This window comes from Sycon ciliatum, chromosome 13, assembly GCF_964019385.1.
Source record: "Sycon ciliatum chromosome 13, ocSycCili1.1, whole genome shotgun sequence".
In the NCBI taxonomy this organism is placed as follows: Eukaryota; Metazoa; Porifera; class Calcarea; order Leucosolenida; family Sycettidae; genus Sycon; species Sycon ciliatum.
In genome coordinates this window covers 21,429,205-21,495,125 of record NC_088655.1, presented here as the reverse complement: position 1 = coordinate 21,495,125, position 65,921 = coordinate 21,429,205, and the positions used below count along the sequence as shown (strand labels likewise).

The window sequence follows — 65,921 nt, the reverse complement described above, 5'->3', positions numbered from 1 at the left end:
CGGACTCAGCACGGCTGGCGACACTGAGAAGGAGGAGGAGAGCTGAAACGGCGAGAAACGACATGGCTTCTATCTCGCCTGGTAGGTCTTCAGCCAACAGATGGATAATGGTCTTCGATCGGAACTTTTCGCTACAGGATTGCGGAACGCACGACCCGATTCATTTTATAACTCCGATCTCGGACGAAAGCTACCTCAGCGGCTATCGCGTCTAACGGCTAGATTTTACATGCTATCTGAGGGCCGGGCAGCCTTCTTGGTTGCTGGAGTGTTTGGAGGGCAGGCTACGATTAGCAGTACAGTACATAGCTGCCCGCGAACGGCGAAGGGTCTTGAGAGCAAGAAAACCACTATTTCAACTTCGGATTTCTCTGGACTCGTGATCGTTTGAAAGACACACAAAGGCTCAAAGCATGATGACTTTGTCAGGCGCTCTGAAGAGTGAAGGCACTGTGAGTCCCTCAGTCCCGAGTACGAGTGTGACTGGGACAGGGACACAGTGCAGATCTGTACTGTACATGTCGTATGTCCAATGCTGACCAGAAGGTCCTCACAAGTCGTTGACACCAAGTAATAGTTTGACGCATCGCCCGTGCCAGGTGCAAGTGTTGCATCTTCCTGTCCCCATCACGTTAGCCTTCGTTTTCGTAACACTGAACGAAGGTTTCCAACTCGGCTAATCACTATCGTAGTACATGGGAATGAGAATAACCGCCATATCCACCACTTCGCTTGGAAAGTTGCAAGATTTTCTGAGGTAAGTCCTTAGGAGAGAGTAATGTTTTGGTACCCACCCGCCGCGACATGTGATCGTCCAACAGATCGAGATTGCGCGCCAGCTCGCCAGTAGTAACAGAATGGCTAGCGCCAGAGCCACGCACACAAGAAATGCACGAGGGACCCACCGACACGATGAGAGAGAGAGAGAGACACACACAAACACACACACACACAGTGACACACACACCATTTGACCATTTGACGCCCATCACCGGAGTTGATGATAGCGACGCTACGGCAGAAGCCATAGCAACTTGTGCTGCGATTGCACCATTCAGCCTGGTCTACATCACACAGTATGAAGTGACTATTTCTGGCCAGTAAATTCCTGCTTTTGGTCTTTTTCATTTTTGTCCCGCGCACACATCACACCACAAACATACGCACAACCGCACACCCACCCACCCACACACACGCAGATCTACCGTAGTTAGTCTCCTTCAACTATGTATGACCTACGTTGTCTTTATTGTAGGGGAGCTGGTTGTGGCGTGTACGCGGAACATACCACGATGGGCATGTATGCAGTAGTATCACCACCGATAGTTCAGAGTGATGTAAGTGTATCATTTACCTGCATGCAGACCTATCAACGGCATGCAGTTAGAAAAGAGTCCGAGCAAAGCTTGAGCTCCTCAGGTGCACTGAAAACTCGTTCATGGTAGGGCAGCGTCGATGGTAGCGGTAGCGTCGGTGACCTCGTATCATACGAGGTTACCGACGCTACATTAAATATATCTCTTGCCGATTGTTGATGGCAGCAGCGAGTCACGAGTACTCGCGAACGTAAGGACATCGTACTTTATTCTTGTAATTGACGTAGATGTAGACCCGTACACGTGCTACGGATATGCGGTAAAGTGCACTGTTCGGGTACAAGTTTCTTGATTTTTTTAAAAGCAGGTATGGCCGATCTGGGTTTCATGCTTAGTACCCAACTGTTCGACACAGTAGCAAGGTTTTTTGTCCTGGTCCATTTCATTTACCGAACATCGTCTATTTTCGCGCTGACGGCAATTCTATGCCGTTAGGCAAGAAGTCGTTTTGGAAAAGGGAGAAATTGAGAACAGATAGAATTAATCCTGTAGATACAAGACACGCTTATTCAACCCCAGCTGCGAACCACAACCATGAGAATCCAAAAGGATGAAGACAGGAAGTGTAGCGATGCTCTCAACACAGCGTCAACATGGTTCACGCCTACGCTCCATCGCTATCCAGATCACGTCGGAGCTCCATAATGGGCAATGAGCATCCTTGCTGCGCACATAACAGTTCCTTGCGCCGGCCGTGCACTCAAGCCTGTCTCACTGCGTCCAACTATCATGAGCCTTCGATCTGTCTTTCGACCACGCACAAATACCATGTGTTTCAAGTTTTGAATGCTGCTTGTGATCACATTTGTACACGAAACGTTACAACAAAGCGACTACAGTGGAATCTGTCTAAGACGACCGCTCAGGGGACCTTCAAAACGCGGTCTCCGTTACCACGTGGTCTCTTTATCCGGCGTCATTTGACTGGAATTAGCATTCCTTGGTGCTGGTTTCAGTGGTCTTCTAGTACAGGTGGTCGCCTTATCCAAGTGGTCGCCCTGACAGATTTTACTCTACTAGTAGTGTCCGGCCCCTGACTTAAAAAAACGTTTTTTTAATTATGAAAGTACACATGTCTATATAGAATGGAAGAGAACAACAACAACAGCAAGAGAACGTAGGGGACTACAAAGGGCGTGTAGGTGCTATAAAGCTGTGCTGGTGAGGTGAAGTGCGCTCCCCCGGCCAATGGTCTCGGGATCAAGACGCACATCACTCACCATAATATTATTGCTTGCTTGCTTGCGCGTGTATGTATGTATGTATATTATGCATGTTCATTCACGTTCATGCGTGTCTTCAGTATTGCTCCATTAAAGACACGTCTATTTCAAAACTGGTATAGTAAAACAAATCGGTGCAACCAAAATCGGTTTAAACCTACCCTGGGTTGGCACTCACGCAGCAAACAAGTATTCATCCTCATAAGGTTGCACATACATACTGGTGTTATGTACCATCACGTTTCCTGATTATTATAGATTAGAGAGCTCATAGAAACTCGAAGCCGTGGAACATGGTTGGGAAGATGAACATCCTGGGAAGACCTCGATCCAACACCACGGGAAAGCGTCCCCATCTGGCGTTGGTTGACCGTGAATTGCCGTAGCCTACTAGGTACAAGAGGAGAGGCGGGAGCACGGAAACGAGGTACCAGTCGATTTCGCCATTACAGTTGCGTATTTCTGTGCCATGAAGTGTGGTGCGTGCCTTCCAATAGCATCAATGCTTGGGTGCCTCCAGCCCGCTCAAGACATGCCAAGAACACACTGTAGTGAGTACGCATAAGATTTCATGGAGTGAAACAATATCAAGAACATGTATATGTTACGCTGCAAGACAGATTCATGCTGGCATTATCCATTAAGGGCTATGGAGGATGATACATGACAGGCTTTGACCTTGTAGTCCATGACGAATCTATCTCGATTGGGTTTGTGATCAAGAATAGAATATCACACGGCAACTGAAGGCGCAGTATTGAGGAGAGACAGAGAAAGACACAGAGAGAGACAGACAGATAGAGGAAGAAACAGACAGAAAGAGAGAGACACAGAGCGTAATGCTGACTAAAAAAAAAAAGATGTATGCTGCCTGTGTCCTGTTCTGAACAATCAAGTGTGCGAAGATCTACACGTAAGAGTTACATGTACAGGTACATTGTTATACGGGTCGTACTTTGTCACTGACTAACTACGGAAGGAGTAACTTCATGAACTATAAACGCACGCACACTATACATGTGCACACACATACATACACACAAACACACAGATTATCAGGCATAGATTCGTTCTAGAGATACTAGTGTGATAGCTATAATGCTAAGACCAGTGCACTGAACATCCCGATCTGCTATCTTCCCAGTATCTGAACGTCAACACACATACACACACATGCCAGGCGGTGGAACCAGTATACATTAGACTGTGCCATCCTGGCATGACAGACAGTTGCGAGGGGAGCTCTGACATTGACATCCGTCCACGTATGGAATGTCAGCCATCCTCCTCCAGCCTCGATCGTATTGCTGCGTCGAAGTCCCGACGTAGACCTAGTTACATGTTGTACCCATGAAGTGCACACGATTGTAAACTCTACACGAGTTGATCATGCGAAAGGCAAAATGACGCCACAAACGTCCCTAAGCTTACAAGCGCATCCGAAAACAGATGGTTCGCTCCGTTTTCTTGTGCGAGTCCCTTTTCTCGAGGAGCCTTCATGACGACTTCTCAAGGGGCATCGTGTTGTTGGTGCTCGAAACTAAGATGTAGTGCGCCACCTCACAGAGAGCTGCGTTATACGGTTGGTGAACAGTGGCTTTGTCACACCAACATGTCCAGTTTAGCTTATCAACTCGTTCATCTTGGGGACGCGCCGCGCCAGGGACATTGGGCACCAGATGGTGAAGCCGCCCTCCGTGACTCCTGCCTCCATTCCAGCGCGCCGCTCCTGCCCAATCGTCCCTACATATCTTCCTGTGTCAGCCTGCCATTGCTTTCATAGCAATAAGATCACTGTGATCCGACCGCCAGCCCGGCCATTGCTTTCATAATCATGGATTGTCACTGTGATCCGTCTACCTGCCCCAGCCAGTACAAAACGGCGTGCATTTTGGAGCAATTTAATCATGCAACGTAGTAGGCTGGCATTGCCTGCGTGTGAGCGTACTGAGATCCCTGGGCTCGTCAGTGATCAAATACACACAAAGGGATAAATACCGGCTATGTACGGGCATCGTTTGTTGCCTCACTGAGGCGACAGGTGCGAACATGAGTACCCAATTCGTACTAGCTGCCTGCGTACAAGGTCTGGCGCTAAATGCTGCAGCCTTCTGGCACTGGAGTTGGTGCTGGATGGCGTTGAGGGCTGTGTTCGTCATGGAGAGCTATCCGTCGTCAGGATATCCTGCCTGTGATCAGGGGCAGAGTGGTGTACATGCGAACAGTGCGAGCACCGGTGATTTCAGCGGCGGTCTTGTAGGACCAATGCTGGAACGTGTGCTGCCCAGCCAGCGTGATGGTGATAGAGCGAGAATTGGATGCGCCAAGTGAAGGTTCAGCGCACAGCGCGACGCAATGCAATGCTGCAACAATTTATGTAGTCCTCGTCCAGGCCATATGGTCGGGTTTGTACAGTGTATTTGCCTTCTGCAGAGGCTCTTTGCGGCGGAACTTTGAAGCTGGCACCACAGCACCATGATCGTCTGGTCATTCACCCTCCGAATCATGCAATACCTTGCGTTGTTCACTCACCTAAGAGTTTCAACCTTGAACCAATTGAATGTACACAGACACACGTGTAGACAGGACAACGGAACAAAAGAGCTGTGGTGGAAACGCTGCTCTCACTACCGTTCATGCCCAGTACACATAGCATTAGTGATTAAGGTTACTTACAGCCCGTATCAGTGTGCAAACCTCTCCGTTTCTGTGTATCCATGTATGATCTGTACTCCTACTGCGAGTTCCCGCCGCTGCTCAACGCTTGCGGCCCTTACGCCTCCATGCGGAACAACACGAGCCAGCACACGATACCTGGTCTTCTTGTGGGACACTTGCATACCCGATGCATACCCGGGACGTGTACAAGATAATGGCTGCATCGCCCTCATGCCGTGCTGACACTCTCTGGCACGCGCTACACAATAATATTGTTATCACCCAATGTATACGTAAGTGAGCACGGAGAGGTGGCCGCGTGAGCGTCCCAGTCACCCATGGTCGCTAGTATTCTGATATCGTGCCTGTCGGCTTCCAACCATGTATATCTGAGAGGCGTGATGCAACTGGAGAAGGCATGCTTCACGCTCACACTGCCCTCACAAAAGTGTGAGAAAACTGCCCCAGGCGATCATTTCTGTCCATCAACTCGGTCCTCTCATCTCTCGACTTGTCATTATCCCGCAGGCTCATTCCGGAGCAAGTTTACTTCAGAACCGTACTCCCAGAAGGTCTCGCAGGATCATTAGCTTGCGCCTGTACCCTCAAGGCATAGCCGGTAGTGACCCTTTCCCCTTGCAAGTCCTTTCTGAAACAGTAACCTTTAGTTGGAGTGAAACACGACATCGAAGTTCAGGTTGCCCGTGGCTGTAGAGGTTTCGTGGTCTGGTCACCCAGCCAAACGAGCGTTCCAGTGCCGAGCATTTACTCCCCACGGCGGGCTATAACCAAGAAGAACCTTCACAGAATGGACTCCCTCATCAGCTTACTATGCTGTCTGGCGCTGACCGCCTACCTTGTATCAGGTAAGTGTGAAAACTGCATTGTTGCATGCTTGTATCTTCGTACCCAGAACATGTGTGTATTCTAGGTTCTGGGGAAAGTAGTAATTTCATTTCAGAGGAACTTCTAAGGCAGATTCTTTGCTCCAAACTAGCAAACGCTTGAACTTTCATTACCGAAAAGAAAGGTAACTGTGTTGTGCAGGCTTGCTTGGATCGACTGACAGAGGCCATTATCTATGATGGCTACCATCTGGTGAATAGGTATTAGCTGGGTGCCGGCCAACAATCTGTCTTTAGCCGTCACCCTCACGTTGACAGAATGCAGTGCGAACGTGTTGGCTGAGATCTACGTCAGGTGAGAAAAGGGTGAGACCCTGAGCGGACACGAGTAACAAGTTCGTTAACTACCTCCTCTGGTCTTGCCCTTCGTTTCGTATGACGTCACACATCCCGCCTCTTTGAACAAACAAATGAGTTTTAAAGTCTTCTTTTATCCACTGGAGTCGACCCACCCCAGAACTAACACGTACAGATTAGGGTCCAGCGGATTCTGCCGGCAGAAAAATTGGCAGAATTCGGTACTTTTTCTGGTAAGTTTCATGTGGATTACGAAATGGAGCGGAATTCGAGGAATTGCCCGCCATAAGGTTTGTATGGTTCTGCCAATTTTACTGCTTTTCGAGCAGAATCTGCCACCTTTTCGAGCAGAATCCGCCGGTCCCTAGTCCAGATACCCTTGCGAATAACGACCCTCGATCGCGCCTGAGGAAGGTGTGGTATTCGCGAGTTGTTATTATTCGTGTGGTAGACAGTACGAAGTAGTGGTTGCGACTTCGGCGATGACTTGTAAGAAAGGGTTTGCTCCCCACACCGGAGCTCGCGCTATTCCGCCGACTTTACTTGACACTTGACTGACTCACGACTGCCATCCAGAGCACACGAGAAGTGCATCGAACCTTCGACTCGGCAAACCTGCGAGAAAGCACCACTCCCTGCTCAATACACAGTGTTTCGGGGAATTCACCCCTCATCAGTTGAGCTTGAGTAGACAGTATGCAGGAAAATGGTCACTAGATGTGAAGATTGCGTTTTCATTCGCGGGTTGTTGCTACTTATCCGAGAACGTTATTCCCCAGGTTGGCCGTACCTAACACAGTGAAACCTGTCTAAGACGACCGCTCAAGGGACTTTCGAAGTGTGGTCTCTGTAACCAGGTGGTCTCCATATCCAGTGCCATTTGACTGGAAATAGCATCCCCTGGTCCTGGCTGCAATGGTCTTCTGGGACAGGTGGTCGCCTTATCCGAGTGGTCGCCTTGACAGGTTTTATTGTACAAGCACAGACTTCTGTGTGTAGCTGCTGCAAGGTGTTCGACTAGATTTATCCCACCCCCTCCCAGAAGCCGATTGCCAAGCACGAAAGCCACCCGTTGTCTGACAACGATGGCAGATGGTTGCAGCTAGCGGATGCATACATGCAGCTACTCGCAATAGAGGGACACCAATCCGTCCAATGTCCTCACTCGTGTCGATAGAAATCACTGGAGCTCCTGTCTTCACTAGTTGGGGTAATGGAAAAGGAGAAAGTCCGAAGAAAAAATTACTGTTATTACCATGACTCCAGGGAACCAGGGATCTTCGCTTAAGCCCAGCAATCTCAACTCCTTGATACCGTTTTCAAAGCTTTAATTTGATTGGAACATTGAGTCTGTGAGGAAGCAAAGCCTGCAAGCACGTCGTCGAATTGGTTAATCAAGACCAGCACACAGCCTCCACATATGTGTACATGTCCTTCTATCCTGAACAAGTTGAGGGGAGGGTACCCTTCGAATGAAGGGTGCTTGAGTAGGAATGAGGCGTCGATCGGTGCTTCCCATCAGCAACCTGATCCATAATTCACGCATGCTTCGTTTACCATACTCCGAAGGTAAAGCATGATCTCTCGCACCACCGTGTTGAAGGTGTTCCGACTACTGCTTGTAGCAACCATTCCAGCTGCGTTTCTATCCCACCGCTTGCACGCCCCGACGCAGGCAGTATTATTGTATTTGTATGTTGTATTTATGGATTCTCCACAGACCTTAGCCTAAATGAAGGGAGTCAAGTAGTGTATGTGTGTGTGGGGTGGGGGGAGGGGGGGGGGGGAGGGGTATTTCTGTGCCATTGATAGCTGCTGCACGTTGCATAGGTTGACTACCACTGTAGTTAATAGTTATAGACCACTGGTGCAACATAGTAGTACTAGTAGCTCACGTATATGCCTACATGTATGTTCGTGGTCTACCACCACCACCACCATTGGTTAAAGCTGCACCTCCCTTTGAGACATACATAACATAAATGCAAGCACGCACGCACACATACATACACACATCACAACACGTTCACTCATATTATCATAGGAGGTCTCGAGAACTCGACAATCTCATTAGCTATACGATCTTCTGCCCATCTGGACCGGTCATTGGCGTCGGCTGGGCTTCTTTTGAAGTCGAGTGTCCTGTCCGACTAGACATCCCTTCGCCTCGACGTTGACATGACCTTCAGTCAATCGCCTCGCACACAGCGCAACCCGTTATATGAAAGGTATAAGGGACCTGGGGTCCACCAAGTCATCATCCTTGGCTCCGGTTACGCTGAATCAGAATGCCAGTCAGAAACTCTTTACTCGTCGACACATTGCGACAACAACCCTCTTGCCTAACTGACGAGAACTGATTCTTTAATGAACGTGATGGCCAATAGTCGCGTCTTCATGTTTACCCGACTGAGAATTTAATTGATCGGGCGAGGATAATCGTGTAACACTCAAATGCAATGGAACTCGCCGCATACACGACGTAAGACAGTCTTGGCGCGACTGCACTATTGCTTGAGTCACACTTTTTTATGTGTTTGGTCGCCTAGGAGTCCAGCTAGGCCGATGCTCAATGTCTGATGCTATCTCTGAGTCTGATGTCGCTGCGACGCCTTTGTGCAGCGACGGCCAACGTGACATGGGTCATGGCGGCACGTCCCCATGTTCAGGGAATCTAGTAGAGGATATAATCACATTTTCGAACAGCTCGCAGGGTCCAAACGTGCCCTACGCCATCGGGTTGTACTTGCCACTCTGATGAATTCGACCATGTTTTCTGCGAAAATGTAAAATAGAGTCGAGCAGACATGTGGGTTGGCATTATTTGGATGTCTGATGAGTGCATAGGGTATTGTTCTGTTCATGTAACCTTTGGTATCTGCGAGAGATAGTGGTGGAGCCTGTAGCGCACTTCTCACGCCGATTGGCCTGTCACTGAACTCGCATGGCCGCCCACCTCGCTGAGGTTGATCTGGAGGCGGTGGTTTAGGGCCGAGCCGTAAAAGGGTTTGTGTTTCTGGTGGTGTTTGTGAAACTATGTGTGACGACATCGATAATGGGTATCGCGACGGTCAACATGGGCATTCTCACGTTTACGCGTCACAGTCCTTGATCGTGAGAGGTTGATGGGGCAAAGACTTGAAAGGACTTGTCAAATCGGTGGCTGCGGATCCTGGCAACGCACTGCAATCAATCACATCTTAGTTGTGCAGGTTGAATAAGCCTCTTAAACGGGCAATCACAGAACATCATTATCACTGGCCTGACACAACAGCTAAAGAAAAAGCAAAACAAAACAAAGAAAAATGTTAAAGAAAAAGAAAATGAAACTTGACAATCTGCAACACGATGGCAACTCCATTCATGATAGTCTCTGTTAGATCGGTTTAGTTGCGCAGGTGGCAGGCGTATAGGCATTGCTATGGCGGTCACAACACAATCACAGTGTACAGCATCCTCGCGTTCTCTCTCATAATACAAGTACGTTGTGAAAAAGGCTGGAAGCACTTGTCACGTACTAAACAGTGTTAAAAGGCACTATATCAAAACAACCTAGTGTTGTTCTCTACTAACGAGCACGGACGGCTCTAAACGTTCTCGCTCTATCAAGGTACGAGTACAGTGCTGTCAACTGAAATCCGACCCCTGAGCGGTGCGCCCACATCGCAAAGACCCAACACGGGATAGTAAAACTACGAAATGGAGACCGCTAGAATGTGAATGCACTCCTCATGGGGTCGGATTTCAGTTGCCGCACTGTATGTAGTGATTCAATACAATGCAAAAGTAGTCTTTGCAGTGCTGGCCGATAAGATTCGCCTTTTGAATACAGTGGTGTAGCATTCGGACACACAGCACAGCAATCGTTGTGCTAGGGCACTGCAGCGCCCTGTGTGATCTAAAGAGGTCGGATTTCACTGGCCAGAACCTTTTTTTATTGAATAACAGTGAACCTTTAGTAAAAAAAACACCCAAGAGACATGCAATCCGTAACTTTTAAAGCAGCGGGATGTACCTGTCATTTCACCTTGGATACACCGTACATCGGCTATTATGTACAGATTCAATGTCCCTTGGAGGTGCATTGACATGCAGTTACCAACCAAGCCGAGCCAGAAAGCAGTGGAAGACGGCAGCGATGAGCAGGCAGTCATTTGTACCCACTGGTGCGTTGAGGTTGTCTATGAATTGAAGACAGCCAAGAATACATCCGACGCGAAAATAGGCCTTTTCGACGGCCATTTGCAGCTTTTCCTTCCCATTCAATCGCCACCGCACTAAACTTCCGATGATTTGTACATCAAGCTATTATTATCCCCTCCTCCTCCTCCTCCTTCTCTTCCTTCTGCTCCCCATCTTCTGTAACCCTAACATGTAACATCCATGCGTGAAGGGCCAGGGAATCAGTTAGAACTGGCAAAGCAGCAATACATTGAGGTGGTCGAGGTAGTTGAATAGAAGTCTACTGTCCCAACCAACTGCAGTGAGTCTCGGTAAATCCTCCAGTGATATCAATTTAATATTTGCAATGATGATGCCATGGTCTGTCGGCTGGACTGGATCCATCCTTTTTGGCATAGTCACGGCGCCTTGTCTGCCCCACTAGTACATGTATTTAGAATTCTCTGCTCTACTCGGAGTGAGCGTAACATGGACGCAGCTAACGAGGTTCGTCCCCTTGTCGGGTATTTGTTGTGAGAGTTACCACCTCACCCTTGACGTTAGGCGCTGCTTCTGCCACCCTGGTATCACAGGCATGGTGGTGGCCTGGCACGAGCGAAACTTCCTAAGCTGGTTGTGAGTCTCAACGCAGTTGCAACGCGGACGTGCGAACTTTACTAACTTGGGGTCACAGCGGTAAAGTGGGAAATCCCTGATTGTGAGGGATCAAATCCGCAACCAATTGGCGTAGAGAAGGGCGATCTAATCCACCTGAGAGCCAGCATGCTGCTACTAGTCCTAGGCCATCGTGCAGACCACCCTGGAGCGTTCACTTCCCCAGCAAGACCATGTAGGCGGCTGCCCTTTGCAGTGGCGTCTGGTATTTTGGCTTGGCAGCAAACATCATCACCCACGGCTAAGTGTTTTGAAGCAAATATCACGGATTGCATGCCCTCCAGCAAGCCTTGAAGTGGGCTAGAAACGGCAACCGTACATGTACAGTGAAACCTGTCAAGGCGACCACTCTGATAAGGCGACCACCTGTCCCAGAAGACCGCTGCAACCAGGACCAATGGATGCAAGTTCCGGTCAAATGACCCTGGATTACGAGACCACCGGGTAGCGGAGACCACATTTTGAAGAGCCCTTGAACGGTCGTCTCAGGCAGGTTTCATTGTACTCCGAAGTTACCGTAAACTAACGTTACATGCATACTGCCATTGAGACCAATGTATGGATAATTCAAGGGCTTGCAGGTGCGCTATCACTGTGAATTGGTTGTTGGAAAAAAATCCAAGTATTAGTTTGAAGGGAGATGTCACAGAAACCTGCACTTAAGGAATGTTACGCAATATGACAAATATCACGTTCCCCTCATCGGCGATACGTGTTGGTAAACGCAGACCACATACTTGTACTTGAGTACATGTACTCCGATCACACAAAGGGAACCGGGAAGCATCATCCTGATGCAGTTTGGACTTGGTACGGGTGGTTCGTAAATAGCTACTTTGACAAAGCCACTTTTTGGAACTCGATTAGGCTGCGAAAACAAGTGCTTCGAAGTGGCAAGAGCATTTCGTAGGCGTGACTAGGAAATTGTAGCCGCGCTACAAGCTCTGGTCTTTTCCAGGTGGTTGCCATATACATGTACATGTACATGCGCATGTAGGTCTATATCGCACAGAGTAGGGGAAATCGTCGTATGAGTATTGTAGCAACAATGTGTGAATGTCTGTGTTGCAGTGCACGAAGGCATAGAGGGACACAGGCATACATGTACCAGAGAGACCAAAGCAAATGAGTGTCTACTGTTACATGTACATGTAGACATGTTCATTGTACTTCAGTAGGAAGAAAAGTACAAATTTGAAACTCCTTCACCACTATCCTCGGACTCGGGGACTCAAGACATTTTCACGAACTCGTTTTCTGGATTGGGCAACTTCTTTCCTCCAAGAAAGTAAATTGTAGTTGTTTACTATCACGTAAAAGTATTTTGAAATACGTTTAACCGTTTGTCTTCTTTGTTCTGCTCCCCCCTCCTCCCCTCCCCCCCCCCCCCCCGGGTCGTATACTCAGCAGTGACTCCGAGACCATTACGGTCGGCAGAGCTTGGTTTGCTCCACCTACTCCTCCTACTCCACCCTCTCCATTGGTGCTTCGAAGTACATGTACATGTAGCTGCTTGGTATGCGCTGAATGGCCATCCTTGGTCCCTTCCCTCTACAATGTACCTTGGTAGAAAGTGCATTTCGTGGAAATAAGCAACGGTGAAAAGATCAGGATCGTGGTGTGAACATGTACGTGTGTACATTACCTAATCCGAGTTGCATCATAGAGAAAACATTGTCCCACTGTTTAGTCTAACTACAGTACTTCATTGTCCTCTTCAAAGCAACCCGTCAAAGATTACAGACGCCCATAGGCTGAAAGACGTTCCTTTCTGCCTGGGCTCAGCTAGCACTAGAACCTGTCATGTCCCGGCTTGTTCTCTGGCGTATCCACTTCAACAAAATGTCAAACATAATGCCGTTGGCTTGCCCAGGCAACGAAGTAGGCCATCAGGGTGAATGCAATAACTTTAGTATAATCGTAACTCGCAAATACAGCCGTCTGAGATCATGCAGTGTACAATGTACCTGGGTAACATGATGGGTTTAGGGAGGCTACAGTCACGTTACTCCGTCATCAGAAATTGCACATAACACGTGCAACACTCCATACAATGTGTTTACGGGGTAACAGGCTTTTTTTTGTTGAACTTCCAACATGTTCAAACGAATGAAAAACGCAAAATGTTTGGCACCTATGATCAGGGGATGGCCCACGCCTGGTAAAAAAAACAAACAATGGGAAGTTGCGTACAAAATTAATCATGTACAGACAGACTATGGATTCGAACATAACAGAGTGGAAAACCGGAATCCGAGAAAATGATAACATACAAAATCATGCATGTTGGAAGTTCCAAAAAAACAAAAAAACAGCCTCTTTTACGGGCAAGATAAAGTCTATGGATGTGGACAAAAGCACCACATAAATAATGAACACCATTAGACAATACTGTCATTGGCACAATCTCTCTGCATACTACCTCATCGGCACGCATGCCAGGCTCCTCTGTGTTGTCAATGTTCGCTTGTCCAATTTTGTCTACCTCCCCTTTTACATGTATGTTGCTGGCCAGTGCTTTGTAGTAAAACAACAAAAAAAACAAAAAAATCTATACTCGTACATGTAGCTAGCTACCGACCAGTAGCACGTTACGAATGTCGTTGTTTTGGGATTTCCCCCCGCCACGCCCTTGCCGTGACTGGCGCGGTAATCGAATTATGGCCGATCATGTACCCGTAACTTGTAAAGAACTACGAACAGTATGAGGTCGACTGCAGGCAAAGTGCATGATTGTATCACTAGTGGTTCAGGCCAGTAAGGGCACGCCGCAAGCAGAGCCTGTTTTTCTCCAGTGTAGTACGCACTTGTGGCTGCCACTGAGAACAAACGACGCAAATATCACGTTCAAGTTGACCATCACAGCACCTGTGAAGGGACTCGAGCAATCACCTGTGGCATATACATGTACAATGTACATCCCGCAGGCGTTTTCAGCAGCAGTGCAAAGTGCCAAAAAACATACACAGTGTACAATGTACATGTGCAATCACATGACTAAACAACAAGGCACAAGACTTGTACTCTGAGTTTCATGCTATGCCATCATCAAGCAACATTTTGGAGATGCTGTTGGCCACGCCCGCATCTACATGTACATGTACATGTACATGTGGAAGTATGACAGGAGAGAATACTTGTGTTTTTTTTCGGACCCTCTGGTGTATAATTCCATCATTTACATGTCATCATCATCATCATCATCATATGACCAAGCCGCTTTTACGGGCAACAATATTATGAATATAAAACGCAAGGTGTTGTAAGAGCAATTTTCTGAAAATAATGTTAAAACACGAAATATTAAAATGCATTATCACACCGTAGCCACTTTTATGGGCAAATTCCAATACAAGGCAATAAGAAAACGAGGATGAAGTTAACCTTTTAACCCAAAGAAAAGACAAAAGATGTCAACAATAGAACTACAAATATAAAAAAACAAACATCAGGTCATAAAAACTACTTTAAAACATAACCAAATGACAGCAAAGCGTGGAGAATGAGATTGACTTACAAAACAAAAGTAGTCCTACTCATCATCATCATCATCATCATCATCATCATCATCATCATCATCATCATCATCTGCGTTGCCGAAAAAATAATAATAGTAAAATAAGCTCAGTGGTTAGAGCATCACTGGCTGCAAGTGAAGGTCCCTGGTTCGAGTCCTGGTGGTGACAGTCAATTTTTTCTTCAGACTTTTCCCGTTTGTCTCTTTCCCTCAAAAACCAGTTAAAATAAAAAATGAAAATAAAAAACGGTGTTTAAATGCAGCTGTGTAAGCAGTAGATGCACAGTGTGACTGCCATGTACATGTAGGTCTCCCCAATGTCAGGGATGTCCTTCTTTAGAACAAGAGTTCGGACTTTTGTTTGTTAGGGCGCGTTACATGTACATGTACATGTACATGTACAATGTACATGAGGATTGTACTATTGTACACAGCTGCCCGAGCATAGTGCACTCCTACAGTATCAGTATTGGCTATAATATTTTACTGACAACTTACAGCTACACTGTACACTGTACACTGTACTCCAGTCTTCCATTTTCTTGATTAGATGTGACCAGGTTGTCGAATACAATGATTATGTAGACCTGCTAGGTATACATGTAGATCCAGCACCACCATTATTCTGTCAAGAAGATCACACAATGTAGATCTACATTGTGGAGTGGAGGAGATGCAGAGGATTCGAATGTTTTCGAACCCATCCTATCACGGCACGTGTGCGCGCATTCGCGCACCATTGCATCGTCGACGCACTAGCCTGGGTTGCAAGTAATAGTTATGTAGATGCTACTCTCACTCTTTCTCAATCTGCAGCTCTCTTGCACAGTTACCGTGGTTACATGTGCGTATAGGCTATGGGCGCAGACTTGACCACGCGTTCGGATTTCATTGAGCAGTGCATGTGGACGTGTACGTGGTGTAGGTCTACTCCTGGATCGGGTACCGGGTACGGATGTCCCCTCGTCACTTGGAAATTTCCCCAGTGCTTCCCCGGCCACCAATCTCCCGTGTAGTCTGTAGATAATCTACATGGTGTACTACATGTAGTAGTAATAGTATGCTGGTGAAGACAGACAGAACTCTTTCTGACCCTTTGCCCATCACCGCTGGCGTACCCCAAGGTTCCCATCTCGGCCCGCTCCTTTTTAACCTGTGCATCAACTCCTTTCCTGATGCCCCTGCTTCTAGTACCCTATCCCTTTTTGCTGATGACTCTAATTTAATTCTTGTTTCTCCAGCAAACACCTCACTTCCTATCCATCATGCATTGCTCCAGACTGACATTGATAAGTGTTGTCAATGGTCATCAGCTACTGCCATGACGTTTAACACCAGTAAATGCGTCCACCTACCCTTTCAAAAATATGCATTAGCCCCCGGCCCGTCATCCCCCTTGACAATGAACGGTGTGCCTATTCAGGAAGGTGATAGCCACTGTCATCTCGGCGTGACTATCACTCCTTCACTAAATTTTTCTGACCATATAAAATCTATCACCCATAAGTTTCGCAGTCGTGTTTTTCTGTTGCGCCATATGGCCCATTTCCTTTCTGCTTCAACCGTGAATTTGCTCTACAAGTGTTACGTACGACCACTGTTAGAATACGCAGTCCCTGTCTGGTCATTCGCCGTATCCCATTCAGATTCGCTTACGTTAGACCGACTGCAAGCCGTTGCTGCTCGTTCATATCTGCTTTGTAAGACCCGGCACCCTCCTGAGTGGGAAACCCCGAAGCAGATTCTTAATCGTACTTGTGACTGGTCATCCCTGAAGTGGCGTCGTCAGATTCTGTCCTTGCTGTATTTTCATCATGTCTTTTACCAGTTTCCGTCTTTGCTAATTCGTTTCAAATTCAATGTATCCCTTAGTTGTCGTCACCCGTCCTCTATAGTTTTACCTCGTTCTGGCGCCCATTTCCTTAAATCCCCTCTCTTCAGTTTATCTGTGGAATGGAACAAACTTCCAGAACACATCCGCTGCGTTCAGTCCTCTGTCAATTTTCGCATTGCTCTAAAGGCTCATTACTCTCAGCATAGATATTCTGTGACTGGAATTCCGAACTTTTCCGTTTGAGAAATTTTTTTTCCTTGAAATTAATCCTTGCTGGGTTTTTTTCATCTAAATGTCCCGCTATTATCTGCAGAGGTGATTTCTTCCCTCGTCGATTTCTTTCCTGCTTTTATACCTCGATATTTAGGTACTTGTTTCCCTTCTTCCCATGCTTCATCTTCCACTCTCCTCTCCCCATTTCCCCATTTTTCTTGCGATATTTATGTGGGAGACTTCCGTGATAAGCATCCATTTGCTTTTGGAGAATCCTTTTAAATAAATACAATACAATACAATACAATACTGGTAGTACTAGTAGTACTCGAAGCACGACTCCCGGACTGCCCGCGCAGTCATTTACACCTACACGAACTACAGAAACTACTTACTGCAGTCGCGCATATTCTCAAAATCATTCTATGATCAACACACAATACACGTGCTTCGCTTCATTTCCATTATTCGCTGTTGGAGTGTTGCCTACAGCTATCTAGTACAGAAACATTTCAACACGCAAAAACCAACAAGGAATCAATCTGATGGTTGATTATTTTTCATTTTTTGATATCCCCCGAAACGTTTCACAAAAATAATTTTGCAAGTAACTCGCATTGTGTGTTTGTTCGTCCTGTGCCGTGAGCAGGTGAAGCACTTCCAGCTCCAGCCGCTGTTCCAGCCCCAGCGGCGGCACCAGCAGCAGACCCGAAAGCTCAGAAGCCGAAGAGTTTTCACGGCACCAAGCCAGACCTGTCGGTGCTCATCAAACCGCTGCCCAATGGACTGCTCCGCGCCGTGCAGGATGATACACCAGCGGTCATGCCGGTAAGAACTATTAACAATACACTACTAGGGAGCTAGTTTATTTGTTCATTAGTTGAGGGAACGCCTTGGTGTTGCACGCATGGTGGTGGCCTGGCATGAGCGAAACGTCCGAAGCTGGTTGTTGTGTTTCTCAACGCAATTGTGTAGCCTGTCGTAACGCGGACGTGCAAACTTTACTTTACTACAGTCATGTAGTTGAGGGAATGTAAAGGGGAAAGGGTCTGACAAAAAATGACTCTCACCACTAGGACGCGAACCAGGCACCTTCTCTCGAAGCCAGCAATGCGCTCACCATTGACCTATGGTGAAGCTGCTATCCCAGCAACGACCGTTCAACGTTTTCTGCAGACTTCAACTAAATTTTATTCATTTTTGTATCCAGTTATAGCTTGCGTAACTAGCTTGCTGACCAATGTCCTTCATCAGCTTGGGAATCTGTTCAGTTGAACTCGCTAGTATCACAAAACTGCGTACGGTACGGCAGTTTACGCAAGATGTGATAATGTGCCCTGGGATGATGCCTGATAGAATGGAACGCCCATCGAATTTTTTTCTAACATTTTTAGATCTATACACAGTAAAATGTTTTCAGGCAGCACCAAAGAACACAATGAGTTAATACATCATTAACACTAGATCCACACATGGACTGTAAAAGCAGAAACTTTCGGTTGTGTAATTTTTTTGGTATTCTCCAAAATCGGCGGTTCGGTGCAGGGACATTTTCGGTAAACCAGATTTCCAGGTAAGCGTAAGGGTGCTAGTACCGAAAATTTTCAGAATTTTCGGTGCGTTTTATTTTATGTAAAAAATTGCCGGCACTGTAGTTACCGAAAAAATAATAATAAAAAATTAATTCACGGTTCGCGTGAGACTCGGCTGGAAGCCGGGTTTCCGCATCCGTAGGAGCGCCACCACCCTTCAAGGATCAAGACGCAGATACAGCTCCTAAAGCGGTGGGAGGTGAGTAGATCATAAAAATACGCCACCGAAAATTTCTGCTTTTCAGTGTGTGAAAATCTCTGAACTCCAGTACTGCGTGATCTTACTAGAGTTATCTCGATTGGTGCTGACTCGACGGTTGTTATCGTGTCGACTTCTTCACTTCAGATCGGCAGCAGTTTTGACTTGGATTGTCACATTACACCGGGCGGTGATGCCAACGCCAACATGCAATGGTTGAAGAACGGACGGCGATTCGTGGACAGCGCCAGGGCCAAGGTACGCAAACTAAGATGTAGCTCTCACTTGATATGGATAGTGTTAGCAGTGTGCGGGATGTGTGTGTGTGTGTGCGTGCGTGCGTGCGTGCGTGTGTGTGTGTGACACCATGGAGTGATATTGAAGGTGATGCCAGACTATAACTCTCTGTAACAATGCAATGAATAAAACGAAGTGCGCATTCATAGCAATGTAAAAGATAAATGTACTGATTTCCAAAATTAAAACGCTATTTGTTTTATTCATCGCCATTTTACGTTTCCTGTCTCGTTGGCGATTGTTCAAACAACCCTCTGTGTCATGCATTTAAAACTGGAACCTGAATATTCACTGTGCGGTTGCATATTGCATTGTTGTGTGTCATTGCACCCATAGGTGATCGGCTGGCTCAGCGGCAACCGGTATGAGGACTATCAGATCCGGTTCTTCAACTTCACTCACGACGACGCCGCACACTACACGTGCATGGCGCCGCAAGGCAGCATCAACGCAACTCTGGGAGGTATGTGAGCGGTGTCAGTACCAGATTTTTCCGCAGTATAAGCAAAACCCAGATCTTATGCTGCTTTTCGCACCCAGCTCTTACTTACAGGGGAGTTGGCCTTTATCAATGCTGGGGAGCTTGCACATCATTGTGAGACAGATCATTTGTCGCGAAAAACAGCGATCTACCCTGTATTTCACGGTTCCTTTGATCAACGTAGTATGGGCCTTATCGACTTTTTCGGTTGAATTGTGAGTGTTTAGAGTGTGGCGTATATTTCGAGGGATGCGGTAGTTTTAGTTCCTAGCCTAGTAACTCGAACTACCATGCATTGTGCATACTCTGCAAAGTGCTTAGCTCATCCAAACCTTACACCCAATCACACAGTACGTTATCTCAGGAAAGGCAGCAGTAAAACACGAGCATGTGGACCTTGTGTCTGAAAGAGTACATGATGATGTGTTCGTATTAAGATTGTGGCCGCCGCAGTTAGACCTTGGACATTCCACCCTCAGGACTAAGCTAATCCTAGAGGGTGGTGCCGTTCTCACGGCAGATGCGGAAAACTCGGCTTCCAGTCTCAAGCGAACCGTGAAATTTTTTATTTATTTTTTATTAAGCTGATACAGAGGTGGGGATGAGCCAGTTGAAAAATGATTTGTTGGTCAAAATGCATGTGCTTCATTGCAATCGGTTCCACCAGTCACTCTGAGCTCCACCGATGAGGTCAAACAAACTACCTTTTCAGAAATTGAGGTGGGGATGATACGATCAGACCCAGGTGCTCAAAACCGACATTTCCATTTTCTTCTTCCATTTTACCCTCCCCCTCCCCACTATGACATGTATTTTGAAGTCTAGAATAAACGTCATGCCCCTCCCCTGGTTCCTTGGAAAACATCTGAATGTACAGAGTTGTAAGGGGCCGTCCGGGGTTACCGATTGTTTTTACAAAACGAAAAGTTTTAGTATTTTTCAGCCCCCACCCACACACCCACCCACCCACCCACCTTTTCTGCAGGTAAAACGAATTCCAATAAAATATTGATGTCAATTTTCGACACCCAGAAGTAACTGGGCATTCTTCATCAGCATTCAATAATTATTTTCAAAACGAAACTCCATCAAACCCACCCACCCACAAACGAAAACATTTCGTTTTGAAAATATTATTGGTTAACCTTGGACGGCCCCTAACAAAGTAGAATTTTTTGTTATCATTCTCTTTTTGATTGTACATTTGTATCTTTCTGTTGTCATGACTACTGTGTCTCCGCAGTGCCACCGTACGTCCTCGACAACGTATCCGACGTGCAGATGTTTGCCGGTGACACGCTACAGCTGCCGTGCCCCGTGTCCGCCTTTCCGCCAGTAGTACACACGTGGGTGGACCCCGCCAGGAACGTCCTGGACCAGAAGGGCGAGGAGCTGCGCATCACGAACACTCCGGCCTCGATGAACGGCACGTTTGAGTGCGAGGGACGCAACAGCATCGGTCAGGCCTCGCTGAGAATCAACGTGCTTGTCAAAGGTGAGCTAGCAGATTTATTTACTTGGTTGGCTGTCTGCCGTGTAAGCGAATCAACGAGCATGAGGTTTGTCATCCAACTTTGAAGAAAACTTGTTTGGCTTGATGATATTTGTGCCTGATCTGGTCATTACAGCTATGCTTGGCAACTGAAGACTGTGGTTTGATCAACCCACTCTGCCTGCATAATGCCCAATGCAATGAGGACCATTCTGTTGAAGTAATATTGTTGTCAGTGAGTATTGGCTTGCACCCAGCACGTGAAAACGAAAACCAATGCCTGTGGCATCTGCTGATGTCAACCAGTGAACAGGGTTTCACGATATTATGGCAAATAAGCAGTGCTGGGGCCTGGGAAAAATGTTGGGTGTTCAGACGTGTGCCTGCACCAAGTACCAAGCAATCAAATCTGAACCCGTTTTCTCTGCATTAGTGGCTTGCAGTGCACTGAAATGATGTCTTCTTGCTGCTGCTGCTGCTGCTGGTGTGTGTGTGTGTGTGTGTGTGTGTGTGTGTGTGTGTGCGGGCGGGTGTTTTTTTGGCGCACTGCAGAGAGGCTTCAGTGGGTGAAGACAAGCCCCAGCAAGATCGTGAGTCGGCCACTGAGCACCGTACAGCTTGAGTGCCACGCCAGCGGATACCCGCGCAGCGAAGTCCTCTGGACGGTGCAGAAACACGGCAGGCCGCTGGAGCGTGTGGTGACAAACGAAACGGACGGCGTTCTGACTCTGTTCATGGTGGCGGAGTCGATGTCTGGCAACTATACTTGCGCCGTTCGCAGCACTCTGCCATGCTGTCCTGACGAGCAAGCGCAGCCTCCACTCCTGAGAACAATCCACTTGAGCGTGCGGGAAAGCTCCGGCATTGACCCACCGACTCGTAAGTCAAGGAAAATAGCATGTGGGCAAATTCAAAAAACCAACCCCGAAAATATGTATAAAATATGTATGCATTGACACATGTTGGAAATATTGAATTTTGTGGTGCTATTTGGTAGATAATGTTCTCGAGAGCATATTTGCCCAGTATGGCATATCCAATCGCGTCCGAAAGTCCCGAAATCACCCTTGAACGGGATGCAACATTGCCGGAAACGTAGTTGTGCTACTGGAGCTGATTGCCAGTTAGTTGTAGAACGTCAGTACTGTCGGTCAGTGTCGTGCAATCTTATCGCATGAGCTGATTGTTTAGTAACTGGTGGTGTTAGTGGACAGTATAGCGTAACTTGTAGCTTATCGGTCCTCTTTTCTGCATATAAACGAAGTTCTGTAGTTCTTTCTTTCGAAATGCACAGTTGAGGTCTTTCTCTGTTCACGGAGTACTCGATACCCGACCGAGTAGAGCTTTCTTACACAAGAAAAACAACTACTATAAACCCAGGAACGTGCGCAGTTTTTGCGATGGGTGTAAAATCGCAAAAGTAAGTGGGCGTGAAACGCGAGACTAGACTCGAGTCAATCATTGAACTGACTCCAATCGCAAACGTTTGCAGGTGCAAACTGGTTTGTCATCGCAATTCGCAAACTAAAACGGGCGCAAACGATTCCGGGTTTACAGCAAATGGATCGTCCCTCTTGTTAATGTATAACATCGGGCTACCTTCTTCTTGTCTTGCTCTCCCCACAGCCTGTCCGGATGGAGACGTGACGTGTATGGATGACTCCAGCGCACCATCGTCACGGGGTTATTGCTCAATGCTGGCCGCAGCGACGCTCGCACTCGCATCACTGCTTGCCGTGGCCTAGAGCCGCTGTGTCTGCGCCGTTGTGTGTGTGTGTGCTTGCGTAGCACAGTACTCAACATAGCCGCTGTGTGTGATCAGTAAGTCCTGCTTGGCAAGCCGCTCTATCCAGACTAACATGTGTTATTCACTCATCGTGTACAGTTTGCCCTTACTGAACATACTTTCAATCTTCCACTGTCTCCAGTGCGATAAACTACGTATGATAGTTTGATCCGACGATTACGATAAGAATGATAATTTTCAATCCCCCTAAACTCCCCTCAATTGCTATGCATTGCGCAGCCTGGAGTAAGAACGATCCTTTTTTTGGATTCCCAAGCAAGCGCAGTCCATGTTATAAATAATTATAATCCTGGAACACATGTCTAGAAGCTAGCTAGACAACTTTTCCATGATCGTTGACCGCTAACCTATGTATACTTCTCATATGATTGTCTTACCCTCCGGTATTCTCAAGATCAAACTTCGAAAGTAATTTTCTAAATCATTGATGCTATGAAGCCATCCTGACAGAGGCCATCGTAGTGAACATTTGGGTGGTGCGTTGATGAACAGTGTGTTGCTGGAGGCTGGGCGAACGGGGAAGCCTAGTTCATAACAGTTATTCAGCTGCGTGCGGGCTAGTATTCAATTACTTTAGGGCTAATGTTTAAAAAAATTCTGAAATTAATGATTAAATTATCTCGAGAGATTCACTCTCCCATAGAGCATACTGATTAACCTTAAACATAAACTTCTTGCTCGGGTAGCCAGTTTCAAACACATGGTGGCATTGATGAATAATACGCCGATCCAGTTTCGAGTTATTGGCATTTCTGAACTGCAACTTTCACGTATTGGCAAGTGTCTAGGTTATAGTTTATGTGGGCAGTTAATCCGTAAGGCTGAAACGTTTGTTGGCGACGGTTGAAAGTCCAGTCTCTAGAATCATCTGCTCCGTGAATGTGGCTATGCAGATGTTTTGCCTAGCAAGCATCACTGATAACTATTGTCGTGGAAATTAAAAACCGTTGAGAAGTCAAGCGGGGACCGGGCGCTGACCTTGCAGTCAAGAGCATTGCTGCTCCGTTTCTACCGTATGTATATGAACTACAGTGCATGTACACGCTAAAAGTAGTTAGGGCGCCGGGCCCCGTCATCTCATCGGATTTCAATGTCCACGACAGTAAAGAACTGTGGCTGCAGCAATCAGAATCACAGGCTATTGACAGGGTAATAGGGGTCGGATTATGAAATTGATCATTATTTTCCTTCCCCATCCACTCGTGTTCTACGCACGCAAACCCTAAGCCGTAGACCTTCAAATTGACTGGCACAGGCGCGCGTATGCGTATCCTTGGGCCAAAGCACGTGCGCATGCCTGCACGCACACAAACGCCCACACACATGCACGTACACACACGCACACAATCATGCACGCACACACACGCACGCACACACACACACACACACACAAAAGCACGCACACACACAAGCACGTGCACACTTCTGCAGCAGAAGCTGGATGGCATCAACATGCGGGCACTGGGCTCTCTTGTGTGGTTAAAACATCGTGACATAGTAGTAACACGGTGGATACACAATCACTTATCAATGTAAGCACGATAGCGGAACTCAACAGCACAAATTATAGTTTTTACAGCGGATAAGAGATTCAGCGACATTATAGGTTGTGTGCCACACGTGGTCCATTGCCGGGTGTTAAAACATTTAGAAGTCAAATTGTCAATGACCCTAACTACAAGGGTCTTGGTCACGAGCGTGGTCTCTAAGCAATGGTGGAAATGTTATGGCTCGTTATTTAGAATTTCAACTCATATCGGTTGTGGGAAGGGGAGAAGAATTTTAAAAATTGCTCCGATCAACTTGTTGCTGAATAACGGTTCCTATACTTAAAGGTAAACTGTATACTCAGCAGAAGACACCGGAGTAACTGCGTGAAGGCTGGCATAATTCCCGGAAAATGTCTTGTCTCAGTGCATGAAAACGATGCACAATAATGATAATAATATATGGGACGCGGGAGCACCGAGCAATCGCCGGTCTCTTCCAAAGGCTATATTTTCTGTTATAATAGTTGTCTCAATTGATTATCGTCAACGGCCATGTGAAATGGCACAGCATAGTGGGGGGTGCTGAAGCAAGCACTTCGGGATTATGAACTTGTGATCACTTGGATCTTCGTCAACGGCCGCGTGAAATGTCGATGGATAGCGGGCGAGCCAGAGCAAGCACCCATGAATTCGTGATCAAGCGCAGAGCAAACACGTCCAGATCATGAACTCGTGATCACCTTTAGTGTCTGTGAGGGCGCTGCGTCATGTGAGCTCGTGAGCAGGTAGTGCTCTCCGTTGATCTCGACGTGCTCCACGTCCCAGACCTTGTTCAGAGAGAAGGGCATGTAGGCCTGAAAGCCCAGGATGCCCTTCCAGGCGTACAGGTAGGACGTGCGCTGCGGGTTTTCCAGCTCCGGCGTGGAGCGGCTGGTCAGGGCCAGCATGGAGCGACCGCACACCGACACATATTTCACACCGGTGCTCTTGTCCGTCTCGATCTCCTGGAACTTCACGAAGCGCCGCTGCAGAGAATCATACCTGTAGATCGGCGCGGTCAGCTGAAACTTGAGCGGCGGATCTCGCTCCATTCGTTGACTGACCAGGGAGGAGAATACCACATGCGGCGTGCCCTTGAGTAAGAACGTCTCGAGCTTGCTTACGCCCTCGGCTGGTATGGTCTGGTTGTCGTCGAACGTGCCCGTCGCCGGGTTCCACTTGTAGACGAGCACGCTGCCCTGTGTAGAGCGCTGCGGCGTAGAGTCCATGCTGTTCGAGATGAACAGGAAGTCCTCGTTCGTCTCCGGCGCGTGGATGTGCTTGACCTTGGTGGCGCCGTGCGAGACCACGCGGAACACGCTGCTGTAGCGCAGCGCGCCGGATTCCTTGAGCTCGTAGACGGTGGCGAACGCCGTGTAGGCGCAGTCGTCCTGCCGGTCCTTGACCTCGCTGCACGGGATGTCGTCGCGGTACTCCGCCACGCCGACGAACGTCCGGCTGCCGATGTGAAAGACGTCGAACTGCTCGCCCCATTCACTGGTGACATCCACTTGCGCAATGACACTGGAATCGGCCTGTACCCAAAACAAAGCAATACACAGAGACAAAAATTCATCACCAAATTCACGTCATTGTAAAATGAATTGATAATAGAACAAATTCACCTGTCCCCACCAGCATTCCAGTCATGGACCTTGACTATGGGGGGGGGGGGGGGGGTATAGTGACATGCATAAATCTGGCATAATCAGAATTATGGCTTCTGGACGCTACACGACCCAGCCCTGCCCCCTTCTCTCCCCCCCCCCCCCCCCCCCGTGCTAAAAGATTAAGAAGTATGTAGCACATAAAAATGTTAACTTATGGTTGTAGTGATTGCGTTTCTCACCTGAATCATACGCTTCTGATGATCCCAGCGATCCTGTCGCCACTGGAACACGACAATGTTTCCGATGGTCTCGTGCGGATCCTGTCCGCGATCCAGCACGGCCAGGAACTCGATGCCGTTGTAGTTGAATGCCTTTGCATAGCCGGCGTTGCAAATGCTGCGTGGCAGGTGGTCGTACGCGTGCCAGCCTCCCTCGCGCCCCCACCGGTAGACGATGCTCAGTTTGCAGCGGCGTGGCACGGGCGCATTGTAGTTCATGCGGCTGGCCACGACGAACGGCTCGTACTGCTGCGTTGTGGGCGACTCCCGACGCTCGTCTTCGGATAGGCGGTCGGTGATCAGCATGCGGAATGGCTCCAGGTCCACGATGTGCGAGAAATCGAAGTTCTGGTAGTGGTCGATATATTCGACGCTACATTGACCGCCTGCGATGCACAACCACCAGAATTGCACAGAGTCAACACACACTTAGAGATATGATGCTTTTGTTAAAAACCGGGAAAGGCCGTCTTGGCGTAACGGTTTAATGTCATTGAATAAATTTGCTCCTGTTTAAGTAGCTGGTGTGTTGCAGCGCCACACCTCACGTCTAGTCGTCCTCTGACTGCAAAGTGTTTTGTTCGAATTGGATATTTCCATCAGGTCGGTGCTGTCTTTAACCTGGTTGTAATTGATTAATCATCACCGTTTGAGTTTTGACACTCGGCAATAAAATGCCGTTTCCAGAAGTTGCTCGACAGAGTTCCCATTGATTACTGTGTGCTGTGTGAAGCATGCAATGTCTTCAGCACACGAGTGACCAATCAGGCTCTAAGCGTTACTACACAACTCGGTTACTGGTCTCTGTTATGTAGCAGCAATCAATATCCCAAGCTAGCCCCCAACCTCCACTCCTGATGCAATACTCACATCTACCAATTCTGGAATCTCTAACTTGGTTATGTTACGCAAAAATCATTAATTTTAGTCAAATTTTCTTCCGAATTTTCCCATTTGAGTCTTTCCCTCAAACCAGTGAACCAGTGAATAATCATTTTACCTTTAGCAATGATCTACGTGTGCCTTCTCCACTATTCCGTGTCTGACACAGTATTCCGGCGCTGTTATGTATTTGTAGCAGTACTCAATATCCCAAGCTATCTCCCAACTCCCGTGCCTGACACAGTATACTCACTGTTCAACCAGTGATGTTATGTAGCAGTACTCAATATCTCGAGCTACTAGTATCCACCCAACCTCCATGCTTGACACGGCATACTCACTTTTTCTCGGTTCCGTCCACCGCTCGCCATCGCACACTTTTAGCGCCTTTGAGTCCGGGTTGTACCAAGTGAGACCGATATTGGCGGGGCGGCAGGGCATAGGCATGCTGGCTCCCACCAGCGCCCGGTTGTTTTGTCCATGGCCACGGATATTTTGTCCTGCGATAGTGGAGCAGACGTGGAGCAGTGTACAGAGGGTGAACAGCCGGTAACATCTTATGCTAAAAAAATAGAGCATTGAATGTCCTTTCTAAAATGACTGGCCTAATGAATGTCTTCGCTTGGCTTAACTGTGTGAAAACGACTGTTATGCGATTGAGACCGATGGTGTGTGTGTCCAAAAGACTCGGATAAACCACACCACCGCTAAATTCCAACAGTGAGATTCCTAGTTTGATAACCAAAAGTTGAATTCAGGCACGAATTAATAACATAGCCATTCCCACATAGTCTTATTGACTTCCCAAATACACTGTCAGATGGGAAGTTTTCAGATTGCAGTTGCTCGCTTCACGCAAACCATAGCATATTCAATGCACACACACAATGTATTTACTACGATTCCCTTGAGCAATCCACGTGTCATAGCATGAGAAAACTCTGTGGGATTCTACTTGGCCGAATTTGTGCCCTGGACAAGGCGAGTCTCGAACATTCGTTGGTAACTAGATAAAAAAAATGAAATTCTCATCTTATTTTATTGGTACAAAATTGGGAACCAAAAAGTAGCATCAGACAACAAGCGACTAAAAGTGTTTCGGAGTACATGAACAAGTACCAGCAGCACAAATATACTCACTTTGTCTTGCTGCGTCTGCCGAGTGAGATGAGCAGGCGAGAGCGTTGGCCTCGGCTGGGTCCGTGTAGTAGCTGAACTCCGAGATGACTCCCTGCAAAAGAAAATAGGATACAGGATCACGCACACGCAGAGGACACTTATTAGTCTTGTCATGATCGTTTCACGCCCAGAAACGAGTTTGACCAGGCGCACGGATCTGAATTTCACAATTCCCTGCATTTCTGACATCATAACCTTTACCCCACTAGCGCTAGTCATCAGCACTGCAAAAATTTTAATCATAAGCAGTTGGCAGGCAGCTTCAGTAAATACGTGTGAGGATCCAGATAAATAATTCCATTCAGCTCCAATTAATTTTGTAAAGGAATATGAGCAGAGGAGCAAAGCCGTCACGGGTATTCTATGTGGGTATGCGCTTGGCGTACTACCCTGTTGATGCTGTCCTACGAATGTGTGAGTTTTGACAGCAGGATGATTTTTGGTGTTGAGTTCTGTTGGCAGCTGATACCGAAGAGATAGCTCATCAGCAGCCAAGCCTCTCGAAGCAGCCATGTTTGTCTGGGACCGCAATGCAATTTTCTTCAAATTATGATGTTATTATGGCCGTCCTGATTCAATCATGTTCCATGTCTTAGCGCCGGCAGTGTCGCAGTGATTCAGATACAAGGAGGCCCAACAGGAAAACAGGGCCCGTGTCGCTAATTGATCAGCTCAAGATGAACCTGGACGCAGATATCATCGGTGTTTTGCTCCGTCATTTCCCCGCGGCACGTTAAGATAGTGTACAAAGTTGCTATTCCGTGGCAAGGACGTGTTCTATTTTCGGTGCGTCTTTATCAGATCGTAATTTTATCACGTCGCCCAAGTGGCACAATTCCCTGTCATCCTCAGAGTAGAGTATCGACAGGCACTAGAGATACACGCAATAGATAGCACGACTTGCCAAGGATGGCGCTTTCGAATCATAAAACTGATTAGCGCCTACCCAACGCTGAACGGTCCGTGCCCCTCGGATCAGCAAGACGCACCGTCACCACAAATGCAATCAGCGGAATTTCGGAAACTGCATTAGCACGTTGTCAGTTGGCTGGCTGGCTGTCGGAGGTGGACAAAGAACCGTGCGAGTAAACATGTCCTCAAGACGCAAATCACAAGTGCGCTACAACCACCAATATGCCCACAATGACTCTAGTGAAGCCCAAGCTACACAAAATGCCAAATGAATCTCATACAGGGCATACCGCGTACATGATAATGAATGGCGTCTTGTTCTTGATCTCCTAAATTACTCTTCGGATCACTCTAAAAGTATTACTGATTCATGGCGGGAGCTTGCTGGTGACAGGTCGCGTGCATTTCATGTTCTTACTCAGGGCAAGTATTTACAGTGGCAGAATTTACCCCCCCCCCCCCTTCACCACACATAGAAGAGCTATGCCAACGTCCCGTATACTGGACACTTGGGCGTTGGCTCAGAGTGCACCAACTTGTACGCAAGGCTTTTGCGGGCTAGCATTTGTCAATGGCAAGTTCCCACGATCATGTCATCGTCTTGCAGGCAGCATGGGCGAACGCCTAAGCGTTTACAACATTGGCACATAGACTAACATAATGTCTGGGGTAGTTGCTAGAAAGTCTTCTGATGGAAGTCTAGACCTTGAAATACCTGTCGTTCTTGATAAACAAACGCCCGCAGGTCTTCTTCTCAAGAGATCATTCTCAGAATAGAAGCTGCCCGAAATTCGGCAAGCACTTTTTCAAGTTAGTTACACGGGAGTGGGGGAGCGGTTGAACCAGGAGTGGCAGTAGGCGAGCAAGACCCTACTCCACATGTTTGTCTGCCCATGAGCGACACCGCCCTGTATCCACATCGACAGTGTCACCAGGTGTCTCTGACGACCTGCGAGGCGCTGAAAGAGCGGCGCGTTTTCAGATTGGGTTCTGGATACCGGAACGCGCGCATAACCGAAGCCGATTTTCTCACCAAAGGCAAGCGCATTGTGTGGTGCAGGCCTTCACTGGTCATTCCGAACTTGCTCGATTTTCGGCATTGAAGCGTGCCACAAAACCGGAACGCATATTCGAAGCCGATTTCCTCACTAGAGGCAAGTGCATTGTGTGGGACAGGCCTTCACGGATGCGTCTCACTCGATTTCCTGAGTTGAAACGTGCGAGCCAAGGATCCTTTTCCTGTGGCTTCAATCCCTTTACACACTACCACCCACCGTACCAGTGTCCATCCATCGGCTTCGCTGACAGTTACCCTCACAAGATGCCGAACACGGTTATTCTATTTTCACCGCGAGACCCCAGATAAGAATTTGCTTTTTGTCTCTCTCATCGGCTGTGTGGTCGCAGAGTCTGCGAGTCTTTTGAGCTGCCACGCCGACTAGCGGCCCACCTCATCCAATGTCCGGGTGTGACCGACTGCGCAACGGTACTGTTAATGTTCTGAGTGATGAGCAGCTCTGGTGAACTCACTGCAGAGACACAAGTGTGAGATTAGCACTGGTGAGAGCTTTCGAGTCCGGGTGTGTGCACACAGGATAGTCGCTTGTTGAACACAACTGCCAGCGGTTGCAATCTTGGTCGGAGAGTGACAATTACATTCGCAACGCAAGTAGGCGATTTAGTGTTGTCACCTCGGAGAATAGTCAGAGCACGAAGCAATCGAAGGAAGTGACAAGCAGTGTGCGAGCACTGTGAGAATCATGCCAACACAATTAGCCCAAAGACCCCATTCATTCCAGATGTAGAGCAAAGGGTGATGAGATCGTCCGGTGCCAATCTGCACTTCTACTCCCTTTAGCGGAGCACCAACCTGCTTTCGCACTGAACACACACTATCACTGCATACTAGCAGTAGTACTGGGTTTAGAGCAATGTGCGCTCAATACGCTGTGTATCCACTCAACTAGATCCCGCTGATTGAGTTTCCTGACATCAAAACCACCACGCAGTGCATGTGGTACTTCCGATGGAAATTTCGACTGTTGCTGCGCGGTGCCTAATTGAAAAGCAGGATGCAAAGGGGGTCAGGTTCTCATGTTTTCATGTTCTACAGAATCTACGGAAATAATCAAATGTGCAGTCAAAGCAGGGTATTAACACGTGTACATAATCTGGTTATGTAATCTTGATATTATTGATGGTATATCGTACATGATTGTACATCTACCAACAGTGCCTCTACAACAATAATGTTGCCATTTCCCGGAAGACCTACAATGTTTAACCAAACATTTAGCTCCCACCCGGAGTGGAGTTTGACATGCAGTTTAACATGCAGATGCACCCGTGGCGAAACAATCCCCGCGGCAACGTCGCAACATGACGCCACACCATCGGCCTTTTGCGCGAAGCGTAACTCGAACACACTGTACTGCTTTACATGACATTAACCGAAGCTCAGTGGAAGCACTGCATGCCTCTCAGTGGTACTTGTTTGACGTTGTTGTGACGTTAACTCGAGTTAAACCTGTAGCAACAAAGTGGGGTTATGCACCGCGGAGACTGATCCGATTTTCCCAGTCGTCTAGGCTGTGTCTGCAGTAACATCAACTCAAATTTCAACTAATACACACCTCTTTAAAAATGTTTACCAGGGTGGCTGCAAAACTAAATAATTGTGTTAATCTGTTGTGACGGACCGCACTGGGGGACCCTCAGAGGTCCAGATTCTATTTTCATGGCCAACTTCGCCTATTGTCAGTGTCAAGGGATTGGGTTTCGCTTGTGTGTCTCCTCGAACAGGCCTCTTGCAGTACACGGCAAATTGGCGTGTAGACATGACGCCCCACAGCAAACATCGTCAGTTCAGGAATGAGGACCAACGGCATAATTACGTTGGTATGCTGGAGAGATGAAGAGGTGGTAACATTTGTCCTGTGCCCTGAGGGCGTTCTTGACCCGTGCGCCTCTCTTTGCTATCGGATATGCGTTACCTCGCTGAGTCCTTGCGCTGCGTAATTGCCTTTTGCTCGTGTTACAAGTCGCGCTGGTAGTAATAAAGCAGTCGTCTTCAAATTGGCGGCCTTCAATTCTAAGCTGTTTTCGTGTCACCTTACACCAGCAACCGATATCTGCAAAGGAACTCATTTCAACTCTCGAGCTCACGTTGCATGGCAGATTGCACTCGTGTTCCGTCAATGGACTGGTCTGCATAATATATTGCAGTACAATCATACTGTGTTCCATAGGCGTACATTTTCTGTGTTGGTCTTTGAGAGCCGACAAGGCTCAAGCAGATCTTGTCACTTCCATTTAAACTGACTTTGGATTCCCTGCGATCTTTCCAATCTAAGAATGCTTTGCCTGCTGCGACAAGAGGTATAGTGATAGACACATGCACGGTGGCAGGGACAACTAGCATCCATCTACACGTACACGTACATGCTCGCTCAGGAGACGTTTCACTGACTGGAACCACTTCTATCGTAACACCTTGCGCTACTTTCGTAGTTTCTTTGTCGCTTTGGCGAACCATGTTTTCTTGTTTGCTCTCTTAATACTTAGTTGGCATATAAGAAAATTGCCATGTTCGGTGAAGGACATTCATCTCTAGGTATCAATCATCCGCACAAGTCACAGTCATAATTATGGCATGATTTGGATCGCCAGTGCGGCATTGCAATCCACATGCTGTAAACGTGAATACCAGCGAAACACTAGTCACTGACCACGTGCCTTTGGATCGCAGTTCCATTAATAATTGCTCGACCATAACCAGTTCTGTAATGCATGGCGTAGCTGCTCATCTCATAGCCATCACATCCTGTGCAAGCCTAATTAACGCTCTGACAGCAGAATGTCACATTGTGCACGCCACTGGTCACACAGTCTTGACTATGGCTCCAACACACCAACAAGAATCATCCCTAGCATGGCAAAACCTAGCGGCGTCAGGATCTCCCAGTTTCTGACTGGCGACGCCGGTGAAATTCACTTGCCAAACATTTGTCGACAATTCAAGTAAGTTCGCGAGATGACCGACCGTCCACCAATGACACGATGCCATACACTCACTCTATGTTGTTGCCTAGTAGTTGTGAACTCCACTCCTTGTAGATCTACTAAGCGTACCTCACCCCTTGCCGATAATTACTGTAGCATACCAGCTATTATTAAAAGTCACTTCAAGCCTTTAGTGATCACTTCGCAACTGCACTACTGTTTACTGCGCTGACCGATGGGTAATACTCGCGTGGACAATGGAAAACTCATCGCGATGACGCCAGGAAAGGAAGGAATGCCCCAAGCATTTGTCAAAGAGAATGGATAGCAATTTGTGGCATGCCACGAACATGGAACATGTTGTGTAGCGTGACTCCGCAGCAAAGGGACCTTGTCAACGCCAATTAGGCATTATGCGCATAATTGGTTCCGGAATCATTGCAATCCAACGGGCTGGCTGGCTGGCCTGTATGTAATCCTTGCTGCGTGTAGTTATGAGCATTATGTGCATCGTGTGCGTGGGTTAAATGAATTAGTGGCTGACTGCTGTTCTGTGTGTCCGTCTGCTCTGTTAGCGTAAATCCTGTTTAAAACCTTAGTCTGGTGGGTGGTTTCAGGGACGGGTATACTGTGGCAGCAGTTGCAAACCAATGAACAATGGTTTCCCATAGGTGTTATCATGGTATGGCTTCTCAAAACATCAGCACTTCTACTACTAACGGTTGCTATGAACAGAGTGCTGCGAACTAGCAAGTTCCAACATGTCGTAGCTCAGGAAACACCAGAGCACAGCAAATGCGCAGCGGTGGAAAGGCCACCGCGACTCTTTCAAGCACCCACTCCCCCGGACCAGCATTGTGAATCGTTCCACACTCCAGTACTGCATGGATGTGCTTGGCGCAATTCTTGTTACCCTTTGTACTGCGTTTCCAAGGCAGGTTGGTGCCAGAATTTAGTATCTCAATCGCTCTGAAGTGCCCACTTAAACGCACCCTGATCTCCGCAGTGAGCACGAAATCCTCATGGTACTGGGTTCCCCGTGCGGCCTCCACCCTGCCGCGGGCAGTTTTATAGATGGAGATCTGTTGCCATGCGTTGTTTACTCCCACGTAACTATTGATACACAGGCACGATTTCACCGCGATTTACACCACCCAAGATATTAACAAGCCCTTTCTTCAAGAGTCGCATTCAACTACGCACTCTAACAGAACAGGCTAAAGCATTGCATGTCTACAGCAGAAGAGGCAAAACACAATAAACCGCTATTTAACTCTGCACTCTATGTAATACCGTTTCTGGGCCGTGAATTACAAGTTCACTGGGCTCCGATCGAGGTGAAGCCACTGAAGGCGATCGTGCACTCAACACGCGTTTCTGAGCGCAATTCTGAGCATCGTCCCAAGTGTGACGCTAACAAACCCGTAAATCGTCGAGGCTCGTTGAAATCTCCTGGGGAAAAATATGTTCTGTGTTCCTGGTATGCATCTCATTACAACGATACAACCTAGTGTTAATGACGACGTGGTGGTACTGGTTCTAGAGCACACGACACGTGTACAAAACTGTCCATCCAATCGTAATAATGCCGCGCGCTCGATCCATCAGCAACTTCCGAAGTCCACCGACATCCGCGTGCGCGAGCGTGTGTGTGTGTGTGTGTTCGGCAAAGGGTTAGTTTCGTTTAACGTCCTGGATGGCCTCAGACCCTTTCTACGGCAATGCTGAACATTCCAGGCGTAACATGTGCTAGGTTGTTCTGCAAGCTGTTTAGACTGTCGTAGAACACAGCCGGTACGAGGATGCTCGCTCGTTCAGCGCTTCGGGAAAAGTTTCGTGTTAACGGCTTGTGTAGTGTTCCGATGCGGGTATTTGGAAGAAAAGGTTACACGATTCTCGCGTTCTCGCGTTCACAATGAAAGCAGATTCCTGGCCAGGTGCTGAGTGCAATTGCTGGCTTCAGACAAACTCTTCTGTCATGCCACTGCTGAGGCTAAGTATAATTACTGTGATTGTTGTCAAGATGCGCAGGATGACATAGGCAAGGGGAATACGCGCAATAAGGAGACACCTGCATTTTGAGCAGGACAGTTTCCACATGTTACGACCTGCAAGTGTTTGCTTTCGCTGCATGCTGGCCACTCGAACTCTACCATCATCGCTAATAGGGCACAGCGAATAATTATGTTCGTGTTGTGCATGCATGCACACGGTGAACTGAACTAGACAAATTCGGGGGGAATCGAGCGCTGTGTGAAGGAGCCGTGAGCGAGAGCGCCTCCCAATACCACTCACGTGCACGCAACTACTTTGGTGAGATAACTAGGACATGTAGTTCTGCGCGCCACTTGTCGCGTCCACATGAGACCCCACAGATGGTGTGGGCACACTTCCTGCTGCAGTACCTCGCTGTCCTTGCGTTCTACCAAGACACCCGGTTTAGCACGGGAACCATCACAGAATAGTATGTCCTATCGAACAGCTGAATGTGAAACGGGTATTGTAAATACTGATGATGGAGCACTACAATGCTTGTGTGTTTCTTTCTGGCTTTTTCACTTGACCAACACCCTAGGAGATTATCTCAGCGTGTAAGGGCAGAACACGTTACTCACGATGCCCTTTTCGAGCGATTCCCCTGCTGCCGCAAACATGTCGTTCGCCTTGTACCCCATTCAGGTTTACCGGGTGTGAATGTATGGTGCGTTGGGCAAGATGGTCGAGCCAAAAGGTGGTCCATCGCTTGTCAGTTGCGAGTTACGCAACAGGCGAAGGCGTGAGCTGTCCAAATCGGTGCTATTGTCCTCCCGCCGAACTGATAAGCCCAAGGCCCAACAACGGAGCAAGATAAACATTTCCTCGCCTTGCTCAGCGCACGTATTTTCTGTGAGCCGAAACTGGAAGGCCTTAAGATTGTCATCACTATGGCTAGGTAGACCAATGTCACTTCAGATCCCCGATCCCCTTCACACCTCCCCTGCGTTCCGAATCGGCTTTTGTAACACCTTGCGGTAGGCGCATACTAGCACTATCCTCGTCATTAGAAGCACTTGAGCGAGCGAGCGAGGGGGGGGGGGGGTTGAGAAAGAGAAATAGTCACAAGCCATCGTTGTGTACAGACGGCTCGGTACAGGAAATGTGGCACTAAATTAAAGTCGTTACACGTGTACATATGAGGATTTCGAGTGGCCCGCTTTGCAACATGATCTCCTGGCGGCCAATAGCACTGTTGGCGCTCGTTACTTGGCGGATGGTGTTCACTCGAAATCCAGCCACGCAATTGTTCACGGTAGCCTAGGACTAGCTTGCAACAGTGGTAGTGAGTGACAGCGCCGATTTGGACAGAACCGCAGCTCCAGACGCGCCCAGTGCATCACTGGTTAGCTCTTACCAAACGTGTCCAATCCAATAGGGGAACACCTGAGTAGGCACTGAGACCGTAGAATCTATTCCTCCGGCCATGACCATGGCTACACCTATACGTCAAGCTGGTATTCCACTCTATGTATTTGCTACAAACCATCACATCCCTTATCCTTATTTGGACTGCCCATCACCCCAGTACATATGTAATAGCCGAGCGCCGCATACATGCAGCATGTACAGTACATGTACACGAAGGCAGAACACGAAGGCAGAAACACGCGAGTGGTCAGTTGGGCGGCCGGTTGCGTCGCAAAGATCAGAGAGAGCGAAGCGCGCCAGGGAACCCTGGCACCACGCTCTAACCATTACTGTGTGACAGTGGGGTTTCCACGCGCCTGCAAGCAGCTGCTTCTCCCTAGGAGGTCGCACACCTCGACCGACATCACACTCCTGCGGATTTTAAGATCAGACACCATTGACCTGGGGAATGCCCGAGTAACGTATTGACTTAGTACAGTTCGTGATGACGATATCACGCAGCGTGGTGCCAGCATCACACTGCATATCATTAAAAACGTTATGAACGCATCTTAACAGGTCCAGGTGTCGGGTGCCGTCGCACCAGAGTATCAAAAGCGAACTCACACACGTCTACTATGGTCTGTCTGCCGATACGATGCTAGAAACTTATTATAGCACTTCAGTATTGTGCATGCCTGTACGTTCTTAACTTAAAGATGGCAGCTGTGAGTTGACTCTGGCTCCAGGCAAGGAAGAACCGAAAGGCGATCACAGTACTGGAACTCCTGCTGCGAGGAGCGTTCCAAGACATTGCTTGGTACGCTCTGACACTGACAGACTAGCCTTTTCCCGCTGAGCCAGGAGGGTAAACCCCCTGGTACGAATCAGCAGAATGTTTGCAGCGCAGGTCCATATCAATACTGTATTGGTCACAATAATACCATTTAGCGCTAATCACACCCGATAGGAAGCTGTGACTTTCTATCAGCTGCCGTGATTACTTCTCTATCGCAGTCACGTACAAGATGCAAAATGAAGCCTTTTAGTGAGCAATACCCCAGTCATCGCCATGTGCCTTTTGCCCAAGCTTGCCAGCGTTCACCGAGATCAAGGTGGACACCTCACGGCCAACGAAGACTCCAGAATTTACAATAGAGAAATCAACACCACCTCCCTACGAGGCTTCCCGTGCCTCGCTCCTGATTGCCATGCTGAGGATCGCTTGAGAGAGTGACACAACAAAGATGATCCCCTGCTGGCGGGGTATTGCTGCTACTACTACTACTAGCACGGGGCGGATAATGATCACGTGAAGGGGTCCGGGTACCTCCATTGTACAATCATGTACATATACACTCATTCGCATGCATTAATAGCGGAGTACAGACTCGATTACGCCCTTGGAACTTGGAGCATTGAGAGTCATTGGAAGCTACACGACCACTACAGCGCTAACAGGTTCACGCCCCGCCCGACAGTCAGTGCACCACCATACGAATCACAACAGCACGCAGTCAGGGCGAACACGACGGCAACAGTCTAAAAATTAATAATTCCATTATGCAAATAGACACACACACACACACACGCACGCACAGCATCAGCGAATCACCCCAAAAGCTAGCCTTGCGTAGCACCACTCTGGTGACCTGCGTAATGTTGGACCTGGTCAAAACAACTCCTTTACTGGCCTTTAGTAGTGGAGCAATTACCAGCACATTCTGGTCCACATAAAGTACAGGGGTCTTAGACCATTGTAGTTCACCAGCCTTGTCTATCCATTGTTGTTCGTCTATTGTATTTTGGACTTAGTTCCCGTAGGGTACGATACTCTCATGTCCACACAGGGTGCGTTTGCCCAATTTTAGAACGACTCCTACAGGCTGTAAACAACGCGAAAGCCCCGTGGGTGTCTTCTACGTTCGTCCGAGGCGCTCAATCTCTCCCTCCAGTCCTGAGCAGAAATGCATCCTTGATGCTTTATGGGGACCATTTCGGGACGGTACAAGCTGAGAATATCTTATGTCAAGAGAATTGCGTCTGTATAAGCAGCGGCTTCGAATTTCGAGCGGTGTTGTACGAACCCCGGGCTATCAATTGACACGTAATGTCACCCGAAGGCTCTCCTCAAATGTGTGAACAACACACCGTTCGTGGCGAGACCGCCGATAAACGTACTAAACACGACCCCGTGACCATGACGTATGTGACGTCACGATCTATGTACCTTCTCCACCTTCACACACAGTGCAAATGTGTGCAAAATGTATCTGGAAATACACGTCAAGAAAATGTCCCAATTCCAAAGCTTTCCCTTACCTCAAAGAACTGCTGGCCTCCGTGCGCCGCACTTCGTCGTCTGCAGCCCATCCGAACGTTAATGTCGTCCAGGTCTTCTGGCGAGACGGCCACCAGGCCAGGGAATCCGATGATGCGCCATTCCCCGCAGTCCACTCTGGCCCGGGCGCTGTGCCTGTCCACGCGCAGCGTCAGCGTGTGCGTCGTGTTGTGGCGAATGTCCTGAAACATGTCAATGTCCAGCTGTGGCTGGTCGATAGCATCCACGGCAGTTCCCTTGATCGTCAGCTTGATACTGGACTTTGGGTTGATAGAGATATCGAACATGGGCTTGCTCGTTCCCTTGATGACTGATAGCAGCACGGAGCGAACACCGGACGTCCACCTGAAGGTGATCTTGAGCGAGAACACGCTGCTGATTCCGCAGGGGAAGAGCGTCTCCGCGTCTACCACCAGGTTGTTGTTGCTGCCGTGAAAGCTTAGCGCTCTCACACTCTCGCCGCGCGGCCCGACCACATCCACCTTGCTCGTGCCCAAGGCTGCTTCGGGTCTTCTGCTCAGCAGGCGTAGGTCTAACGCAGCTCGAAACGCTAAGAGGAAGTTTTGAGCTGCAGAGAATCAGGACAGAATCACACGTAAACGGAAAATTAGTACGAACCATGGCATACTGCTTACTCGGAGGGATGACTTTGAAGTTATTTCAAACTGATCAGGTTCGGTTGAAGTTCGCGTCCACTCCAGGAGATAAAGAAACCACGAAGATATTCCGATATCGACTTTGGCGACGGTCGCTTCCCTAATCAAAGTACATGTCGTTTTGCCTATGAAATAATTCCAGACTTCACAGAGTTTTCCAAATGACACACCCAATATCACGGTAAGTATTACACATCCTTGGAAGTGCGTGACTAGACTCTCAGTGCCACGCGAAGAATGTGCTCCATTCATTCGTCCATGTCACGGAGTACTGCACAATGCCATGTTTACCGGCGGGTGCACATAACATTAATTTCCTCGTGTGGGTACTGTATAGCATAGCAAAGGGCACGGTATAACTGTGTAGAAATATTACAACTAGATGACGAGCGCTGCTGTAAGATTTACAATCATGTCAGCCCCGTCCTGCTACTGACCTTCGCATTTTGATGCTGTGGTCCGCTGCGAAGCGAGTAAGCATACAAGGAGTAGGGACGCCAGCGTCCGCAATACGCCACACCTTAGCGCCATCCTACAAACTGAACAGTGGAGCCTGCTACCTACACAAGCTACACAACTAGCACCGTACACCGCAGACCACGCGGAGCGCTGTGTGGGAAGGCGGTACACGCTACAGTGAACCGTATTGTATTGTGTCCGAACTCCTCAGCAAAGATCAGGAAAACAGCGAGGATCACCAATCGGCTCTCACACCAGTGGATCGCAGTCGTAGGTTCCAGACAGTGAACCAAGCCACGAACAATTTATTTCGGGTTGCTCAGTGATGGTCAGATCGGGAACTGGCGAGTTAGGATGCCAGGTACCTAAATATGAAGCTCTCACCGCAAGCCTTGGCTGATTTCTGACTGCCGCACTGGTCTCTGTCATCGCTTTTCAATGGGAGCTCACGAATGCAGATCAGCCTCGTACTCGTACTAGCGAGACATGATTTTACCGCCGCTACATAGCACCGTAACCCGTGGATGGAGTGGAGGGCGGGATGGATGGATCGCGTGCACGCACCGTGGGCCCAGGACGTACATACATTGCCATTGGCTTTACGCTCATGCCGGGGTCAGACCTGCTCAGGCTAAGCCGATACCATGCCAGTGAGTGCGATTGCGCCCCGAACGGAATCTGCGCCTTCGCCACTGATCCGTCGGTGGCAGCTTTCTGCTGTGATCCGCTCCGGCCTAAGCGAATACAGAGGGCCTTGCCAGTATTAGTGTACTGGGTAGCTATGCCTTGTTTTACCAAATGCGCGGCGGCGGCTAAGCTCGACCTGTGGCATTTGAGTGGATCAGAATGGGAAGCCTGGGTATATGTTTGGGTGGACGGGTCCACGCCGAAGGACGATAGGCGGATAGTGTTGTAGCTGGTTGAAGAGCTAGGCCTATGGTACAAGAAGCCAAGAACACGAACAGCCACCCTGGACTTGTATCGGCAATGAAGGGATGTCGGGCATTGGGCGTCCCCTAGTAGTGGCCGCCTCGCCTGGCCCAAAACCTTCACCGCCATGCTTTTCCATAGTATCACCCTTTGCTTAGCCCTTTCTGGTTATGCATACGCGCGCGAAACAGTCACCACGAGCACGACCATGGCATTACCCCATGGCATGGTTCTTCGCAGTAAATGTCGAGTTTTTACATTTGATGTACATTCGATAGTACTTTCATCATGGCTATGCAGGCACCGCGAGTATGTTTCGTGTAGCCCCATGGACCAATATTGTGCACTTATGCTGCAGTGCTGCGACCTTTGGGAGCTGAGGAACTGCTGTACAGAAGATGCCCCTGAACCATGAAATTGAGCATGCACGCCAGAAGTGCTAGTACCCGACAGACTACTTACGGAGCGATTTCCAAACAGCAGTTGATAATCAGTGTTCTCTCTCTGTTGTCCCGGCAGCAACGGTCTCCAATGACTCTTTCTCTCTTGCGCTGCTGCTGCTGCGGCCACTGAAAAAGGATACACCACCTAGCCGCGTGTTGCCTGGCCAAATGTGAAGTATCGCCATTTGTCAGTGCTTGTCGCAGTCTCTGTACAGATGGCGCTCTAGTAGTGTGCTGGTGCATTTTGCTGACACACCGTACAGAGCTAGGTGGAGATGGCTGCGACTGGAATAGCCCTATCCTCGCGTGAACGCATGAGAATGTGCTGTCGGAAGCCGGTCGTTTTAGATAGAAAGGAAAGGCAGCTGAAGTGCCAATAGGAAAGAGTTTGTTCGGTGCCTGCACCTCCACCTCTTCTTGTCTTTTCTCGATCTTCCTGCCCTGGGTTTTGTTCGTTCCTCGCTCTCTAGGCAGGAACTCTTTCAAGGCCAGAAAGCTCTCCTTCACAGCGCTTTTGTGACCTATTTAGGCTGGACGACTTGTCCGCCTCGGCCCAAGCCTTGGAATGTGCGTTGCAGTTACGGTGGATGTAATCATCCGTATTTGCAACATGTAGACCAAACGTTGCGTTCGTGTGCGGGAGTGGACATGTTACATGTGTTTGGGAGGAGAGATGGCACGCTGGGGGAGGAGGACGGGGGGGGGGGGGGTGAACCACTCTCACCCGCTTTGCTTGTAATGCAATTTTGCAGGGCTGTACCGCGCTATCATTGCCACCCGCAGCGCGACGAAATACATTTCGTTCAACCTCCAGCTTAGTGCATCCAAGAAGTGTATTCATCTCTAGCTCTACGTATCGTGTCCCTGAATTTACTCTCCACTGATCGCTCTCCACTAGCTACAGGTACATCGCATAGTAGTAGGTCATGCCATACAATCACGACGTGGAAGACGCAGCTTAGCTCGTAAGGTCTGGGACCACTTAGTTAGGCATCCTAAGACCCGACGGTTGTTGAGAAGCTCTGACTCTGAGCTGCGGCAATGCAACGGATCACACGACTGCTCTGTGCCACGCGCGCTGTCCTATCCCTCACTTCAACACTTGGTGTTCCTCAGCGCTATCCTAGAGCACTTGTTGGATACTGTTGCCGTGTTGGGGGGAGGAAGTGTGTTGTCTTTTCGCCTACTGATCGCTTGTACGTCATGTACGTACATTACCTGATAACACAAAGCACCTTCTTTCAACGCGAAACCTCGATGATGCTTCCTTGATATGAACAATTTTAGCTAACATGTGATTTTCTGCTCATCACTCGAGGGCTGGATGTCACATAAACATCAAATATACGTCCACTATCTATCAAGGCTGACATCAAATCATGACCTTGTGAAAGAGCCATTCTTCGTCGAAAGGCTTGTTCTGGGAGATTGTCGACCTGCTAATTTTAGGCTCACGGCCAGTCGTCAAAGCAATTGTTTCTTTCAGGGACCAGCTGCCCCCACCTTGACACTGATTAATACCCGTCGCCAGCTCGCGGATGCTGGCATCTATGGGCCAAAACTGATACGGAGATCGCGCGCGTCAGGCGACAGGGAAAATCGTGGAGAACCAGCTTTCTGCCATTCAGTGAGTGACACTTTGGGCGGGAGGGTTGCGACTGGCTGAATGAGCAGAGGTCAGTCCTGAAAATGTTCCATGTTCCTGCAGGCTGCAGTCAAACATTCTGCTCTGCTGACGACGTTCACCGCAGCCTTACTGGTGGAGTATCCCTGACCCATGTACGAAGGTCCCTAGATCGATTCGAGTGCCAAGATGACACGATTTCTTCTTCATTCCTTTCCTGTGGATCTTTTTCCTCAAACGGTTGACTCATCATCGGTCAGACAGGACTACATACTGCACACGTGTAGACCACGGTGCTCTAAGGTAAACCCTCGTAGGTTTGATGTCTAGACTATCTTGTCGGAGGAACGTAGGATGTTGGAACAGGCCTTGTACAATGTACCCAATGATGTCGTAGAAGTAACGTAAAAAAACATGTTACGACTGTGACTGCAAGTGGAATGCCATTTCGACTACAGCATGTTCCAAGGCGAGGACGTACAGTACTCCTGCCTACAAGCATAACCCGGTTGGCAGAGTAGAATGCGGTAGTGCAACAAGTGCACGCTTGACAAGGGACTAGGTGAGGCCGACCGAATCGTCTCCGCTCGCTCTTCTCCTGTAAGTTACACTGGCACGGTGTGCGGTGGCAAGACACTGTCTCGTCTTGGCTGCCCTGGTAGACTTGTGCTCGCTGGGCGCAGGTGTCGCGTCTCTAAGCTTCAGACAAGCACCAAACTGCTGGACAAGTCCCACCTGCATAACCCGTGTCCCTCTTCCCATTAAACGACTCCATTTGTACCGTGCAAACAACGCAGATACAAGTACAATCGTGTATATGACTCAGCCAAGCAGTGGACAGAAAGGCTTTGTGGTTGGAACTCACAGTTTCTCGCACAACCGTGCAATCATCAGACATGATAATGGTCCAACATGATAATGGTGGGTTTGTTGGTATGTGACTCATAATTGTGTGCCGGTGTACAGTTTGAGTGCCTGGTCTCACCACCTACACGAATTGTGTCATGGAATCAACTTGAATATCTATACACAATGCATGTACTTGTACACAGTGCTGGCAACTGAAATCCGACCCCTGAGCTCACATCGCAAAGACCCAACACGGTATGGTAAAACTACGAAACAGAGACCGCTAGAATGTGCACCCACCGCTCAGGCGGTCGGATTTCAGTTGCCAGCACCGTACCAACATGTACATGTACAATGTACGTCGCGAATACCGTTCATTTCATTACGCTCACAATCCATTATGGTGAGTTCAAGGGGGATATGGGACGGCATTGAACTAGCGCGTGGTCAGTGTCAGAGTCACTCGAAATGACCGTGAGTGAGTGTGTGTGTGTTACCCAATTGCCCCCCGCGCGCATTCGCCGGTGTTCCATTGCATACTCACACCCAGCTGGTGCGAGAGTTCGCTCCTTTTACGTACTTGAGCGGCAGAGGTTGGTGGATGGCAGGATGGTTCACCACAAATCGTTGATTGTCTGACCTATTTTCGTTTCTCTCCAGCACGCAATACTCGCGCCAGTCAATGGCGCAATGCAAGCGCGCAAGGTGCAAACACGAAAACACTGCAATTGTTTTCCCTGCCTAATGCAATAACCTTGCGGCAAATGTTCCCACGCGGGCATCGCAGGGGAAATAGGAACTATGCTGATGATGTAGTCCACGGCAGCCGTTTCTGTCGCTCCAAGAGCACCTGACTTCAGCGTGATTCCAACCCTTCCATCCAAGTCTGGAAGTACATGTAGAAGGTAACCACTCTCTGGCGTGCAAGTCTGTGCTCTCTCAGTGTTTTCGTTTGAGGGCTATCTTGGCCAAGTTGCTGCAGTGTGGATCCACGACATTACTTGGCACTTTGCACAGCTCAGGGGTGGTCTACTTGTCCAACACCTGTCGTAGCCTGCGGACCAAGATAGAAACATTGCACTGGGGCCCTAGCACCGAACACGTCGCCATTGTTTTGGCCCCGGGCCGAAGCCTTTTCGGCGCTGGAATGCTGTCATGCAGTCATCTGTTCTGCGCGACTCTGGTCAGCTCAGAGCGGTTGGCATCGATTTCAGCACGTCAACGCTCCAACGTGATGATGTTTGTCAGGTAGCCTTCGCTGACACGTCACAGCCCTCTCCTGCCACCATACATGTAGCGAAGAGCAGTGTGTCGTAATGTTCACTGGCTGTCAATGTCGCTAGTCGCTGACACTCAAGGCATGCAGTGAGTGAGTGACTAGTACATGACTGTATAGTACAAGTAGTAGTAGATCTACTGGCAGTGTTGTTGCTGTCAGATCTGACATTTCAACCAGTGACACGTAAATGTCAGCTCTGGAACAGTGCCTGGCAGTAGGCCTGTCTACGTTCAACTCGTGCCGTGCGCGCATGAGAGTCTCCGGATAGCCCGTCGTTCATCCCGTCATATTTTTTGTTGTCTCCCAATTTCCAAAGTGAAGTCGTTTGCTCTAATCCTAGTATTCTACGCGCGCAAAAGCCTGAATGTTCTTGTGAGAAATGGTGTCCACCATTGGAGGGGGTATCGATAATACCGGTAGTTGCATATTGTATCTATTTCTAAAAGGATTCCCAAACGCTGTTCACCTGTCAAAGGGGTTCCTGATATCTGTTGATTTTGAATGGCCGAGTACATGTACAATGGATACCAGAGGTAGTGAAGCACGCTACATGATTATGACCAGAGGTGCATGTATATGTACATGTATGGCTGGATCGGATAAACGTTATACATTTCGGCGACGTGTTCGTTTTCCTTAGTGTGTAGCAAGGCAGTGAAGAATGTACATGTACGTGTACATGTATGTGCAGCTCCACGTTTTAACATTATCATTATTACAGTTCGAGTGAGCCGTTCCTTCACGTCACCACAATCTAGGGGTACAATAATACATGTACATTATAACAGTTCGAATCTGTCGGTAAAAAATTAATAAATAAGTAAGGTTTAAATAGAAGAAATCACATGGAACTTGTGACAAGTTTTGCATCAACTATCCACGACTGTAACAAGATAATAAACAGTCAGAAAGTGCGATAACAGGGCACAAAACCGACATGTTACTGAGACATTCCACGACCTGAGACCTACATGTACATTGAAGCTCTCCGAGTTAAATAAATAAGATGGAGAATTACACTGTGCTGCTCTGATGAGTCCACAAATGACGAAACAATTCTGTCCGCAGATTGAGTCATAACGAGAACTACAATGTCATGTACACGTTCTCACCATTCTGCTATTGCAGGTCCAGGGGTACGCACCACAACAACAACAACAAAAAGTCAGTATTGATTCTCCTGTCTAGTAATAGTAATACAGCCTTGGTTCAATGGCAGTGCATGCATGACACAAGTGAATGCATCATTAGAGTAATTGAGATCAGGATAGCGCATGATCACATGAACACTGATATCTACACTAATTGTTTAGCACTCCCCTATCCACTCAATCTCATCGCTGTGTGAATTATCTCCACTGTGCATCATCCGAGTTAGTGTAATAATGGATCGGTACTGCTGATGAAGACACCATTATCTTTGTTGTGACAACTGTCGCGCCTTGGTTTATCGGATTTTCTGGCACTGAAAAGAAGTTCGCAAGTGGCAGGCTGAGTGTCAGTGACACTTCAGCAGTCTTTGAGAAGCGTTCACCGTCTTATCTGCCAGGCCATGAAACGTCTTCTGTCGAAACAAGTGCTGTGTTGTTGATTAGTTCCAGTGTTCTCACATATTTTCGGGGTGATTAGAGATTCGGTAATTTTGGCGCCTCTTTATGTCAATACCCGAACAACATTGACTCACACCATCCAATACGGAACTGCTTCTCTGTCCCTAAAATTTCTTTTCACCTACCTGTAACCCTGGTCTTTGGCCCTCATACCTAATATTTTGGGAGCCTGAATTTTTGAAATTTGAGTGGTGTCCAGCTTTTCCAAGTACATGTACATGGTTTCGAGGTTGTAGCACTGCCTTAGCCTACATTACTATTAGCAGGAGTACATAACCCCCAGGGGGTTATGTACTCCTGCTATTACCCTACATAACTAACGAATAGCGCTATTATGTTTTATAGCTTGATGGTTTTTTTTAACACGAAACTCGGAGTAACGAGAAAGCTTTTTCGTCTCTGTTGTTCTGCTTTGTGTACAAGTACATTATGCATGTGAGCACTGGCAATGCCTGACCGTTCCCTTCAGCAAATTGCCACCGCTGGGTTTTCATTAGGGTGTGTGTGTGTGTTTTTGTGTTCTTCTGTACAAGTGCCCATGGGCTCCAATCTGGTAATACTCTTGCTATTTCCTTTACGGGTCAACGTTCAACTACATGTACATAGTGAACGGAGACTCCCTCGTTTAGGCTAAGGCCTGTGGAAAATCCATAAATACAAAAATTCACATACAAACATGGTTAGAAATCTGTTCTGACACGTCTGCCTTCAGCACCTGTGGGACGAATAGTTTAGGACTTCCTTTTGCTCGTCTAAGACGAATATGTACATGTAGATAGCTGCAACTCTCCGGTCTAATGCTCCCCCTTTCCCACTTCTTCAAGATTCAGCAAGCTAAGATCACCATCACTGAAATGCCTGGAAGTAATGGACATCGTGGTTTAACGCATCAGCGAAGATTCACTCGTGTGTTTGGTGCGATGTGTACGTGGTTACCAGTCGTCACCCCTGTAAGTGTCATACATGGTCTGTCGGATTGCTCACTACAGTCAAACCTCTTTAGGACGAACACCAAGGGTCCGATGATATTTGTTTGCATTAACGGGAGTTCTTCTTATCCGTATGATATACGCAGTGAATACACAGGGTTTTATTCAATGGAGTTACGAATACTAGTTCTTCTTAAGCAAACATTTGTCTTATCAGTGTTCTTCCTAACGATGGTTTTACTGTACTTGGAATGCATACTTTGTATCCTGTAAATACATGTATGACACACACACACACACACACATACACACAAACACACACACACACACACACACACACAGACAAAGCCAAGAAACTGTTCAGCCTAGCGCTGAATTTCCCGCATAGATTGATGTACAACACAATAATTATAGAGTACGATTCTACCAGAGCTGCATGTACATGTATGTCGCGGGTTCGCTCCCACTGTCACAATTCGCGTCAAGTGCAGATTCCATAATTATAACATCATCGAGTATTACTTGAGCAATTGTGACAAGTATGACTCAACTTTCAGACAAACTCTATTTACGACCTTGTCGTCGAGCAGTCAGGCTTGGGATGGTGCATGCTTGCCAACAACTCCATTCCAGTAGGAGATCGTTCAACGCACTATATCTGGCTTGCCTTAACCGAAGGTAGGAATGCCTCGAAACCTTCACCTCACAATCGTCTTGAATTTGCTCTGTAACTCGGACCACGTGACTGTAATGGTACGCAGCACGTGCTTCTGCTTTATCTTTGTCAGCAGAATTGGAACTGACCATCAGCTGAAGCGGATTGCGCAGAAGGTCTACACGGTACATGATAAGAACGGAGCGCAGTGCGCAAGGCGGACGTGTACGTTGCGCAACGAGTGGAGGAAGCGCGAGACAGTACTAAACTGCTTGTAGGCTCAACCGGGGTTCTGCTCGCCTCTTTGTACTGGCCCGGTCACACTTTCTACACTTTTCCCGGTGGTGGTGAACATCTGTGCGCTGCGGGGTGGGACACAGTGTACCTCATTGTTTGTGAATAGGGGTGAGAAGAATGGATAATTCAAGACGCAGTCACCAGTGCCAAACGTGAATGAGCCAAACCATAGGATTTTTCACGCCTTAAATGTGTACATCCATATACATGTACATGTACCTGCGATGATACTTAACACACGCTTTGCCATGAGGAATGCTGCGATGGGAGTGCGACAAGATGGTAATGATATGACTGCCTTGATCCTTTCATACCAAAAGCACAAGCGCTCCGTGAAGTGTTCCATGCGCACAGTAGGCAGAGGAATCATCCGCTGATACGCCTCACCTACAGATTATGAATTGAAACTAATGGCACGAGTCACTCTGGCCGTTTGGTGGCTAAGAGGAGTGTTAAACCCTGGTGAGCTGTTCTTTCAAATGTCAGGTGCTCTCTGCTGGGCGGTATTTGTAAGATCCGACTAAGGTCACATACATGTACATGTGAAAGAAACACCCGTTCTGGGTGCCTTTAGTAGATAGCCAGGAAGCAGGGGGGAAGTCAAAATTGATCTGTAGATAAGGTTTTGGGCAGAACGGACCTATCAAGAATGAAACCAATGATGTGTCTGGGGCGCGTACTGTATAGGTACTGCACCCATGCAGCAAACATTGGCCCATTGGGTGAACATCTTGTGAAATTGGCTACTTTAAGCAGCCAAAAGGATGGGGCAGATCATTCAGCACTGGGAAATTGAGCGAAGAAAACAATAATTCCTTGAGTGGCGCCATGGAGAATCGAGCAAGGGAGCACAGCCTTCTTGGCCCGTTAACACTACGCTTTACTTGCATAGTGTCGTTCTGCAGACAAATCAGGTGTGATAATTGTGGATAGTTCAAGCCTTTCACATGACCATTTGGTGCCCACACTTGAATTGAGAATTACTAATTATGGTGTTACACCTCTGTTCAGTAAAACCCAGAGTGATCCCGTGCTGTAACGATCAAGACCATAGGCAGAATGTCGTTGAACTGGGCGAGAAGTACAGGAAAGCGTCAAAATCATCCACACGAAGCGTTCCAATGGGCACACACCACTTGGGCTATTCGACATCATGTGTATCAGGTTGCGTGGAAAAGTTGGCGTGAATTGAGCGTACACGACCGCTAAGCCACTAGTACAAATGTGTGTTATTGCTGGACAATTGGCTGTTTTGCATGTCCTCGAGCATGTACATTGTACATGTATACCCGATGCTCTTGCATGTACGGGTACGTGCTTAGGAACTACAGTACTGGCAACTGAAATCCGACCCCCTGAGCGGTGGGTTCACATTCTAGCGGTCTCTACTAGTATTTTCGTAGTGTTACAATCCTGTGTTGGATCTTTGCGATGTGAGCGCACCGCTCAGGGGTCGGATTTCAGTTGCCAGCTCTGTACAATCATGTACATGTATATGTGTCTCTCATACACAGAATGATACCAATGGTGTTACAGGGGACCGTTCGTGTGTTTTAGCAGATAGGCATACTCCAATTTGGGCGCATTCCTCGCTGCCGGCGGTTGTCGCTGCATCCTCCGCAGGAAGCGCCCGTTACACGTTCGCGTAACCTCATAGCCTTGCAGGGAACACGCTTCCAGTGTTACCCCTGATGACGGTGTGGTGTGACGTGACCAATGTAGCACATCATATCCACTTGTGGTTGCGCCCAGCGGTAAGGTCACGCGATAATACAAAGTTGAACTCGGATGGTGAGCCAATTTAATTATGGTAAAAAAGGAGAAGAGTGTGTAAAAAAGGAGAAGGACAAAATGTTACGAGTTATGACTAACTGTCCACCATTCAACGTAACCAGATTTTATACAGTCAGCGAGTGTGACAAAATGGCACAAAACTGACAAGGAGTACTGAGACATTCGGCGGCGACCTGACACCTAGCTCCAACACTTCTCCAACGGTTAGTCAAACTTCGTAACATGTTGTCCTTCTCCTTTTTACGATAATACAAAGACACGCTCATTCTGCTGCCGTTTGGCAGATCGAACAATGCAACTGGAGACTCGCATATGGACCTCTCTAAACAAATTGTTGTAGTGGAGCCTCATCTTCGCAATGTTACATCGCCACTACACATTGACCAATCTTGCTATGATCCACTAGGCTACTTCATTATGCACTGTTTGTATTAAAACATGTTTTTAGACTATTCTAGTAACGCAAGACTCTCAGTAATGTAAGTAGACTAATGGGCTATTCGAATATAGTCAATCATGCAATGTCGACCGTTGCGTTTCCCCACACTCAGAACGCGTGCAAGAAGAAGCTTGTGGAGTTTGTGGATACTGTGGTATACCTTTTGACTGGGCATGTGTTTGTGTGTGAGACTCAGGGACAGACATAGACACAGAGAGAGAGTGAAGACAAGTCATGTCCACAACCGCACATGTGTTTGCGTGTGAGACTCAGGGACAGACATAGAGGGAGAGAGAGTGTGAAGACAAGTCATGTCCACAACCACAGATGTGTTTGAGCACGAGGATGTCAAGCTCTTTGAAGCACATGCCTCAACATTTCTTAGTAAGCTTCATTAGTGTTTGTGACTGCTGCAGTGGCGCGGGGGCCTGTCACTCACGTCACGGGCACGCTTGGCAGGACCAACGACAGTCGTAAACAAGCAAAGACCAGAACACCCACGTTGAGGAAAAAACGGGTTGGCCACAGGGGACACTGACGCCTAAGTCCACGGCCACACCAAAACAAGCCACTTGCAAGTGTCAACTCTAAGACGGAGTTAAGAGTTGGCGCTGAGGATCCATTCGAATTGAACAGATTTTTAAAGAAGTCATGTACATGTAGGTATGATCAGTGTTTTGGGCCTGATCAATGATAGACGTGTGAATCAACGTCACGACACGTCCCTCATTTCTCAAGGGACATTTCAACGCAACGCTGCTCCGTCATTGATTGACCTGATCCACAGGCGCCTGTTCACATCACATCGACTTCTCGTCTGATCCATGCCTCGGTGTACCGGTTTACCCAATGTATTTCGAAATAAGTGACGGTCAGGAGTTGTCGAGGCATTGCCTGAATCACCGCACCGCGTAACACGCAGCGCTGATGCGTGCGGCCGCGCATTGTATTGCATATAAAAGATACATGGAAATTTGCTGCGAGTCGCTGCATTCCTGGCGTCAGTAGCACCGTTACCAGCAGGGCATCTTGACTTTAGACTTTTTTCGGCATAATGTCAGCGCCTCAGGCATTGATTGACTCATTTCATCGACATCAACTTTTAATTGACTGATGTCGCTGTGTGAAAGCAATACGAACCGATCGTAGCTGATTGAAATGTATGAGCGAGTCATGGCACCAGCGCTCTATGTCCATAATTAGCTGGATTGAGAAAATGGCTTCATGCGAACTGCCAAAGCTATTAAATGGATGTCTTAACGCAACTGTAATGCATGCCCGGTGCTTTTGCATCACTGCCACCAGCTTACGCTACATTCTGATTTGATTACTGCTCAGGAACGCAGGCCGTCACACATAACTACTAGTAGTTACCATACCATCACGCCACAGTTGATATTCGCCGCCATGATGCCCCGTGGCGGCGCCTTGCCGTTACCCGCCGTGAAAACCACAGGCGTATTCGCCCTGCCTGGTGCCGCACTGTTGGCCAACAACTCAAAGTGAAAGTGGTTTTGTGTGACGGCGCGTGTACGTATTGTGTTTTTCCAGGCGGTCGAGCGGCAACCTGGCACCAGGAATCATATCGTGTGATGCCATCTGCTACTAGTTGTAGTTACACAATAATTATTGACTTTTGCGTGCTAATAAATTTATGCCACTCCGATGACTGTAATGAGGGCACAACATACTTATCTCCCTATTTGTGAGGTCTTGTTATGAAGAATGGGTGTCATACATGTACACTGTACATACGTTGTAACTCGTATTAGATGCATTCAACTGCTAACACTAGCATCCAACACATTTCGCTAAGATCATTCGTTAATGTGTTTGAATGTTTCAGTGCTGCCTGGGCACCTTACCGTCAGGTTCCGTGACTCGTTTTGGTCACTACTAGTACAGTATATCTAGTGCTGACCGTCAGAAATATCGCTACTATGATAGAACGCTGATATGATGATGTTACTAGTACATACACAAAATAGGAGATCTCCCAGATAGGCGTTAGCCTTTGTTTAATCCTGAAATAAAGATTATTGCGATGATAACAGAAGCATGCACATGTTGCTATTGTAGTTTCTTCTACAGTGCTGGCAACTGAAATCCGACCCCCTGAGCGGTGGGTTCGCATTCTAGCGGTCTCGGCTTCGTAGTTTTACCATCCCGTGTTGGGTCTTTGCGATGTGAGCGCACCGCTCAGGTGGTCGGATTTCAGTTGCCAGCACTGTACCACCGTGTATATTATTACACACCGGCTTGGAGCAGTATCGATGTTCGCCACGAAGGTGTGTACTCATACCAGGCACCAGGTGAGACGTGCCATGCTGACGGGCACGTCAACTTCCAAGCTAGTTCAATGTCATCACACTCAGCAAGCAGTGACCAGGTGACTTGTGAGAGCTGCTGTAACGGTGTGAACTGTCAAGATCAGTACTCCTTGCTTCTGCATCACTACCGCTCTAAAGTCTAAACAATGTTCTAAAGATTTGTCTCGTCCACCTGCATTCTCCGAGGAAGTTGTTAAATTATTCGTTTGTAAAGATAACTGTGACGATGTGCTTCATCATTTTCTTTACCTCAAATCCCCTACACGTAGTATGTTCTGGCTATGCTCTTTGGAGTGAAGCGTCCTCCCAGATTAAAACCACTGACACGATAAGCGGGTTCACGATTCAGCTCCCCTTCGTGAGCATGTGAAGCTAACAAAACCATAATATATACTGACTGAAAAGTCACCCTTTAGCTCAAGTTGTTGTTGTTCTTCTTCTTCTTCTTCTTCTTCTTCTTCTTCTTCTTCTTCTTCTTCTTCTTTTTGTTCCTACCTTGGACACCATAATTATGGTCCGAGTCACTGCTTGTCTCTTGTCATACATGTAGTTGCACTCTGACTAGCTCTCTTTATCGCTTCTCTTTTCTCATTCCATAGGCCATGGTTGGCAATCACCCATATCTCAACGTTATTGGCAGTCTCAACGACACACTGTGTGCATACATGCATGTACATGTATTGATATTGATATGTACACAAGGCAGAACAAAAGAGACCAAAACAAGCTTTCTTGTGACTCCGAGTTTCATGTTCAAAAATACTCATCAGACGATTTTTGTGTATAATAAAACAATAGGAGGACAGAGAAAGTGTTTTTACTCCGAGTTTCACGCACTAAGCGCCAGAAATTGTTTTGTGTATAATACATCATGTGAATGCACGTGTAGGCCACACCCGTCACCATGGTCACAGTAGCGTCATTGCCAGCCACTGCCACTGCCACTGGCTATGCAACTTTGTTGTTGTCTGCTGTGTTGTACGGGCGGAGCACAAAGACTTCACATGATTGTATCGTAGGCCTCAACAGTCAACAGTTAGTACGGAGGATTAGCAAGACAAAATTCGCGTTCGCGTTCGCAAACATTTTTCAGTTCGCGAACTGGATTGCGAACTTTCGCACTTTTCGTTCGGAAAAGTAGTCGGAACACGAATCGTGGATTCGTGTCAGGGCAGTCATAAATTTACTACACTGTACTGCCTACGTCGTGTCAACGTCATACATGTGCGAATTCTGTTTGCTAATCCTTCTCATAACGCGAATTCCGTCACTGAGTTCGACTTTCTTTGGAGAGCGAACGCGAACGCGAATTTCGTCTTGCTAATCCTCCGTAGACTCCACTAACAGTACTTTCAGTAGCGTGTACCTGCATGTACATGTACAGTCATGTGTATGACTTGTACTCCCAGACTGTATGCAGTGCCAGTCAGGAATGTGAGCAGAAAACACTGCCTTCCCTGCGCCCCAGGGTGCGTGCTGAGTGCTTGACACCTGTCGTCGGGGTGCTGTCGTGCCCTGTGATGTTGACATGTGCCAGCATAACTGGTTATTGGTGTTACATTGGCATGACGTGTACGCGTTAACGTCCTTGTGTGCCCTGTCAACCAAGACCACGTTTACATGACTGTACCCTGCGTCCAAATACCGAGGCATTTCAGTCGACCATAGCGCGATACATACCAAGGCACTCGATGGAGAGATACTACATGTACATGTACATGTATGTGCTATCGGCGCAAGGGCCTACAATATTTCAAGGAGTGGTATTTGGTATGGTCACCCTCGGTTTTCCTCTGACGCTTTGTTTACATTTTCTATACCAGGCACAACTGCGTTAAATGTCTCACTTACATGTGCAATGTACAATGTACACCTCTGCCACTGAAGTTCCTGTACTCTATTATTCTCATTGCGCGAGATTATGCTGTTTTGGCGGTAGGACTTTGGCATAAAATACTGCCCTGTTTTGGCCTGCATTGCATCATTGTTTCATTTCGTACCCGACGATGGCAATATTTCCGAAACGTTGTACGTAAAGGAATTGGTTCGGTTTGCAGTGCTTTGGGAATGGGTGTGTTTCCACCCTACTACTCTCTTTATGTACATGTACATGTAGGTACAACTACATTTACTAGTACATAGTTATACATGTACAGTGAAACCTGTCTAAGACGACCGCTCAAGGGACCGCTAAAGTGTGGTCTCTGTTACCAGGTGGTCTCCTTATCCAGGGTCATGTTTAACATGATGCCATCCACATGGTCCTAGTTGCAGTGGATGTCTGGGACAGGTGCTCGCCTTATCCGAGCTCTAGTGGACCGCTTGACAGGCTTTTAACTACTAGTACCATCAGAAGCTGCACAAAGCGCGTCTCTAGGTCACGCACACACACACACACACACACACACACACACACACACCACACACACACACACACACACACACACACACACACACACCACACACACATACACGAGCACACGCACATACCGTATCACACAAGTGAGTACAAATTCAACTCAGACTCAAGGCAGCCTTGGAGCAGCCAGGAGGCACGGCGGGTGGTAGAACCCTGGGCAAAGGTGCAACCTCCACCCAAGTCGACCGCAGTATGATACATTAGCCGTCGGCATATCGTTGCCAGCCCCTGGCGGTGAGATATAAGAATTGATTAGACCACGACGATGTAGAAAGCACCCGACTAAAACGATCAATTTCTCTCTGCTTGGATCATCCGCAAGCCTCGCCATCGCACCGAGCACGAGCGATATCCCAATCGTTCATACGTCTGACGTCAGAGTCAGACGCCCCCGGTTTTGAGCAGAAGGGAAAGGGCGACGAACGAAAGATGACTCTGCAGAGGCAGAATATTATTTTGGTCATTGGGCCTTGGACACCTATTGATAACAAGCAAGCATCGATCTCTGTTTGACGGAAGTTGGGCTTCGCTGATTGATCGTGTACGATTTCAGCCGCAGCATTCTCCTGCTTTTCGCCTGTCGCGGTGGATAATGAAGCATCTCCGCTAAGGACCCGCGCGATATCGGCGAAAAGGTTAAATACTCGCAAAAACCATCAACACGTCGAGTGTCAAGCGTTCCGACAAAATGCTAGTTTTCCTATGCAGCTGTATCGCTTGACATCATGCGGGACAAACTCGTTTCTAGAGTGACTCCATGAACTGTCCATGATTGTGTGCGGCCAGTAGGGGAAAGGAGCGCAGATAATTTCCTGCATGATCGAATTTTAGCATGATACCTACACAATGTAAGAGAGGATAGCGCGGAACGCTGGGCGAGTAGCACATCCTGCTTGGAAATCGGCGGCTCTTTCAACCCACCCCAGCCTGATTCTATACTACATGTGGTAAAGTTGTCGGTCAGGACCAAAGGAACACGCTTGGCGTGTTTTGCGTATCTCCTCCTCGATACTTTCCGTTCAGTTTCCGCTTGAAATCTATGAACTGAGTTTGAGATACACAAATGTACGCACACGAGAGATCCATCGAACCCTTCACTCAGCACACCTTCAAGAAAGCATCAGTCCCTACTCAATCTTCCAAATGTTGCTGTTTATTGTTGGCTGATGTAGCGTGGAACTCGAAATCCAAGCAAGAAACTTGGTTTTCTCTGTCCCTATTGTTTCAGTGTGAGACAGAGACCTGAACGAGAAAGTAACTACAAAAGGTAACGCAACATTATAGTTTATATTTGATTGTGTTACTCAATTGCCAGACAGCTAGCCTTTTCGACGGCCTTGTTCGCTCCCCTTAGCAGAGCTCACAGTCACTGACAGAACCGATCACAATACAGTCTACTAAACAAAACAAAAACATGCTTAAACCGGCTGGGAGCAACAAGTCAGCCTCCCGCTAGATCGTGTTAGGTTGAAACATGTGAAGTTCCTACTTTCTTCTGAATTCTTCTCATCTCTGCTGATGTGGTTATGTATTTCGTCTGAAAAACGTGACCTGTGAAGAATGTGGCTGCTTCAAATATCGGCGCTCGCGCCTACTAAAGACTGGCTTGACACCTGACTGACTCACGACTGCGTCTGGGACACACGGGCAGCCTGTCGATACTTCCACTCAGTTCTTGGTTCGAAGAAAGTGATCTGTCCTCGACATCCTTCTTCACTTCTGCGCTTCTGGTCTCCTGAAAGTGTTCACGTGTCTAAGCGAATGACGATGACGTGGACTCCAACGTGCCTAGTTCACGTTCGTTGGGAACGTTCGGGAAGATCGTGGTAGGTTGGCAGAATATTCTTTGAACTCTTGGAGGAGAATTGAGGCAGTGATTTTGACAGCCGGAGCATTTTACACTTGCCTTGGAGACTTTTCGCATCGACGCTGGCCAAGCCTAGGTCATGAGTTTAAACGTAGCATTGTTAGCACTTGTGCACATGGACGAGGCACTTGACAACCTGGGGTCGCCTCAAGGATAATTTTCCACCTAAACAAGATGGGTTGCTTGACTGGCAAGTCGTGCTGGCTAAGAACTCCGTTCTGGCCTGCGCGTGTGTGCAAACCCAGAGATCCCCGACGTGAGCAATGCTCGGGGACGCGGGAGTGTTTCACAGAAAGAAACGCCTCGTACCCATGCCGTGAACGATGATTTGTAACAGCGTCCATTCCCTCGGGTCTTCTAGCGACTTTGCTCCAATGGCTGTCGAAGGCGTAGGCAAAGGCACGCATTCCTCGCCTCGATCGTGCTGGTTGTCCAACATCGTCCAGCACGTCTGCCCGAAATACCATCGAGCATTGAGCTGATTCACGTCTAACATCACGTAGCACCGCACCCGAAAATCCGCCATGATCGCCGTAGCGTTTTTTAAACAGTTACAATCATTTGCCTCTGCTCGGTTGGTTGCTCCTGTCTCTCGCGTGTTCTCCAAGGTGCATAACGTGTGGTGTGCGAAGCATAGGCAGTGTCAGCTCGACGCCGAAGTGTTTACAGGCAAGTGTCGGCTCTCGCTATCAGGATAAAAAACACTCAACACACGTTCTGACTAATACCGAGAGGATGTCATGGTCATGGTTTCTGCCAACACTCTTGAGCCGTTTGCTAAAGGGCACAATACTCGATGTACCTCGTCCTGGAGGCGTACAGAATTCGCACCACTTTAGGTGTCACCTCTTTGCGAGCGGAAAACTTGTCCAAATACTCAGTTGTAACAGAGGAGTCGCACAAACCTATGGTTGAAAGGCGACATGCACGATGAGATGGAAACTGAATTTCAATACAATCGCCAGTGTCTTGTTTCGTCTTCGCATGGAATGCGTCATGAACAATTCAAACTCTAGACATCGTGCCAGGTACATTGTTTGTCGTGTGTGTAGTCTGTGGTCTTCCGACATATGCTTGTGGCGGTAAACTTGGACAGTGTGTATGCATAGGTGAAGGTAATTCGCGTATCCTTGTGTAGTGTGATCCCTGTATTTCCCTCACCACCCCCATAGCCATGTCAGGGAAAACACTGACAACTGTTCGTCGTGTACCACGTTTCAAGAATCAACATACAGGCCCATTTAAAAACAGGATCACTCGTTTTTGCACAACTACACGCGTTACACGATAGAGTTGGATTCAGAGACATCATTCACAATTCTGTCGCTGATTAATGCCTCTACGATCACCTTGTGATTATGAGTTATACATACATACACGCGTTTACCAACTGTGTGCCAATCTCGCAGACACTTGCGCCAAAAAAGCATGTACATTTACATTGTAGGTAGACTAGTATACAATGTACGCCCTCGCTACATGGATTTGGGTCATGAAGTGCGATTGTGTTCCTACCAATCTACGTGACCCTGTTTCCAGCGTCTTACAACATGATTTTCACCAAACAAGGGGCTTTTCTCGACGCCAAAACCATGTAATCTTGCTTCAATTTGGAACACTGAAAGAGAGTGTGTGTCTGACGAAAGCACTCCATAAGGAAATACACGCTTGGCTTATCTTCGAAAGTGAATATATGTTGTTTCATCTTCTTCATGCACTGTATTGTCGATGGCCATAGTTCAGCCGAGCGAGGACATCTGCCAGTGTAATCTCTTTTGCTCCGCAGTCCCTCCAAAGACAACATGATAAACACGGACAGAACTACGGTGGGTGGATTGTGATTTACATGGACGTGTATCTGGCCCTTAGAATACTGCAGAAATTTAATGGTGACCATTGAAAGTAAAATGCTGTTGAGAAGGGCGGAAATTTATTCTCGATGCTCGGTATCAAGTGCCAGCACATTAAATACCACTACCACCCTCACCACCACCACGAACATTCGCGATAGCCGACCAGCACGTCATGCAAACAGAAATAAACTACCAAAGCGACAACTCTGTTACCTATTCTGGCAAATATTAAACCATCACGGCAACTAATTCAGACCTCCTTAATGATCATTGGAAGGTTACCAATATTGCATGAGTGAAGCGCCGATCACAAGCGCTGATGTTCAGGATTTTGTGGCGTATTCAAGCCCGAACTTATACTTCGAAGTACATGTAATACTGCTGAGCAATGTGACTGGCATTGTGGCGTTCTGATGCCTGAACCCAATACTGTGAAAAATGACACCAAACACTCGTTCGCATTATGTATTAGATTGCGACATCCATTGAAAAGGCTCACAGCTATTTTCTCGTCCACAGAACAGGTTTGTGGATTGCAGCAACTAGCGGCTTGCATTCCTTAGCGTGAATATTTTGGGGCATGTTTATGCACTTCAGATGAATGTGAAATGAGAGTACCACTTGTAGGCTGCTAGGGGAAAATGTATCAATCTCGCCCATAATTTTATTTTCCTATTTTGTATTATATTTAGTGCAAAGCTTTAAAGTAGTGGCAAAACGCTGACTTTGCATGCACGACAATACATGTACCTTCACACTCTCATCACATGCATGTAGCTGAGTTATGTGGAACTATACAATAGCTTTCAAACATTCCTGTCAAAGTCTCTTATATAGTGCATCCAACATTTGTCATGGTGACTAGCCTTTCGATAGAACCTTTCTCTGCCCTATGAAAGGAAGTTTGGTACAGCTAGGGAGAGCCGTTTCATCTTGAGAATGCAAAGTCTTTAAAACACAACTTGAGCACTTGCTGTTATGTATGGGCGTTTACGGTCCATTGCTGCGAGCCTTGATACAGAGATATAGTCCTACCCCAGATGTAGCTCTGTCCATCACTTGTTTACCCTAACATGTGGCCATTGTTCCCGAAAGGGAACGTAAGGTTCCCCATGGGATTTGATCGGGAAGAGTCTATTTCAATATGTTGCATGAAGATGACGAAGGAGAAAGGAAAGCAGGTCAGTGTGTTGTTGTATGACTCTCGGCATGCGTGCGCGTTTGTGTATGTTTGTGCGTGTGTGTTTGTGTGTACATGTATTTGTGCGTGCGTATGTGTGTCACAATAATTATAGTCAATGACCATTTTTACTTGACGATGACGAGACCAGTACTATACTTGACAAATTTCCTTTCTACATTTTTTATTCGCTCAACATCCGATTTTCAAATTATTGAATTCGTAATAATTTTTTTAAGACCTACATGTACAAGTACATGTACATGTACATGTATGGACCATGGTAGAGCGTTTTCCACAAGAATAAGTGAAACTAACTTGACAAATGGTGCTGCTACTTAGTGTCACGCAAAAGCAGTCATCAGACATCGTTGACTGATATTAGGCCATGCCATGCTACGCTCTGTAGGTATAACGAATGAGTGCTAGCAAACTGTATGCATGTTCGTTTGCAGAATGTTCATGTAACACGTTACATTGTAATTGTATGCACCTACATGTACATGTACGTACATTTGCCAACTAAGCAGTCTTCTAGATACATATACGTTTGCATGTTTTCATATGCAATGCATTGTCAATGACGTAACGACCCCCCCCCCCTCTGTGTGTCTTAAGACTCTTTACACATGTGCATGTATACCGTGTCTTCCCCGGTCTGCCCATAGAGTGCTAGTACTAGTGGGCATATGCCTGGAGTGACAAATAATGAAAAGTGACTAATGGAAATAATGAAAAGTTCTCATCCGGTCTGTTTATCAGGAGTCAAACGTTCCCTGTAGAAGTTTCGTTTTACTCTGGGTAATCAATCAAATAAAATGAAATAGAAAGAAAATACGAACGAGTGGCAGTCGTGGGTCAGTCAAGTGTCAAATCAAGTCACCTGAAAAGCGCAATCTCCAGTGCGGGGAGCAAACACTTACCTTACTTATGTAATGAAAATGGTCTGCTAATGCTGTTGATTTTATGATGAAACTGTTGATAGCATGGTTCAACTTAGGACGTGTTTTATGACCCTTCCCAGTATGTTCCGCAGTGTTTTCTGATTATAGACTGGGGAACTAAAGCATTCAGTAACGGTCCTCTAGTAATGTCACCGTCCTTTGTAGCCCAGAAACCGCGTCAATGGTGCAATCGTGTGAAAGTCCATGGCGGTGGAGTGCCTATGTACATCCGTGTCTTCATTATTATCATGCCAAACAAAGCCAGCGTGATTGCAATCGTGTAATGATCGAGCCGCTATGCCGCAGACCTGGACATCACTCTTCCATCTTCGCCCGCTTTGTTCCCACCATCTGGAGGTGATTGCGTGAAGGAACCAGTGTCACACATGATGTGACATGCATAGCGCAAGGGCAGGATTCTTTGATTGCATGCCAAGTAACAGATGTAGCTACATCAGAAAATACCCCGGATCGGCCGATTTCACTAAGTGCTCACCTTCGGCTACGAGCAGTGTCCTGGCAGGGACTATGAGCACCGGCGTCACGTCCTTGTCAATCCGTGATCTACAATATATGACCCATAGGAAAACAAAGGACGACTGCCGTTCGCTCAAGCAGCAACTCCCTCGATTTAGGCTAAGGCAGGTAGAGAACCCCATAAACACAAAAACAAATACAAGCGAGCAATTTCTTTGGAGACAAGAATGCAATGATACCTAGAAGTAGGACACACTTCAAGCTCTTGAATATTTTGAAAGTTTGTATACTAGTATACGTTCATGCCTTATGATCAGGTGAAATACAGGCAAAATCAACTGAACAAGGACAATGGATTTTAAAAGTACGACAGAGAGGTGATAGAAACAGCGCAACGAAGAAGAGCCAACACAACAGCTCAAATACAAATAAAAATTTAATACAAGCGTAACCTGGTACACAGGGTGCAGCATTCTAAGACAGAAAGGGAACGCTGGAGCGTCCTCCTGACAGCCGACGGAGATCCACGAATATCACCATGGCCAGCGTGGGATGATGCACAGTAACGTAAAAGTAATAATAAACTACATGTATTATAAAGCCCTTGTCCATATCGGACTAGCGCCGGTATTGTTATGCTAATCACTAGTTGGGTGGTCCCTAAGTCATGATTACTCCTGCCAGGCAACCCATCGGCCGCAATACAGTGGATAGTACATGTACATGTATAACCCGTCTGAGCCGACCTTCAACAATGCATGACTGTGGTCCCTGTATGCAAGGGGGTCGCATTATCCAGGGTCATTTGACTAGCAGTAATATACCTGGGTCCCAGCTGCAGTGGTCCTGTGGGACAGGTCATCGCCTTATCAGAGTGGTCGCCTTGACAGGTTTTACTTTACCGCGAAACCTACATGTACATGTTTCTAAGCCGATGGCTCAAGGGACCGTCCTAAACGTAGTCCCTTTGTACATGTACAAGATGCTCTTCTTATCCGGGGTCAATTCGGCGGAATAAAATGTAATCATCACTTCGTCATAGCTGTAGTGGTCCTGTTACTTGTAGGTAAGTCGCCTTCTTGTTAGAGTGGTCGACATGTTGTACTGCATAGTGATTCGCCAATCACCGTGTATGTGTATGCCTACTTGTCCGGGGCGAATGTTGCAGTACGGTGCGCGTTTGTGGAATTCGGTTCTCCCCAATAATATAATATTCCTTGCACTTCCCGGACGACAGCCCAACAAGACTGTAGACGCCAGATACAAGTCATGTGTTGCCAATATCCCCAGGTTTGCGAGTGACCTGTGCCAGCTAGCAAACAATGGTGGAACCGTGCTTGTACGCTAATTAACAGGGGTTCTGATTGTCTCGGGCACCACTTCCCGTCACTGCATGATCACCTCCTGTATCAGCTGACACCCGTAACCTTTTCAGGCGATGATACCAGTCGGCATAATGGATGTAAGGAATGGTCAATAGTGCGGCCTACATGAAATATATCCTCAGAAGCGGCTACGCCCTTTGAGTCCAAACACAAAAGCGCATCGCAATTTAACATTGTTCATCAGGTACGCAATGGCAAAGTCATTGACTCGCGTTTGATTATGTTCGGCAATCCATTGTTTGCGTCCGAGATCATTTCGAGGTGGTATCTGAAACGAGCAAATCGCAGTGTTATGAACCTCCGACAATCTGCACCTCTTGTTCCGTTTATCATCAGGAACGAGACCGGGAACAGATGGCCGCTGCACTGCCTTCAAGGCACAAGCCACTACGCGCCTCATCAACGAGAAACAATGGTGGACAGGCAAAGATGTTTGGATTCTAATCCTCCCAATCCCCGTTCGCATTCCGGACCTCTTCAGGTCCTTGCGTAGAGTATCCGGGAGACCGTGAGCCCCAGGTTCACACCTAGAGGTCGTGACTGTCGCTGAGGCCACCCGCGTTCATGATCAGGTACAGCGGCCCATAACGACTATAATGCTGTTGATTACCATGATTAACAGGTACTAGCCGAGAGTTTAGCTTAGTCTCTATCTAGAGTGAGCCCAGACACGGAGGTCAGGTTGTGTCTGCCAAAGTGCTCAGTTTCCGAATCGATTCTAATGCTAATCAACGGGTGACAACGGGTATATAGTAATTCTATTTGCAGCCAAGCTCACCGCGACGTGATTGGGCTGGTACTAGTCAGGGAGTAGTGCAATAGTTGTACTATTACCTGCTACTACTAGTCAAGATCTCACTAAGACCAGCTCGCGACTTGCTGTCTCCATCCGTGTGTTACTGTCAGGATCGATATGGTAGGGATCGCGACAGGTGTACTGGTTGTCCGGCGATGTTATCATGGCGTCTCGAAGCTTCTTTCTCTGTCACAATGACAATGCCAATGTGTTTGGTGGATCGTGGAGACTTTTGTTTTATCATCAACGATCGCCTCGCTAGATCGCTGCATGCCATCACCATGGTCACGTCGGTCGTAATGGGGTCTGGTTTCCAAGTCACGACAACTAGCCTGATTTCGTGCGAAGTCCCAATTATTTTTCTCGACGAAGTGATCAGCTGAAAATGGGCCTGGAAATAACCAGCAGAAGTGCAGTGTTTAGGGTGCAATGCTCGTGAGGCTTGTTGGGCATCTTGGAAGCATTCCATCACATCGACAAGTGCAGCGGATCGCACAATAGTCTCTTGACAGGAAAATAGTATACACTGCTCTGGTTGTTTACTTGCGCTGATCGCAGGCGTAGATATCAGGTCTCGTGAAAACTCTTCAAGAGCAACAATTGTACATGTTTACTCTGGACTACATGTGCATGACTTGTGCAACTATGCTGCATACTCACAGCGGATAAACGGGTACACTAGACACTTTGCGTGGAGGACACAAACGTATAATCATACAGACCATGACACACCACATCTTCATGTATACAATGGGCGCATCGTTCAAACGACAGGCTACAGTGTCTCCTGTGTATTATGTTGTCTTTGCAAGTACGGAGTATACTGTACGGGTAACTGGAGAACCTTACATGGAATGATGAGACTGAGCTGCTTGATTGCTAGCTCTACTACCGCACACTTGTTTGTTGTCCGCGGCAAGGCGTAGTCGCTTGCGGTGGCTCCCAATCATTACAGATATTAATTGCAAATTGCTGCGAACATGATCCAGGTTGATGTGGTCCAGTGAAAGTATTCATCTACATGTATATGTAGTTACAAGATAGCCACAACCAATTTATTATCATGCACACGTTGACAGGCAATCGCAGGGCGACACACAGCGATGCCAGCCAAAGCGGTCCAGGAACTGCAGGACCAGTTTACATACATGTAATAAAAAATACAGCGCTTCGGTCCTGTGAGCTGTGCTGAGGAGCTCTAACAGAGCGAAACAGTTGCTGTCCACAGATTTGAGTATTATGCTCCCTAGCGTCAGCAATGTCGTTAGGTTGAGCACTCTTACCTTAGCGCGAACCCTTGCCGCTCGCCTTGTGCAACGCTCACTGCTCTTGGAGCATTTCGAGCAGTCTTGGCGGGGTTTGCAGCTCTTTATAAAAATGCTTTGCTTCACGGAAACGTATTTCATTGCGAAGAGCTGCGCTTCGGTCCTCTGAGCAGTGCTGAGGAGCTCTAACAGGGCGAAACAGTTGCTGTCCACAGATTTGAGTGTAATACAAGTAAAAAATATGTATCATACATGTATATCGCTGATGAGTTCACAAAGGACGGAACAGGTGTGTCCGCAGATTGAGTGATAAAAATAATACACCTACATTGTGCATGTTTGCACCGACCAAGTGTCCGACTTACAATGTATACATGACTTTGTACATGTACATGTACATGATTGTACATGCTATGCGTGTTTAACATTTGTGTAGAAGGGGAATAAGACGGACAGAAATGACATAACTTTCTACAGTCTTCATGTAGCATTGTAGCTTCCCATAATTTAATAGCTTGAACGTCGTTCAAGATCCATGCCAGGCCAGGGTACTGTTCATACAATCATGTTGATGCCCTCAAGTCCTTGGCGAATTAT

At 47.6% G+C, this 65,921-nt stretch overlaps 3 protein-coding genes across 3 annotated transcripts in view; 1 reads left to right on the top strand and 2 right to left on the bottom strand.

The window, feature by feature from the left end:
* LOC135829439 (uncharacterized) overlaps positions 1-425 on the bottom strand; it is a 10,411-nt gene extending 9,986 nt beyond the window's left edge. Inside the window, exon 1 of the mRNA XM_065341845.1 lies at positions 1-425. This exon is cut by the window's left edge and continues 171 nt beyond it. Within this exon, the coding sequence (XP_065197917.1) occupies positions 1-64 (64 nt within the window). The 5' untranslated portion in view covers positions 65-425.
* A 5,276-nt stretch (positions 426-5,701) lies between these two features.
* On the top strand, positions 5,702-23,199 carry LOC135829545 (hemicentin-2-like). Its single transcript, XM_065341940.1, has 7 exons — positions 5,702-6,123; positions 17,509-17,687; positions 18,798-18,908; positions 19,284-19,410; positions 20,672-20,923; positions 21,473-21,799; positions 22,547-23,199. The coding sequence occupies exons 1-7, from the start codon at positions 6,066-6,068 to the stop codon at positions 22,663-22,665; spliced, it is 1,173 nt and encodes a 390-aa protein (XP_065198012.1). The 5' UTR covers positions 5,702-6,065; the 3' UTR covers positions 22,666-23,199.
* Positions 23,200-24,165: 966 nt separating this feature from the next.
* LOC135830145 (uncharacterized) lies at positions 24,166-40,371 on the bottom strand. The gene is made up of 6 exons (XM_065342537.1): positions 39,938-40,371; positions 38,826-39,412; positions 28,167-28,257; positions 27,368-27,526; positions 26,106-26,530; positions 24,166-25,791 (listed from the first exon to the last, which is right to left on the bottom strand). Exons 1-6 carry the CDS (start codon positions 40,029-40,031, stop codon positions 24,940-24,942), a joined length of 2,208 nt encoding a protein of 735 aa, XP_065198609.1. The 5' UTR covers positions 40,032-40,371; the 3' UTR covers positions 24,166-24,939.
* Positions 40,372-65,921: the final 25,550 nt, after the last annotated feature.

Bases quoted from the DNA above. Each gene is read 5' to 3' on its own strand.
- LOC135829545 (XM_065341940.1), top strand. From the start codon at position 6,066: ATGGACTCCCTCATCAGCTTACTATGCTGTCTGGCGCTGACCGCCTAC. The intron at 6,124-17,508 runs GTAAGTGTGAAA...TGCCGTGAGCAG, and splicing joins GACCGCCTACCTTGTATCAG to GTGAAGCACTTCCAGCTCCA. The intron at 20,924-21,472 runs GTGAGCTAGCAG...GGCGCACTGCAG, and splicing joins AATCAACGTGCTTGTCAAAG to AGAGGCTTCAGTGGGTGAAG.
- LOC135830145 (XM_065342537.1), bottom strand. From the start codon at position 40,031: ATGGCGCTAAGGTGTGGCGTATTGCGGACGCTGGCGTCCCTACTCCTT. The intron at 39,413-39,937 runs GTCAGTAGCAGG...GATTCTCTGCAG, and splicing joins CACAGCATCAAAATGCGAAG to CTCAAAACTTCCTCTTAGCG. The intron at 28,258-38,825 runs GTAAGGGAAAGC...TTTCTTTTGCAG, and splicing joins GAGGCCAGCAGTTCTTTGAG to GGAGTCATCTCGGAGTTCAG.